The sequence below is a fragment of the Muscardinus avellanarius genome (genome assembly GCF_963383645.1).
Source record: "Muscardinus avellanarius genome assembly, chromosome: 2".
NCBI lineage: Eukaryota > Metazoa > Chordata > Mammalia > Rodentia > Gliridae > Muscardinus > Muscardinus avellanarius.
Window position 1 is genome coordinate 146,261,087 of NC_137787.1, and position 72,089 is coordinate 146,333,175.

Below are 72,089 nucleotides of genomic sequence, written 5' to 3' on the forward strand. Positions count from 1 at the left end.
ATAAAATATAAAAAAGGTCTGGGAGTATAGCCCGGAGGTAGAAAGCCTCTGGGTTCCACCCCCAGTACCACCAAAAAAAAAAAAAAAAAAAAAAAAAATCAATCAAACCCACCTCCCTTCGGGAGAAACAGAAACCTGCCGAGAATCCAGAATACCTGCTGGATGAACAGGCAGTGTGTGCGGCCGGCCCTGACCAGAATCTAGGCTTCTCTGGTGGTAAGTCAGGGCCCTGCAAACACACCCACTGCAAGAAAGGACAGGGCCTGCTTGGCCCTGCTGGTCTCTGTCCCTCTCCTCAAAGACAGAGCAGGTCAAGGACAGAAGGGAGGACAGGCTCAGGCCATGACCCAGACCCGAGACCCGCGGGCCACCATGCAGTCAGCAGGGCCAGAGCTGCTCTCCTTCCTGAGACTTCTGCCCAGGTTCAGGGCTGGCTCAGGCCCCCAGCCTCAGGCAGCCAGACCTCCTGGGGGATGAGCAAGAACCATGCTCCAAGGACGACCCTCCTTCCTGAGGACCCCATCAGTGTGTGTGTGTGTGTGTGTGTGTGTGTGTGAGAGAGAGAGAGAGAGAGAGAGAGAGAGAGAGAGAGAGAGAGAAAGAGAGGATGGTACAGGTGTGTGCATGAGAGAGAAAGGTGCCACATGTGTGTGTTTGTCAGAGAAGGATACAGCAAGAAAGAGAATGTGGTGCAAAGAAGCCCACAGGACCTTTCCCCGCAGGGTTTGAGTGATCTGAGAAGCGCAGGGCAGTACCTGGCCCACAGCAATGCGGTGTCGCTGGTCATGCTCACTGAGGCAGATACACACACAAAGAAGCAGATTCCAGGAGAGGGAGGACTAGAAGGGAAGCAGGAGACGGAGGAAGAAGCTCCACTCTGGGGAGAGCTCCTTTGTCTAATGATTCTATCAAAAAGCCAACTCTGTTCATCTTCCTCCCCCGTTGCATGCATTTTCAGATTTAAATAATGCAGTCTCCATTGTGTAAAGGAAAATAACTTCCTGATTCCCTGTAGTTTCTCAGAGCTCAGAGCTTGGAGAATCTGCCTGGCAACAGACACCGGCTCTGTGGGGGTGTGGGTGGTTGCGGGGCTCTCCTGGCTGGGCGGGGGGAGCTGTTGTGTGGCACAGCAGTCCCAGCCTGGTCCTCTGCTCCCAGCATACCCCCGCATGCTACCTGAGCTTCATCCATCGTTGGCAGGAGAGGGACCACATCCCACAAATGTAGGAGTGATGGTGAATGGTCCGGTCCCCAAGGGTGATGAGGCTGGGTCTCTCCAGGCCCTAAAAGGCTTCCCCAGCACAGCACCTCCAAGACTAGCAAGGATCCACCCCCACCTATGATGTGAAAGAAGCCCCCAGTCCACCCTGATTCGGGGCCCTGGCCACCACTGGGGACCTTTGTGGTTAACACTTAAAATTCATTGCTGTCTGAGTTCTAAATGAAGGTTGTTGTCCAGGAGTGCTGGCCGCTTCCCTGACAGGCCCCAGCACTCTGCTGTTCCTGTCCTCTGGACAGGACTGTCTGTGTACAACTTCTCCACTTATACACCAAGAAGAGCAAAAATTAGCACACAGCAACTATGTTACTGCCCTGGCTGTGGGCAGTGGTCAGCAAGGTGCATTCAGGGCCAGGGAAGAAGAGCCAGGTGTCTTGGTGAGACAGCACGTGAATGAGAGCCACCTTGGACTGCCAGGTAACATGGCTGCTGAGGGTCGAAGAGGTGGTGGTGTTAAGAGCCACAAGCCTGGCATCATAATTCACTTTTTTTTTTTTTTTGCCGTACTGGGGATGGAACCCAGGGGCACTGTACCTCCAAGTTACATCCACAGCCCTTTTTTTAGTCTTTTTATTTTTGAAACAGGGTCTCACTGAGTTGTGAAGGGCCTTGCTATGTAGCTGAGGCTATCCGAGAACTATGATGAGAGAGAGAGAGAGAGAGAGGGGGGGGGGGCGCAATGGCAAAACTGGGTGTAGTGCCGCACACCTGTAATCCCAGCACTTGGGGGATTTAGACAGGAAGCTTACAGGTTTGAAGCCAGCCTCAGCAACTTAGTGAGAGCCTTTCAAAATAAAAATAAGGCTGAAGGTATAGCTCAGAGGCAGAATGCCTCTATCTATCTATCTATCTATCTATCTATCTATCTATCTATCTATCTATTTATCTATCTATCTAATCTATCTATCTATAGATAGAAAGAGAAGCAATGGGTGCATCTTAGTAAGAAAGAGAAATAGAAAGATAGGGCTGAAGGTATAGCTCAGAGGCAGAATGTGCCTGGATTTAATCTCCAGTACCAAAAAATTATATATAAATTTATACATATATACACATATATATACATATACAGTTATACATACATATATGTGTATATATATATATATATATATATAGAGAGAGAGAGAGAGAGAGAGAGAGAGGAGAGAGAGAGCGCAGAGGGAGAGGGAGAGAGGGAGAGAGAGAGAGAGAAGCAATGGATGCTTCTTAGTAAGAAAAAGAGATAGATAGTAAGAGATAGCAAGAGACAGACAGGGAAAGGAGACATAAAAATCTGAGAAGTGGCTAGCGCAAAGACACAGAGTGAGGCATAAAGAGGCACCTAACACCCCCAGGATGAGTGGTTTTGTGCTGGGAAGACTTGGAGCCTCTGGTCCAGCTGACCACCCTCAGCCCGCCCAGCCTCCCAGGGAGCACCTCACAGGCTTCCTCCAGCCCCTTGCAACTGGGTGACTAATCAGCAGTTTCCCTGTCTTCGTCCCTGGGGACTTGGTCCAGGCTGGAAAGCAGCAGAGCCTTTTCCAACACAAATAAACCCTGATCTCAGGTAGCAACCCTGATGCTAGAAAATGGGGAGTAAAGCTGGAACTGGTTTCACTCAGACTGAAAGACAGAGTGGGCTCTAGGTCTTTCCAAGAGCCGGGCCTGGCCCCTCTGAGGGCCGCTGGCTAACCTCGGGATGGAGAGTTGGAGAGATGTCCCCTGAAATACAGGTTTGGTGAGTCTGACAGTGAATGGCCCTAATTCACAAGAGCATTGCTGTTCTCTTGCCATCCTGTGCCTATTTGCAGTACTTGCTGGAAAATAGAAACACGCAGACAAGAGCTCATGCTGCTGAGGAGCTATTCCCTGCTGTGGAGAAACCCAAGTGTCCCATGCACCAGGCATGAACCAGTGCCTGCAACCTCTCCTCTTTTTTTTCCAGATGAGCTTCCAGAAGGAGAAGCAGATGCCAGTTATGTCTAATACGCAGACACTTCTTGTGCCATTGTCCTTTTGAAAGCTACTGTGTGCACTGACAGCCATCTGGACTTTCTCGGGAGGAAACTTCAATTGGGCACTAAGCCCCAGCGTGAAGGGATGGGCCAAGAATGTCGGACACTGTTGAGCCTCCACAAAAAGCCACTGTGCTCCTGGAGCCTTTAGGAGCCCTGAGCCTGGCGGTTCAGCTAGGGGTGGGCACCCAGGCCACCTGCATCTGTCCCAGGGAGCTGCGGGACATAGCTGTCCCACTGACCCACAGCCTTCTTCCTGCACGTGGCACTCACTCACTGACAGTCCTGTTCATGTCCTGTCCCCAGAAATGGACCTTTATTCTACTGTCACCTGTCCCCAACACCCCAGCTCATCTAATCTGAAGGTGGTTTATCAAAACACGATAGATTAAAAAACACAAGGACAAATAGGCCCTTTTCCTATATAGAAACACTACAGATGTGGGACTGGACATGTGTCTAGCATCCTCATAAAACCGTCTCCCTCAGGGTGGAGACTGAGGGCAGCTGGTGGGCCACGCGGGGTCACACGGGGCCTGCCCCTGGCTGCGGGGAAGTGTATCTGATGATTCCTTGTAAGGATAAAGTAAATCACTGAAATGCTAAGAAGTCCCCTCCCCCTCTCTCCTTTCCCTTCTTTCTTCTCTTATCTGCCTCCACTCTGCTGTATGGAAGGAAAATTGAAAAATAAAATGGTTTTCATTTAAGTGATTTGATGTATGTGTATATTGTAGACTGTTATAATAATTAAGTTGGTCAACACATCCTCCACTTGGCTTAACTACTGTGTGTGTGTGTGTGTGTGTGTGTGTGTGTGTGTGTGTGTGTACCCAGAACAATTAAAATCTTCTTTCTTAGCCAATTTCCAGTATACAATACCATATTGTTAACTATAATCACTATGCTATGCGATCGAGTCCCATCCCCTCTTTTCCTCCATCCATCCTCCTTTCTTCTCCCCCTCTCTCTTTCATCTGTTTTGAATCTCCAGTGTGGTGCAAGTCAACTGTACCTCCTACCTCTACCCTATTTAGAAGAAACATAATAGGAGCTTGAGAATAGTAAACATATGATCAGAATGAAGCCAGCAGCTGGTCAGCCTCTTGGCCACCCAGGCTCTTCCACAGCCCAGATTAATTTTGAGACTTGTCTAAACTCTACCTTCAGAAATTTCTATAAATAACAGTAACACACAAAGCCATGGCAGTGGCAATAGTATATACACATTCTTCTTCCACTAGATGGACAGAGTGTACGAACACTCTCTTCTGGGCATTCCTGCAGTTGAGAGTGTGCTTTAGAACCAGGACCTGGTGGGAGTGGGATCTTGAATAGGAAGCAACATTTTTCTTTGTGTAGCCCCACAAAGGACTCTCCTGAGAAGCAATTGAGGTTATACTATAAGCCGGGTGTGGTGGTACATGTCTGTAATCCCAGTACTTGAGGGACTGAGGCAGGTTTGAGGCCAGCCTCAGTGACTTAGAGAGACCATATTCCAAAATAAAAAATAAAAAGTGCTGGGGATGTAGTCCAGAGGTAAAATGGGTTCAATTCCCAGTACCAAAAAAAATTATATTATTATATGATTGTCAATGGTGATGACATATATAATTTTATTATACATCATTTGTATATGATTTTAGTTTTTAAAAAATAATGTCACATACATTGCTTAATACATATTACCACTTGCTTCCCACACCAGCCCTGTGAAGGGCAGGATATTGTCATACATACTCAAGAGCACATTGAAAGCCAGAGAACTAAGTGGTGGGCAAGAACCTAGGGGCCTGACTTCTGGTCCTGGGCTGTTTCTGTGATTCTACTGAGACTTCTATAACTTGAGTCTCGCCGACATGACATACTCACCAAGGGGCTGTTCATTTGCTCATCCATTTATTCATTCCATGAATATTTTTGAATTCCAAACATTATTTTCTGTCTCAGATGTGGAGAAGTGAAAAACACAGACTGCAAGGACAGATGCTCTTTCTGTCCGCTGGGCCTTTCCCTTCCCTGGGCATTGTGTGGTGAGTACAGAGACCAAGGTCTGTCTGTCTGGGGCTGAATCCCAGCTTGCCTATCTTCTAGCTCCAAAACCTTGGGCAATTTTCCCAAAGCGTCTGCATTTCAGTGTCCTCATCTATAAGACAGACAATTGCAGTACTCACATGGGGGGTATCCCACGAGGAGTAAGCTCTTCCGTAAGTACTAGTTGTGAATATAATCTAGCTTAAGGGGAGGCTGGATTCTAAATTTCTTAGTAAACACTGCCTTATCTAAAGAAAAATGGCTAGTGGAAGTACAAAACTTTCTGACTTAATATAGTATCTCATGAGATGAAGGTTTGTGTATCAATCTATGGCTAGATTGATCATGCCTGGTCCTGATGTGACCAGGCAGTTTCAGTTTAGCCAGTTAGTGTCTTGGTGGAATTGTTAATAATACTTCCTTTTATGTGTAGAAGTATGCTGGCTTGGGCAATAAATCACATGGTCAACTACTGGTAGCCCACAGCAAACCTCTTACCCATCATCTGTGAGCTGTATACAGGGATATGGTTCTAGAAGCCAAAGGATCATGAAGAGATTAAGCCCAAAGAGAAGGAGATGGACAGAAAACTGACCTCAACCAAGCTCTGATCTTATAATCACACACATGCAGAAAGTACAGGAAAGGAGAGGGTTGTGGCAGAAATGGAACTGACCAAATGGCCGGTGCACACCCTGACATTTCATAGGCTTCTTTGCAGATGGAGTAGGTTCTATGTCTGGTGTGAGCTAGCAGAGGTGAGTGGAAGTGAAGTGCCACTTCTGGGCCAAGGCAAGAACTGCTGTCCCCTGCCTCCTTCTTCTCCAGGTGCTGAAATGGCATTATGTTGTCACAGCAGCAGAATTATTGTGTTACTGGACCACTGCTTGGGATGAAGCCTTTGCCACCCTGCATCAGACTTAGCGGGAAGTAAATGCTATTGTGTGAAGCCACTGAGCTTTCCTTGTTACTGCAGCACAGCTTATTCTGTCCTGACTAATAATGAAATGAGCATTGTTTTGCTCAAGAGCCTGTGCTCACTTTTGCTCTCTCCCTTTCCCCCTCTTTTGTGGTACTAGGGATTAGACCAAGGGGCATCTATATACCAATATATATACCTCCAATCTATATCCCCAGTCTTATTTTATTTTTTATTTTGAAACTGGGTCTCACTAGATTGCTGAAAGTCTGGCTAAATTACTGAGGCTGGTTTCAAACCTGTGATCCTCCTATCTCAGCCTCCCAAGTAGTGGGATTACAGGCATGCGGCACCATGTCCAGGCTGCCCTCTCTTTTAGATAATAAGAAAGAATAACGAGTGGTCTCTTTTTGGCTTTTTTCTGACCATGCCGTTGCGTTTCACAGTGTTTCAAGGGGTTCTAGGTGGTGCCAAAATCCACAGGTTCACCTGCCCTCTGCTCTCTCTACAAGATCTGCCCACACCTCAGAACCCCAAAGAAATCACTTGTTTTGTGAACAGCCCTGATACCCTCTTCAGTGGGAAAGGGAGGAGGAGAAAGAGCAGAGGGGTGCATTGGGAGGGGAATTCAGAGGCTGGAAAAAAGGAAGCCTTGTAGAACACTGCTAAAGGGTTTGAGGTGAAATACTTTAGTGGATAAAATGTCCCTGAATTCCAAGTGTTCCACTTACAACAAAGCCCCTTCAGTGGTCAAGAGAAGCCCTGGCCACTTCTGCCACTTCCCTTTACAAAGTTCTCATGAAGATAAGGAATGAAAACAATTGCCAGTGCAAAGACAGAATTTTAAAAAATAAATAAAGGCATGTTTCAGGTTGTATGGGTACTATCTCTAATCCTGTCTGCGATCTCAGTGGCTGTCCCTGTAACTTCCTCTGGTGAAGCAACGCTTTGAGAAGCTGTGAGGAGGCTAGACAGGGGAAGAAGGCCAGCCTTCCCTACTGGCTGTGTCCCCAACTCTGCCTTCTGGCCCCCAGAGTGCTGTGGGCCGCCTATTCTGCACAGGGCTCTGGATTCACCGGGGATGGGTCCTGGGGTGGATGTTTTTCACCATGAGGCCTGTGACATGTTTGCTCTAATGCTCCCAGGCTGACTACAGAGGAGATAATGGCTAATCAAACCTTAACACACAATATAGATGCCTTTCCTGTACTGAAAAAAAAAAACCAAAAGAAGACAAAAATATATTCAGAAGAATTATCATCATCATTATCATCATCATCATCATCATCATCATCATCATCATCAAATGTGTGGAAAATGCAAGGTCATTAACCTGTTTGCCTGAATGAACCCAGGCAGGGATTCATTCAGACAAAAGACATTGAAGCTAGCTAGAGACCTGCTGGGTAAATCTAATTCTAGTTCCTGTCCACAGATTCCCAGCCCCTTTCCAATTCCCACTGTGTCCCAACTACCCCCTGGAGCCATTCTACTCTTTCTTTCTCTTGACTTTTCTCCCTAGAACCCATGCATGGTATAAGGTTGAATGAAGACATTTATTTGTAAAACCAATTCCTGACAAAGGAGAGACTGCATCTGCAGAAAGTAAACCTATGGTCATTCAGCAGGTCACACACACACACATTAGAGAAATGAAAGGGAATCCAAACACATGGCACCGCTGCACCCAGCCTGCGTGGCTACGAATTGGCCAACAGAAGAGCAGAAGGTCCTTTCTGCTGGAGGACACAGATGTACCGAGATGTCCTGTGAGAAGGCAATTTGGTCTCACTTTCACGATGAGGTGGTCAGGGAGCAAGGGGGAGCCTCTGTACTCTTCCACATGGCTTGTTTGCTTCCCACAGATACCCGCTGACAGCCTCTGTATTCCTCCTCCCTCTGGCAGCACAGCAGCAGCATCAGATGCCCAGCCTTCTTACATGCCCATCCTTATACTCTGAATGATCTGAAAGATGGCTGAAAGAGGAAACCAAAACAGAGGGCTCAGGCACCAGACAGCACACAGCTGGAAACCCAGCCCCCAGTGTGCCCTGCTCCTGCTGACCCTTGGGCTCCTGACTGGCTCACAGCTGATTAGATATTTCCTAACAAGGAGTTAAGTTAAGCAGGGGTCAGTGAACTTCTTTCAAAAGGCAATCTGGCTCTGTCTGCTGATGGATGCCTCAGGGATTTATAGATAACTCCTGCTAATTCCTCTAGGAGTGAAGGCCAGAAATCCCTCCAGCAGGGAGAGGAGGAAATATTGCCCAGCAATTTTCTGCAGAGGCTGGGGAGAGGGATGTGGGCTTTCATGCAGAAACTGCACTCATTAAACAGGTCAGTGAGTTGGCCTTTTCAAAATGGCCATGACCTGAAAAAAAAAATCAGCTTTGGGAAGGAAAGGAAGGCCAGGTGCTGGGAGCAGGTGCATGGACGGGGTCCCTGGCTGCCTATGACCTGCATGCACCAGTATCTTCTGGCTGCCTGGAACTCACTGAAAAGTGCTGTCTCTCACTCAGAGCAACACTTGATTCATTCTGGGATCAATCTTTACTAGTTGGGCTACATGGGGTGGGGGTATTGAAGCTCACCAAGAATTCCTTGGTCCCTGGCTAATTTAGGGAATGCTGATTAGAAAGCTCCCAGTCTGGTTCTAGCTACTGAGTTTCAAACATGTCCTAGAAGAGAGAAAGTCTCAACTTTTTTACATCTTCTCCAGCCATCAACAATGGTTAATGTTGATGAAGACCATGTTAATGATGATAAGAGCAATTACCTTATAGTTAAATCTTTTTAAAAAATTATCTTTTAAAAGGAGGCTGGGAACCATCTCATTTAATCATGCATAAATATTGAATCAACACTGAGCTCTCAGGGATCTTACCTCATCGCTGCTTCATAATGTCACTCTGGAATATATGTGGGACACAGCTTCCTAAGTGGTCACTGGAAAACTGGACTATCCAGAACTCTTGAGAAACAAGTCATTTGATATTTCATCATCTTTAGTTAGTGGGCATATACAGGCAGAGTGTCCCTCATATGAAATGCTTGGGACCAGAACTGTTTACAAGTCACATTTTTTTGTCTGTTTGTTCTGAATTTGGGATATTTGCATACATGTTATGAGACATTTTGGGGATGGGACCCATGTATAAATATGAAATTAACTTATGTTTCATATTATACACATAGGCTGAAGACAATTTTATGCACAAACCTTAATATTTTGTGTGTGAAACAGAGCTTCATGGTGTTGAATTGTGGCCACTCGTGGCCTCATGTCATCACTCAAAAAATTCCAAATTTTGGAGCATTTCAAACTGGATTTTTTGATTAGCTCAACCTGTACTATGTGCCAGGAACTGTGCTTCAGGAATACAAAGAGAAATGATGCCGGGGGGGCGGGGGCATTGAGGAATCTTTTTTGGATAGCTGGGCTTTCAGGGTAGAGAAAGCACTAATGGCATCTTTTTGGCTTTTTCTCATTTTCCAAAGAAACACTGCACACATCATTGCTACCTTCCTAAACCGAAAATACCAATCATGATATAATGTAAACATGCCATGAATATTCCATGTAATCATAATAAAAAACAATGGCTGACAATACTCTCCTGTGATATTGTTGTGAAGGATACACAATGCTTGATATCAAAATAGCTCTGGTTGGCTATGCTTCTGGGCTCTCATTTCTGTTGCTTATCATTTTTCATGTCCTTATTTCTTATCTCTGGTCATGTCTCTGGTGTTACTACACCCATCTGCAGAGGGTCCTCTTCTATTATTGCATTGCTGTAGACTAAGCTTAAGCAAAACCCGTTAGAATCCTGTGTAAAATTGTAGTTTGTGAGTCCCAGGGGATATTTCTGTAGATAAGGTGAAGAAGTTGGTTCAATGACTTGTGATATTTAATTCTGGATATATCTAGAAGTCTTCTTGGCTAATTTTGGGCTCTTGGGTGGGTTTTGGCAAGGGTAGTTGCTAGATAGATGAGAAAGTACCCTACCAGAATTTATAGTCTTGCAGAAATATCTGATGCTTCTCCCTTACCAAGGCTGACAAGGAATAAAGATTAAATAAACATTCTGTATTCTGGCTCAATAGGAACGCCAGGAGACAATTGTACATCCAACAACATTAGGGCAAAAAGACGTTCATCTACCATGCCTCCAACTTTGTTCTTGGGATCAGCGAGCTATTCTAATCTTGACAAATAAGATGACTTCAGAGCAGAATATTAGGCTCAGATGGAACTGAGTCGAATCACAACTACTCAATAGCAGTGTGGTTAGACAAATAACCTCTTTGAGGCTATTGCCTCTTCTGAAAAATGAGGATCATGGTACTTGTAGGACTGTCGTGGGAATTAAGAGAGAGGACATATATGAAAGCTTATTATGCACTGAAGATTCGACGTATAATAGTAGCTATTGCCATTATTACTACAAGTTGAGTATCCCTTACCCAAAATGCTTGAGACCAGAAGTGTTTCAGATTTCGGGTTTTAAAACTTGTGAGAATGTTTACATGTACATTATGAGATATGGTTGGGGATAGGACTCAAGTCTAAACATGAAATTCATTTATGTTTCATATACACTTTAAACACAGAATCTGAAGGTATGTGTGTGGTGGGGAAGGGTACTGAGGATTGAATCCTGGGGCATTATATTTCCAAGTTACATCCCAGCCATATTAATTTACTTTTTTTTTTTTTGAAGCAAAGTCTTACTAGGTTGTCGAGAGTCTTGCTCTGTTGCCATAATCCTCCTGTCTCAGCCCTTTCAAGAACTTGGATTAAAAGCATGCACTACCATGCTGGGCTCTAAAGGTAATTTTGTACAATATTTTGAGTGCATTTTGACTGTGACTCATTCATAACACTAGGTCAGGTGGAATTTTTCTCTTTTGGCATCAGGTTAGCACTCAAAAAGTTTTATATTTTGGAGCATTTCAGATTTAAGATTTTCAGTACTGGTTAACCTGTATTACTATTACTAGAATACTGACCACCACTTCTCCATGTATAAACGGAAAGACGAGCACTTAAGCGCTATGTGCCACCCTATAAAGTGTGAACTTTGTTATGGGAAATACACACAGTGGAATTCTACTCAGCAATAAAGAAGAACAAAATCATGTCATTCTCAAGAAGATGGAAAGACCTGGAGAACATTATGTTAAGAGAGATCAGCCATGCACAGAAAGAGAAGGGACACATGTTTTCTCTAATATGCCCAAACTAGGGAGTATTAAGGATTCTGGAGGGACTCCAGACAATGGAGGGGAAATCTCAGCAAAGCTAGAAAGGAAGAGAGGAGAGGAAGTAGGAGAGAAAGAAGGCTGAGGTTGATTAATTGGAGGAGCTATGTCTGAACATGTATATAAGTGTGAATGTAGCATGGTCAACCTGGACACTCATTGTTGGGAGGGGGCAAGGGGAAGTGGGGGGGGCACCAAGCACTGTGTGAATGTATGCCATTTTTAACATGATCCATATAAAAATAAAATAAATAATATCTACAAGGAACCCATTCCAGGAGCAATCTATGTGAGATATGCCTCCTTAGCAGAGTATGTTAAAAAATAAAATAAAGTGTGAACTTTGGAAAATTAGTGTGAACTTTGGAAAATTAGTACACAGTTCTGAGCCTCCTTTCTCTATTTATAAAACTGTAGTTAAGTACCTCAAAGGCTCTCAAGGCATAAACATAACACAAGTAAAAGGGCTGCCCTTGGTAAGTATAACTCAGAAATGTAACTTCTCCCTTGATCTTGTCTCTAGACAAAAAAATGATCAGGGAGATGTAGGTTAAAGAATAAGAAACAGGCTGCGTCGTGGTCATCATAACCCATCTGAAGTTAATTTAAGACTTCAGAAGCTGTAAGTCATAGGGAACTACTGCAAAGCTCTGTAAAGAGCCGTAGACAAAACTTGCTTATTTCAGACATACATAAACAAGATATACATTAAAACCACTTACCTATTTTCTTTAAGTCTACATTCAAAACTACAGATAATTCCTGATTCAAATGTAATCTATAATTAACATGTACAAATCTGAAGGTTCTCTCTCTCTCTCTCTCCATATATATATATATATATATATATATATATATATATATATATATATATATATATATGATTCTAAAACCAAACCCTCTTGGAAAAATTATTTTAAGTTCACATCTAAGATAATGGTGAGATGGGTGTGTTTATTATTCCTTTTTCAATTGTATCAATGTCTTTAAGGAGCCTTCCATGTTTTAAACCAATTTTGCTAAATGTAATTCTGTGTGCCTGCCAATATTTCCCTGCAGTGTAACCCTGGCCTTCTAAATGCTGACTTTCCGAGGCGGTGAACAGGAAGGAAGCCAAGAGTTCAAAGAGGGAGAGAAGGCTGACAAGTTAATAACTTAACAGTGGGTGAACAAAGCTGGGAAAACAGCGAGTGGCTGCAGGAGAGGGGCCAAGGGCAGGCGAGACAGGAGGGAGGAGAACTGCCAACAAAGGGAGGAACAGCAGGCATTCCGGGACAGGCAACCAAGCCCCAAGCAGGTTACACACAGACTCAGAAAAGTCCCCAAGAGAACCAGAAGAAATGAACCTTGTACCCACCCATCTGCTTTTAGGATCTTGACCATCGCTCAGGGACCTCAGAGGACCAACATCCCCTTTAGTGAGTCCTCTAGCCAGTGTCAGCTCCCAACTCAGCCCAGAACATTCTGCCTGACCAGCATCTCCCATCAGCTGGAGCCTCTCTACCTCTCCAGAGCCACTTCTAAAGAGCTGTCCACATTCACTCCATTTCCTTACCATCCACTCTGGCTCCAACCCCCCTCATTTCAGCTCTGGTCTCCTCACTCCACTGAAGTCTTTTTTGCTAATGTCACAAATGACCTTCTCCCACTAGTGTAACAGGTGTTCCTGGGCCTCCTCTCGCCTTACTCCCCTCCTAAGCTGCATGCTACCTCCTGGAAGTTCTCTTCATGGCCTCTGTGATGGCTTCCTGGTTTTAGCATTCCTCCTTCTCCTTGGCTCTTCCCTCTAAGCTTGTTTATTGGGGCATCGTTTTCTTCCTGGCCATTGAACATGAGCAGTGACATTTCCTTGATGAGCATCACTGGTTTTCTTCTTTTGGTCACAATCTTCTTTCTGCTGAGATGACTGGTCCCAGTCCACAGCATCAACAGCCACTCCATTGTTGAGGGTCCACAAAAGTGTATCACCAGCCCTGACTCCTCCTCCAAGCTCTAGACACATGCCTCTTACTACTGAAGTGCTATCTTTCCTTGGGTGGTTCAAAAGCACTCCAAACTCCATAGAACCTTCTCATGGTTTATTTCTCCTGTCAAAATTGGTGCCATTATCTTCCATCTTGTATGTAAACTCAGACCACTAAGCCATCCCTGACACCTCCAACTGGTGACCAAGACTTGTGGATTCTACCTAAGAACCTTGAGATCATGTGCTCTTCATTCTATCCCTGCAGAAACCATCCTCATCAAGTTACCATCAAATACCTAGATGACATCTGCCTGGTCTATTCTTGCTCTTCTTCAATCTTTTCTCCATATGGTAGCTGGAAAGATTCCTTAAATAAAAGCAAGTCAGACAATGTCACCCCTGCATTTAAAGCCCATCAGAAGCTTCCTATTGTCTGGTCTTTGATGAGACCTCCCTGACCTGCAGATTCTGACTCCAATCCACCTGTTCAGATTTATTCTGCACCACTCTTCCAATTGCTTGGGGGTGTTCCTTTGTGGTTTCAAAAGCTCCCAGGCCTTGCCTCAGGGCTTTAACACATGACATTCTTTGTCTGAAATACTTCTTCTTCACTAACCGATGGCCTAGTTTCCTTCATAACTCAAAAGTTATTTCTTCCAAGAAGCCTTCTCTGACCCTTCAGAGCAGAGATTCTCAAACTAGAATGTGCACTGTCATCTCCTGGGAAGTGTTAAATCCTGTGGGGATGCCTGGCTCCACCCCATAGATGCTAATCCAAAGGGTCTGGGTAGGGACTGCACTTTGTATTTCTACAAGTGCACAAGGAATGTTGAGGCTGCTAGTCTGGGAATCACACTTTGAGAACCACTTACCCAGAAGTACACCAGTCCTTCACCTTGCATGCTGCCATAGACCCATGTTGCCTCTCCCTCAGACACTTTCAGGGCTGGCTTTGACATGGTTTGGGATGATTCCTTGATGAGCTCATCCTTCTCTCCCACTGGACTATAAGCTCCAGGATCGCAGGGACTGTGTATGGCACACAGTTGATCCTCTGCAACTATCTACTGAGTGAATGAAAGGTGAATAATTGCAAAGAGTACAGAGAAAAGTACATTTTAGAAACCTCAAACGATGACTTTGCAAACCAGAGAGTCAGCCTCAAATGGCTACCTTCAGGTCCAAGTATTCCAAGAGCTCAGTCCATGGAGAAGCCAAGGCATAGACTGTAAACTCCCAAAGGCCTGACACTGTGTCATCACAACCCGCTCTTGCCCTGGAGATCGGCCGGCGCCATCTATGAGGGCCGGCCAGAGAGAACATAGGGATGACTGGACAAGCACCTCCCATTGGAAGCTGTCAGAAGCTGAGGCCCACCATACGATAGAAGGCTTAGTGGCTTTGTAAAACCACATTAACTGGAAATAAATAGTTGATGATAAGAGAGATCAAGGGAGTTGCTGAGAAGAAACATAAAGACAGGCCAGCAGAATATCTTTTAGGAGGATAACATTACCCTAGAAAACAAACTTCATTTTTTCATTAAGAAGAAATGAAAAAGAGGAAAGAGCTGGTTAAAAGTTACAGGCTTCCTGGGAGACAGGCAGAAATATTAAAAGACAGCATTGCAACAGTGGATCATTAAGCTCTCCAAGAGAGCAGCACAAAGAAAATCAAATGCAAGATACCATTCGCTGGTAGCATTTCTTAGTAGCACCTCCAGAGATGGAGAAAGGAGAATAAAGAACAAGCCAGAGACAGGACAGGATGGAGCAGGGAGACGTCATTAAATGGCAGATATTATTAGTAAAGAATATGATACCTTCTGTCCACATTAAGATAGCAGAAACATTCTTCCAAGAAGGGGCCCCTATGCAATCCCAAATGGTTTACCCAGCAGAGGGTGGCACACAAGGAGAGAGGCCATGAGTCACCTTGAGGAAGCCAATGGCTGGTGAGATGTCTCCTCCACACCATCCATCACGAATCCAGAGGGAAGAACTCCAGAGCAGATGAATGGCCTCCCTCTTTCCTCTGGGGCCATCCACTTCCTCACACACCCCACTTGCTGGTCTCAGGGTGGCTTCCTCTGGGGTGGGGAGAGTCACCATTTCAAGAAGATTCTGGCAGTCTCCAGGAAAGGTCAGTGTTTATGCAGTCAACCTGCAAACACGGTGGGCGACTTCAAGTCTGTCCTGGAGCAAGTATTCAGAAAAGAGTGAGGGGAGCATCACACAGGTGTCCTGAGCAAGGAGCTGCCTGTGGTGAGGGCAAGGTTCTCTCGACCAGGGAGCAGGCCTAGGATGGCTAAACATCTGGAACTTCTCGAAATATACTCTCCTGGCAGAGTAAAATGAGGGATGTTTTCACAGAAGCTTTTTTCAAAACATGGTCATATGCTACAGGCCTAGAGTTAGTGGAAAACTTTTGCTTCATAGTACTTTTAGGGAAAGAGTAAAAGAGGGGGAATGTTGGGTAATAGAAAGCAGATGGGCTTTGGAGTCTCAAAGAGCTAGGTTTGGGCACTAGCTCTCTCACTTTTTAGCTATGGGATGTTGGCCGACTTCCTCTACAAGGCTCATTTTCTCATGGTCTGGAAAAAAGTGTGTAACCGTCTTTTTGTAGAGATTGCATGATTACATGAGAAAATGGTCTGGCATTACAGTAATGAAGTCTCTGAGTAATGGTAGCCAAAGTCGTATGAATGGCTCTTGCTCACCCTTTAGGTTTGTTAATAAAGAATTCCCTCTCAGCCAGGCTCGGTGGTGCACACCTGTAATTTTAGTTTTGGGGAGGCTGAGACAAGAGGATTGCAGGTTTGAGGCCAATTACAGCACAACTTAGTAAAACCCTCAGCAACTTAGCAAGACTGTTTAAAAATAAAATAAAAAGGAACTGGAGGTGCAGCTCAGAGGTAGAACCCTCCTGGGCTCAATCCTTAGTAACACACACACACACACACACACACACACACACACACACACACTGGAAGCAGAGAACAGGTTTCAGCTGCCCCTGCAAAAGTGATACCACTGACCCTCTGGCTTGCAAACCTCACCTGCCTTTTATGAATCCACCTGTAGAGCCTAAATTCAGACCTGTCCATGCGGCAGCTGCTCTGGGCTCAGGCAGTTCCTCAATATCCTGGCGTTAGTGCTGGTGAAACACCTGCCAGCTGTTTCACCAGCACAAAATAAAGCCACCATGACAGCTGAAAAGCTATCTCTCTTTTTCCATAAGCATTCAAGATTCTTGGTCTAAACCTTGTCCGGGCAATGGAGAGGTAGGGAGGCAGCACGCAGAAGAGCCACATAGCTGATCACAGACAGCAAATATTTATAAAGCCTTCCCCTTGACTCCACTGACCATTTTATATGTCAGATGTTCATCCTAAGGATGAACAGTCATGAGGAGCCTAGTCATTAGAAACCTGTGTAATATTTTTTTGAGAATGGACATTGAGGCTTAGGGTGATCATAAGTGACTTGGACAAGACCACACAGCTAGTGAGTAGGTGGCAGAACCAGTTCCCAGCCCAGAGTCAGGCCCTGGAGCTGGAGCTCTTGGCAACCATGCTAACTGCCCCTTAAGACATGCGAGCACACTCACTTGGTGGCTTTCAACCCACACCCCCGTCCCTCCAGATATGGACCTTCCTCCAAGCTTGTGTTCCTGAAAGAGTTCAGAAAACAGCCAGTGGCTCACAAAGGAAAGTTTCTTAGCTGTTGTGAATGATTCTGTTCTGGCTTCTCAGCCTTGGATTTAAAGGGAGTTCACCACGAGGGCCACACAGGGGAGCAGGGGACGGGAGACACCAAAAGGAGCGCTCTTTGGCATCCTGTGTTTCCCTGGCACACAGGTGAGTCTGTCCTTTTCCTCCTCCACATCATCCTTAACAAAAACAGCCAGCATTTGGGAGGTGTGTGTGTGTGTGTGTGTGTGTGTGTGTGTGTGTGTCCCTTTCAGAAGGGGGAGCATCCAAAGAGGGTAAGAGCTGGACCACCTGACACAGGAGGCTGACTGAGCATTGAGGGAGTTCAGGTCCTGCCAAGCATATCTCAAAGAATCGCTTCTTCACATCTGTTCTGAAAAGGTTGTCCTGGAAAAAAATGAACCTGCCTGTGACATGATATCTCTCTCCCACCCCCACCCCGCAGGCTGAGTCCCTGGAGAATACAGAAGAGAACAGCCTGTTAGCTGACAGACAAAAAGAATGTCCCCACCCAGAAACGGTGGCGCTGATCACGATGGATAGCGCCAAGTACACCCAGCAGGCTCTTTGCTGAAAAAAAGCCTTAACCCTGTTATTGACAGAGGCCAGGCCTGATTTCCTACTTGACAGGCAGAGTCCAGATGGGTGCTGAGGAGAAGGGAGAATATCGAGCTCCAGGAGAAAGCACACACACACACACACACACACACACACACACACACACACACACCAACCACAACAGCTGCTCTTTCATTTTTTTCCCAAGACTTGAACAAAAAATTATTTGGCTTTAAAAAGGAAAAAAAGGCTGAAAAACACTCATCTAGGTTTTTTGTTCTGGTAATATAGGCTCATTGGCAAATTGATACAATGGAGGAAATTATGAAGAAAATAAAGTCCAGCAGTTAATCCTGTCCCCCCAGAGGTCTTCCTTTGATGGGGAAGCTTGCCAGTTTCAAGAATACCCAGGCTTCGGGAACCATGACAATTCTCATAATCTCTAATTAGGAAATGAATATCAGGGTTGGCCAGAGAGGAGAAATGAAATTGAAATTAGGAATTCATGAGGGAGAAATCGCCTGAGGGGAACTGGGGCATGGCTGGTGCTTAAGAAGTTCCCTCCAGAGGAGAATCAAAGGATGATGGGAATTAAATGGTGGCTGCCTTGATCCCAGCTGAAACCTTAATTGAGGCGTAAGGACAGAGAAGGATATAATCATGTTGCAAAGACAGAGTCTCAGAATGGAGTTTCTTGCCCATGTACAGTATCCCAGCACAGGCCCAGAAGAGAGAAATCATACATGAAACCACTAAAAACACATGTACTCTGGCTCTAAATGTAAATAAAGTTGTCTGAACAACATATTAAATAAAAGACCTAATTTCACCAAGCCCAAGAGACATTCTGCTCAAAAAAAGTTGAAAGCACCAAGCACAGTTGGTCTGTGAATACCTTGGCACCGACACAAAACATTTAGGCAGTAGGTAGCAAAGATGAAGAAGTGGACATGCCAACCCTACCAGTCCATGGCAGACATTACTAATCAATTGCTACCACTTTCCTGTTGAGCCTTAGAATTCTTTTCAATAAGGCTTTTTAAAACACCTGAGTTGGGCGTGGTGGTGCCATAATCCTAGTATTGGGAAGCTGAGACAAGTGGATCACAGGTTCAAGGCCAGCACTCAGTAATTTAGTGAGACCCTGTTTCAAAATAGAAAATAAAATAGGGCTAAGGGTATAGATCAGAGGTAGAATGCCCTCAATTCGATGCCCAATAACCTCCCTTCCCCCATACACATGGACATATAGCTGAGAGCCAGGTGTGGTGGTGCACACCTATGATCCCAGTATTTGGGAGACTGAGACAGGAATATCACAGGTTCAAAGCCAGTCTCAGCAACTTAGTGATATCCTCAGCAACTTTGCAAGACCCTGTTTCAAAATAAAAAAAATAAAAAAGGGTTAGGGGGATATATGGGTATAACTTGGAGGTAGAATGCCCATGGGTTCAATCCCCAGTACAAAAAAAAAAGTTGGGGCACAAATAACAGTGAGGGGGATCCTGAATGGCAAATACATAAAGTCTGAAAGTATAAGTGTGTTGGAAAGATAGCAGTTGGCATATCTGTGTGACAGTATCTTCGAAAGAAACAGTCTCAGATAGACATTCCAGGTCACACTTGTCTCTGAGTCTTAAGATAAAAACGATGCTCTTCAGAAGCTCTCCAACCATTCCCGAAAGGGTAGATTTTGAAGCCTCGGGCTGAGACAGCCAGGATGCACTGCTTATCTGGGAAGAGGCCCTACTGCCTGCAGAAATGAAAGACAACACTTTTATAAAAAGAGCAGAGAAGCTAAGCATAGTGTTGCATGCTTGTAATCCTAGCACTTGGGAGGCTGAGACAGGAGGATCACAGGTTCAGAGCCAGCTTCAGCAACCTCCCAAGGCTCTCAGCAACCTAGTGGGACCCTGTTTACAAATAAGAAATAAAATCAGGCTGGGGGTGTAGCTCAGAGGTAGAATGCCCTTGTTGGGGGGGGGGGCATAAATATCTTCATCTTCTATGTGGACCTGGATCTCAGGAGATTAAGTAGAGACAGATAGAGCCAGTTCAACAGGCTGGACAAAAACATATCAGTTAAGAGCAGATATGTGATTGAGAAACAAATTTTAGATTTCAAACATAAATTATATAATATTAATAAAACATAAAGCTGGTTATCAAATTAAACAAAATGTAACTAAATAAGATATGACCCTGGAAATATCCTGGTGTCAATACCAAGGTTCAAAGGATTATACTGTTTCCACTGTTTTGAATCTCACAAAGAAAATATCTAAATAAAACAGTGCTGTGTAAGGATTGCTTTAGGGAGATGAAACTCACATTTCCTTTCAAGTATAAACTTAAAGATGGGCATCAGACCATAAAGATGACCTCTGACTCGTTCTCCATGTTGGTGTTTCCCTGTTTCCATGGGGAGGAGATTGGTGCTCATCACTAAACACTGCTCTCATTCGTCCTTAGAGTGAAGAGGCAGACCTAAGACTTTCTCATAGATCAAGACCAATATGAGAGGCTGGATCTGCCAATCAAACGCACAGCCTGGGAAGAGGAGAGGCGATTGGCAGCCTCGGCACCCCAGTGCACCACCAACAGCCCTAAGGCGCCACTGCTTTCCACAGGGCTAAGAGGGCAGCGGCGGTGGTGACTGTAGCCACAGGTGTTGAGTTTGCTATGGGCCAGTACTCAGATCCCCAGAACCATTCAGTCCCTGACAGCCTTTGGAGGACATCTTATCTTCATTTTCCTGACAAGAAAACCAGCACTGAAAGAACAAATAGCCTGTCCAAGGTTATTATGCTGACAAACAGCGAATCAGGCTTTGAACTCACATCGAGCGGATTAAAAACTATCCTCCTCTCTGAGGCCTCTCATCCCACTGGTGTCAGATGGGTCAGTATTCAGAGAAGCCCTTTGCCTAAGAGACCTTTTGCAATCATGGGAAGTAGAAATGTACTTACTCTGAAGAAAGAGTATTTGGATAACCTCCCTGAATGCCCTCTCTCCAGGGTAAAGCATTAGAGGTTACAGCCAAGGGTCTAAGCAAGAAGCCAGAGGGAGACCAGCTGCACGCACACCCTGAGGCCCTGGGCAGCCCCTGAGGCCTGATGCCCTGGCTGATTTCTCAGCCAGGGGATGGTATTCCCTGGGTGCTATTTGTGGCAGCAGCCCCTGAGTGCCTGGGCTCCGTCCCTCATTGCTCTCCCAGTTCTTCTTTCCTTTGAGTAATCTTGGGCTCTTTTTAGCACTGTTGAAATGAAAGGTATATGAAGAGAATGATTGAAGGCTACAGGAAAGATGAGGGGAAGCAGGGGTCAAGAGGGCAGGGGATGCGGGACTCTTCATAATAAAAGAGTCCGACAGCCTTTTTTACAAGCTTGTTAAACTGTTTACTCATATAAAATGAAGTTCGGCTGACCAGTAAGTGTACATATACTGAAATGCCAATTTTCTACCATCTTAATTTTTCCCCCCAGAATATAGCTAGGAAAAGCAGATAAAAGGTGCATTTCTTATTACTTGCCTGACCTGGATATTTATTTACCCTAGGTACACTGGGGCACTGTTTCTAAAAAGAGTACTTAGATAGACCAATTGTCAATTAGAAAAGTAGGTTAGTAGAGTAAGGCAGTGAAAGCAACGGGACTTTCAAGAGATTCAGATTAATGATCGACATCCTCACTCACATTAGAAGATTTTTGTCTTTTTCCTCAGTGTCTGTAGGAAAACATGCAGAATATGAGGGGAGTGGTGGTACCTGTGATCCCAGTACTTGGGAGGCAGAGACAGGAGAACTGCAGGTTTGAGGACAGCCTCAGCAAGTCCCTAAACTCTCATCAACCTAGAGAGACTTGTGTCAAAACAAAAAATAAAAATAAAAATAGGGCTAGGAGTATAGCTCAGAGGCAAAATGCCCCTGGGTTCAATTTCCAGTGCCCACCCTAAAAAAAGAAAATATACAAAATATAAATCATCAATGGCCCCCAAGGCATCGGTGGAACTTGGAGGAATGGAAACTTTAGCTGGCACAGGAGAATATTGTGCTCAAGGGAGAGAAAGGGTGAACAGACAGGGACAGGAGCGTGCAGAGATGCGGACGTCCCATCAGCAGCTCCAGCACGCGTACTATGAGTAACGCAGGCAAGAGCAAGGTCAGCGGGGGGCACTGCAGCCAGCCACAGAGATGGGATAGTGGGGGGATCTCTCCTATTTTGAGCTACAGAAGTGGGATAGTGCCCAGACACCCCGGGGAGGAGGGCTTCAAGTATCCCAGCACCTATGGAGAGCAACGGAAATGATACATGGGCAAGGCTTGAGGAAATCAACATTCTTGTAAATGTAGAAAAAATCTGGGTAGGAGCTTGGGGCCTCTGACCCTAGAAGGGAAGAAATTCAAGGAGAGAGTAGGATCTGCAAGATGAAATGAATCATGATTAATCCCAGAGAAGTGGCAACAAGGACAGATCTAAAGGAGCTATTGTATTTTTTTTTTTTTTGACATGTTCTGTTTAGAAAAGGACGTGTACAAAGATAGATAGAAGGAAGGGCACAGCACCAAGGACAAACTGAGAAGACTGACACATTTCTGTGAGAACAGTATCCGACTTGAGCTGAGGCTTGCACAAAACAACAACATAAAACCCCTGAAGTTGGGGGGGGGGAGAAAGAAAAAAGAAAAAGAAAAGTAAAAAAGGGTGATGGTAGGTTATTTTGAGTTAAGATCTGAAAAGAGACAAGGCCCACTTTTTAGGGCTCCTGGTAGACATTAAGGGAGGATAGTGATAGTGAGATGGCTCAACTGCTGTTTATGTTTAGCCTTTCCCTCCCTAGGAGAAACTAGAAAGGTTTGAAGAGCATCATTAAAAGAGTGGTGGAAGGGCTGGGAGCGCAGCTCAGTGGTAGAGCACTTGCCCAGCAGGAGCAAGAACCTGGCCCCCAGCACCAGAACCTAGAAAGGGAGCGTGGCCCATAAGCGAGGTGTCCTTTCAACCACTTTGGACCAAATCTGCACCCTGAAAACCTACAGAGAGGATAACAAAGACAATGTGCTTGATCCCTGGGATGCTACTAGAGACTAGGAGACCTTCAGAAAATTGTTATCAACAAATGTCTCAATCTACCCCAAAGGGAAAAAATGTAATTCCTGCCAAATTATAAGCCACAAAATTCTGAGGAAGTTCCCAAGCCCTTTAAAAAAAGAAGAGCTTGAGAACTAGCTTGGATTTGCAAAAAAAAGAAGCCAGATCAAAACCCTCAATTGTCTTTTTTGCCTTATAGGCTACCTAAGGGTGTGGACTGGGAAAGGCGGTGGGCAGTTACTATGTATCTTAAAGCCATAAAGGACACAAACACTGGCTCTGTGTCTATTTAGATCCTGGACAATAGGGACACTCACAGGGCTCGGGGGCCCCCTGTGACTGGCTTCTGACATTCCTGAGCCCAGCGTGCTATGGGAGCTTCTGAAATTCACACAGAGAGTTCACAGAGACGCCCCCCTAGCTGCCTTTGTTTGGTTATTTCAAAACTCAGTTCCAACAGCACCTCCACTATAGGAAGCTTTCTCTTTGTGCCCTGCGATGTGAAAAGGCCTTATCCTTGCTGGCCACACACTCCCTCACCATCACAGTGCTCTGGTGCTGAGCTGCACCCCACAGCTCCCTTATCTGCCTCCCCCCGTGCCTTTGAGCTCCCATAGGAAGAGGCTTGCATTTCCACAGCCCTGCACAAGTACCCGGGAACCCTCAGGACACGGTGATTGAGTGAATGAGTCTTGCTTAAGGTTCAAAGTCAACCTGAAGGAGGTTGTCTTGTTGGGTCCAACGGCTTTTCTAAGTCTAGACTTTTCATCAGTGGCATGCAGTACAATATACTTTCAGAGAAACATAAAGCTGGGAGAGAAGGATAATTAGATAACAAGCTCAAAGTTCAAGATCTGTCTACTGACAGGTCATAAAACCTGGAAACAGAGATAACTCCTTATACAGGCTGATTTTCCTGTGGTGTGTTAAAGGAACAGGTTTGTGTTGGTTTGGTTTGGTTTTAGGGGGTGAAAAATAAGAGACAGGTCATTGGAGGCAATGTATCACGGGTGACTATGCAGGTTTAAGGGGTGTGCTGTATTAATGTACCAGATTCCTTCCAATTTTGTTTAGCACTTTCAACTATGTATTGTTAATAATGAACATATTATTAATATCAAATATATATATATATATACTGAATACATTAGGTAACATCACTGACCATATTGTATATTATAATGTAATATCACTAAGCTGTTGTTAAGCATGTTTATTTATGTTCCCAAACTTTATGGACATTCTGGAAAGATAACTGGTAATCAACAATCATATTTTAATAGAAATGATCATGAAGCCTTATATCAGATCTCAGAAAAGTCAATTAAGTATCAATAATATGGGGAATACCTGGCTTACCTACTCTCCATCCATCCATCCATTCATCTATAGCCTTATGTGCCAAATGCTGTCCTGGGATCTACAAATTTAGTGGAATATAAAAATGCTGTATCTCCTGGTCATCCTCCGGTGAACAGGGGAACAGAAAATAAGTAAGAGAATAATATAACTTCAAATGCTAATGAGGGCCATAAGTAAAATAAAAAGTGTGTGATGGGTATAGGAGAGACCTTGAGATAAGGAAACACATAGATGCATCTTGAGACATGCAGGATGCTTATGTGAAGAAGAGCTGGCGGGGGTGTCATTGGCTGATGAGGGCCATGTTAAAAAGTATGACTCTCCATTAGCAGATGGACGGATTACAAAATTATGGGAAATATACACAATGGAATTCTACTCAGCAATAAAAAAAGAACTAAATAATGTCATTCGTAATACGATGGAAAGACCTGAGGAACATTATGTTAAGTGAGATCAGCCAAGCACAAAAAGAGAATGGACATATATTTTCTCTACTATGCTTCAGCTAGGGAGTATTTGAAATACCAGAGACTCCAGATAATGGAGGAGCTCCTCAGTGGAGCCAGGGAGGGAGAAGGCTGAGGTTCACTAATGGAAATGCTGCCTGATACTATGTGTATACATGTGAATACAACACTGTTAACCTGGACACTCTGTATTAAGAGGGAGGGAAATGGGAAGGCGGTGGTGGGAATAACAAGTACTGTGTGACTGTATGCCATTGTCAACCTGATCTACATTATGATGTGAGACTATAATTTACCAATTAAAAAAAGAGAAATATCTGAGCTAGGTATGGTGCTGTGCTTGTAATCCCGATCCTTGGGAGGCTGAAACAGGAGGATAGCAAGATCTTGTTTCCAAATAAAAAAAATAATATAGGGCTGAAGGTGTGGTTCAGAGGTAGAATGCCCCCTGGGTTTGGTTTTATTCCCAATAACACATACCACCACCACTACCACCACCACCACCACCACCACTACCACCTACAAAAAAAAAAAAAAAAAAAAAAAAAAAAAAACTATGACAGTCAAAAAGCAACCAAAGACCTGGGTCACAGTAATAGATTCAGAGTGGTATAAATCAAGGGTGATGACAATCCTACAGCTTCTTTGGTTGTCATACCACTTCCAGAGCACCTTCTGCAGGACATCTTCTTGTTAGTGCTATACTTTAAAGAGTCACTGAGTGTATCTAGTTGGGGGGGGGGATCCATGTCTTATATGGCAAAGCTCAATGAGGAAAGCTTAGTTTGCAGAAGAAACCACAAAGCTGACATCTTTAAAATAGCTGAAGATTTATGATGTTCAGAAGAAAATAAGTCCACTCCATCATTCCAGGAGTCCAGACCCAAACTACTGAGAAGACAGTATAGTAAGATTTAAAATGAAGGAGCTGGTTCTCATAGAATTAGAGCTATTAATTCAGAAACCCAGAAGAGGGTAACATCTGTTAAAAATAGTAATAGGAGGCATATTGGGCAACAGATTTCCTTCAAGCACATTTCTTTGGGAATGGGGTAGGACGTGTGTGTGTGTGTGTGTGTGTGTGTGTGTGTGTGTGTGTGTTGTGTGTGGTCATTTTTCACATCTTGGAATGTCAAATTCTCTTTAGAATATTTGAACTGTAAGCAACAACAATTTCAAGAATTTCAGATTCCTCCTTCCTCTAAAGAGCTTTAGTTTCCTTTGGAATGCAAGGTCTTGAAGATCCAAGGATCGGTTGCTGTTGTGATGGGCATCTCTTGTCACCAGGTGGAAGGATGTCTTGGTGGAGGCCTGCACAGGTGGACTTCCCACCTTCTCTGCACTCAGCAACAGTGAGGTGATGGAGGCTGGGGATACCTGAAGGCTTGCCCTGCACTGACAAGAAGTGACTTCCATTGGCCAGGACCTCAGAGACCAACACATGGGGACCAGAGAGCTCTCTGAATTTCCATCTGACAGTATTATATGACCCATATGATATCTTAGGGCTCAGGTCAAAGTCTCAGTTCTAACCCAGGAACTTTCTCATAAGGCATTTATCTCAGTGCTCCACTTTCTGTTCTAAATACTCTTTTTTTAAGGTTATGTCTCCACAGAACAACTTAGCTGAACTTTATAATGGATATAGTTGATTTCATTGCTCAGTGTAATTATTTTATGGTCATGACTTGATAGTGTATCAATTCTGTCTCTACCCATATTTGGAATAGAAACTAAACAAAAACCCATTAGGATTAAGGTCTAAGGTGGTGATAAACTTGAATCCCAGACCAAATTATTTTTTATTTACTCAGTGAATAAAGCATGGGACAGTGGAGAACATGAGATATAAATTCAGTGAAATACCATACCTGAGCCACAGACAACAAAAACAAACAGTGCCAACAGCCATGGTCCTACAGGGTATTTCTCTTCTTGTGGCCTCTATAAGGGAATGAGAAAAAGTAAGATTAGGTTCATTGATTCAATAAAGCTAGGTGATACTAGGTGCTGGGATTCTATTATGAATGAAAAAGACTGGGTTTCAATCCTGGTGGACAGCTATAGATAGAGTCAATTATAAAGGACTGAGATAGGTTTGAAAAATTCATCCATACTCTTATTAATACCCTTGCAACTCAATGAGCTTTGTGGTCCTAAATATTTTAGGGGAAAATGGGATACAAATGCATAAACTAACTCAATGATTTTGGAGACAAACTTATATTGATGATAATTGCTTCCATGTGTTGAAAGCATGTTCTATGTCAGGTACTCTGCAGACAGTCTACATTTATTATTTCCAGCATACAAATTCAATGTGAGGCAAGCATTTATTATTTACACTTTGCAGTTGAAAAAGTTCTAGTTTGCTAATATAAGAGCTGGGATCTAATTCTTGACAGAGTCTGGGTGTTCCCATTCTAGATTCACCGTTTATTCCTGTACCTTTTCATTCCAGGTAGGATCAGTAGCACAGACATTTTTTCAATCCCTTCCATTGACAAGTGTTTGGAAGTTAGTGCAGTGGAAATCTTTGAAACAACAGAAGCACCCAGAAACTAGGAATTGGTGTGAGAGAAGCAATATTTTAAAATAAAGCTCTTAGGCCTTAGTGAAGCTTGAGCTTCAGAGAAGTCTTTGCATTGTCTGGAGAGCAAAAGGGCATGGCTATACCGGCAGAACATAGCCCTATGCACCTCCTGCCCTTTTCAAATCAAGAACACAGAGTAACCAGAATTTCACAACACCTCTAAATCTATGTGCAGATGGTCCTAAAAAACAAATCATCAATGAAATAACACCTAATAGAGACATCAGAAAAAACAATGATTTATCAAATACAAAAGGAGAAGAGAGTGATAAAACAAAGAACTCACTAATTATTTCCTCATAACAAAAGATGGGTTATATTGAATATAAGTTAAAGGTGTGTGTGTATGTGTGATAGAGAGAGAGGAGAACATGTTGGTAGAGTAGATACACTGAAAACTCTCTGCTTGTGGTGGAAATCATAAAATATAATTTCAGATTTCTATTAAATGCTGACATTTTAAAACACAGTCAACATTATAGCAACATTATAGAAAATGGGCTAAAATTATATTCATATCCATAAGAGAATGGTGGCTACACATTCAGACCAACGGTATGTCGTATTAAAAAAAGAAAAGAGCAGTGTTATCACTGAGAATGTATTTTCTGAAACACTGAACAAGTTTTAGTAAAGTTTCTTTTTTTGTGTGTTACTGGGGATTGAGTCCAGGGCCACTCTACCTCTGAGCTACACTCCCATCCCTATTTTGTATTCTTTATTTTGAAATAGGGTCGCACTTAGATGTGGAAGGCCTCACTAAGTAGCTGAGGTGGGCTACAAACCTGTGCTCCTCCTGTCTCAGCCTCTCAAGTATTGGGATTATAAACATGTGCCAAGTAAAGTTTCTAACAAAGAAAGTATGATCTTCCTCTGATTTCATCTTATTTTAAAATTGTAACACATATGCCATATTTCTAGGTTCATATAAATAAAAATTAAAAACTGGCTTTTCATTTTTTAATCCTCATTTTATCATAGATAAGGCAACAATGTGTTAGTTCCCAGCTTACCTATGACTTTCTTAGCCTGCCTTCTCTTACCTCACCTGGGTTCTTTTGCCACTTTATTGTACTTTTTTCTTGACAGCATTTATTATTATAACTCTATGCTTGTTCTTTTAAGAATGTATTTAATTCCTGTCTCCCCACTAGACTGCAGGTCCCATCAGGGTGGGCACTGTCTCTTTCAGGTATCAATGTATAGAAAAACCTGGCATAAAACTATTAGTAGATAATAGATGTTCTTTGAAGGATCAATAAGCATGTACCTTCCACTAAATATGATTTCTTAGTTTAGGTAGAATAAAGTCTGCATCTAAGAGAGATATTGTATTTTTATTATTTCCTCCTAATTGGCAGTAGGGTTATTGCTGCATAGTTCTTACTAGAGAAGTAAAAAGTATCAATAGCAGGTCAACTTTGGCTAAAGATTAAAGCTATTTAATCTCTGTCCTTGACAAGCTTCTATCTACCACCACTTATACGCTGGCTAGTCATACTGCAAGGGAATGACCAGACAATGACATCAGTCTTTAATATTTGCATAAGATATCTGTTGTGTATCATTCCTTGGTATTATAAACCAGGACAAGCTCAGATCAAGTAAATAATACAGGTATTAGATAAAATTACTAGAATGGAGTGTGGCATTCACTATTTCCATCTTATTCTATACTTGCTGGACAATTTGTCATAGTTGCCCAGAAGCCAGTTCTGTTGGCATTGTGTGTATATATATATATATATATATATATATATATATATATTCATTTTAGCTCTATTTCCAGCAAGGTCAACATGTGAATTCAGGAGCATGTAAACCAATCATTTTTCTATTACATATACCAAATGGAGTACATTTTTCATTTGCAGAAAAATATACAAATTTTCAGCATATGGATCTTGACATATATAAGACAAAACTTTTTTGATGATCTCCCAGTGAATTAATATTATTTGAAGACTTTCAGAACACTTGGCTTATCATAATACCAACACAACCTTTTTTTTTTTTTTTTTTTTTTTTCAGTACTGGGGATGGAACCCGGGGGCATTCTACATCTGAGAGACATCCCCAGACCTATTTTTTTAAAATTTTATTTATTTATTTATTTATTTATTTATTTATTTATTTATTTATTTATTTTTGGTGGTACTAGGGTCCCTGGAAGCCCTTATACCTTTGGGCTACACTCCCAGACTTATTTTTTCTTTTATATATTTTTATTTTGAAACAGGGTCTCGTACGCCAGGGCGGCTGGCTTCAAACATGCGTGATCTTCCTGTCTCCGCCTCTCAAGCGCGGAGATTACAAGCACGCGCCACCACGCCCGGCTAAAAATTTATTTTATTTTTGAAACAGGGTCTCACTGAGTTGCAAAGACCCTCACTAAGTAGTTGACGCTGTCCACAAACCACGATCCTCCCGTCTTAGCCTCCTGAATGCTGGGATTGCAAGCATGCACCACCATATCTGGCAACAAAATCCTTTTTGAGAGCTTTGGGTTACTATTTTTTGGAAGGGACCAGTAGAATCTCAATGAGGCAATTCACATAAACCTGATTCTGTTGCTAGGAAAGGTAAAGAAAGCAGTAGCAATTCTGCAAATGACAATGTTCATTTTAAACACAAGCCTTCAAAATGTCAGGGGTGGCTTTCCGTGTGTTACAATATTAGCAGGGTAACTCAGAACTCTGTTATTATTTTTTGTGTGCGTGTGGTACTGGAAGTGGAACCCAGGGGCTTTTCTACCTCTTGGCATACTCCCAGACCTATTTTATACTTTATTTGAAAACAGGGTCTCACTAAGTTGCTGAGAGCCTCACTCAGTAGCTGAGGCTGGCTTCAAACCTGCACGACCCTCCTGTCTCGGCCTCCCAAGCGCTGGGATTACAAGCATGGGCCACCCGGCTAGAATTGTGTTGTTGTTGTTGTTATTATTATTTTTATTTTTATTCTTTGGTGGTACTGGGGATGGAACCCAGGGTCCTTCTACCTCTGGGCTACACTCTCAGACCTGTTTTATATTTTATTTGGGAACAGAGTCTCTTAAGTCAGCTGAGGCTGGCTTCGAACCTGTGCAATCCTGTCTCAGCCTCCCAAGTGCTGGGATTACAAGCGTGTGCCACCATGCCTGGCTAGAACTCTGTTATTTTAATTCTCCTGTCCTTCTGAAGGAGTTTCTACTGTATAATTATAAGATGATTATTCCATTTCTCTGTTTCTTTGAATAATATAATATCTGGGAGAAAAATATTGATTTACCCCAATAATTTACCTAATAATGAAATGCTGAAGCATTTGCATGTAGTTAAAGAAATTTATCTTTGAACAATCCATCTGAATTTTGATTTTGAATCTGTAAATATGTTCCCATTTACTGAATTTTATCCTGAATTAGTTGTCTTTTACAAGTTACTTCTATCCAAGTATAATCATGTTTGACTTGCAATTGGGAAAATGAGATTTAGGATTTATAGAGTTTCTTTTTTGAAAGGGAATTTCATTTTTCTTTTTGGATGAGCCATTTACAATAAAATTAAACAAAATCCCCTCCAAGCAGTTGAAAACAAACATTTATTGTGGTTTGGTTTGGAAACCTTTCATTACAAATTTAGCTGGGCCATTTAAAAACCCTCACAGGCGCCAGGCACTTTGAGAGGGCCCACCCCATGGTATATAAAAACCTACTAAATGCATACATAACAGCACATTAAACATAATTTAAATGTAATTCTGAAAGTTGAGTTGAATTGCAGGTGACCAGTTACATTTGCTAAATAGTTAAACAGTGTTTTCCCATTTTCTTTACTTATTTCATAGCCAGGCATTTTTGTTTTAAGTCCCATTTCTGAGTGGTCTTGAAAACAGAGGCAGCAGACACCGAATTTAATGGATACTGGGCCTGATAGATAAAACAGTCCTACAAACTAGCTCTTGGTTTGTTGTTATTTTGCAGTCAGGTAGGTGGCCAACTGAGATCCCTTAACAATTGAACTCTGGATCCTTAGTTTATTAGAAAGAACTGCACATTTGGATATTTTCACTGAGTCAGCAGGCAGGTCTGATACTTCAAGAAGAAAGAACTGATTTCCTAGGAATATAAAATCTTGTGCACTCAAGTGTCAATTAAAAATTGTTTTTCAATTTCAATTGGGACAACATTTTTTGAGTAAAAATATGGAAAACAGATCTACATGAAAAAAAATGGTTCCAATTGCATGGCACATTTGCATTTTGCTGTCCTAGTCACAGCTAAATGACCTAATTCCAAATGAGAGAATTTCAAGGATTACTTAAGCCTGGAGCTGTGTATAAATCTCTGAGTGGAGTTTGAACCTAAGGATTCTCTAAGACAATAATGTTTGGTTTTCCAAGAATTCCGGTGTGATGATTGCACATCTAGTTTTTTGCTAGGTTAATCAAACCAACATAATTTCTTTGTCTAAAAGGAATGGCCTCATCAAGTCTGCAAACATTTCCAGCCAAATGGTTCTTCCACTTAACAGAATGGGATAATAGATTCCAGGAGTCTTTGCTCATGGATTTGGGGACTAACTGTCTAGCAACCCATCCAACTTATGCCTCTGCCTGTCCCAAGTCACAGGCCTGGCATTTGCTGTCGAAGGCAATCTGCTTTGCTAGAAGAAATCCTTCCGCATTAGGCACAGATTTTACTTTAAATTCCAGTTGTAAAGCTTTGATCTACAGTTCTGGGGCATTAGAACCCCTGGCAATAAATTGATCTCTAACGTTACGCCATCAGAATGAGCCTGAATTCACTGGCTGAACATGAGTAAGGCTGCAATTAAACTTTAGCCCTGCAGTTGCAGGAGGCCTCACTGGAAAAGAGAAAAAGATGGATGGAGGGAAACAAGGGCAGCAATCTCCCCGCTTTGAACTCTTTCAACATACACTGGGAGACCATTACGAAGGGGCTGGAAACAAAATTTTAACATGGTTGTGTCTGTCTGAGATGGAGGACATGGGTAGAGTCTGGGAGTAGGAGATTTTAGAGACTTCTTTTTATTCATTCATTCATTCATTCATTCATTCATTCATTCATGCAACAAACATTCCAGCACCTACTAGGTCCCAAGCCTTGTGTGCATGCAGCTGCTCCCTATCCAGCTTCCTGTTTTTCCCAAGGATGATGGTCCAATTTTCTTTAGGGAAGGCTCCTCTGCACCTCCAAGGTAGTCCAGGCAGCCACTCCCTTAGGGGCCACGACAGACCAAGACCCTCTTGGCCCACGGGGGCGCCAAGAAGTCCGCGCCCCCCGGGCTGGTCCCTGGAGCCTCCACCCTGCGGGACCCCGCAGGAGGGGCGGCCCCGAGGCCTGGACCAGGAGGCCGGCCCGCGCCCGCAGCCCGCCCCGTTCGGCCCCGCCCCGCCGGGTCCTGCTCGCTGGCCGGCCGGCGCCGCCCCCGCCTTACCAGGGTTTTGGCTACGTTCCCCCTCTGGGTGATGTTTTTGCTGTGCTTCTCGTTAGCCATCCGGATCCGCTGTTTGGCCACCATGGCTTGGGCGTTTTGAGATGCTTTTGACTCCCACCTGCAAGGATCCCCCGGTTAGCCCCTGGACAGGGCCGAGCGCGTCCCGCCGAGGCCCCCGAGGCCCGCCCGGGCGCTGCAGGTGGCAAAGCGCCCCCAGACCCGCGCACCCCGCTCCCCGAGCCCCAGCCAGCCGGCTTCAGAGAGAGGCCAGCGCGCCCGGACGGAAGTAATCTCTCATCTCAGGAAACCCTCTCCGACTTCCTCGCCATCCTTCCGGTCCCCCAGCTACCTACCCAGCTCGGCCACCCAGGCGGGAGGCAGGAGGCGGGCGCGCAGGGCGTCCCCCTGCAGGAGCGGCCGGAGGCAGCGCCCCGAGCCGAGCCGCGGAGCCCCCACCCCGAACGCCCAGGCCCCAGGGTTCGGCGGCCGCGGCGTTTGTGAGCGCGTGGGGGGCGGGGGCGCGGCCGCCTCCGAGTCACCCCGGCTGGGAAGGGATGGGGCGCCGCGCTGCGGACCGAGGGCTGGACCTGAGGCGGTGGTCCCCAGCCTTAAAAGTCAAGTAGAAGGCTGACCTGGGCTGGGCCGGCACTATTAGGGGACAAAACCCAAAGGAATCTCTTTTAAAGGAGTCACAATAAGGGCGCCGCGCGCGAGAACCCCACTATGGGACCATTCCCCAGGGCTGCACAAAGGGACCCAACAACCAGATGGGGGTCAGGGGTCGTGAGATTGGAGCTGGAACAGGCCTTGTGGTCTTGGCAGTAGTGGGAGCTGCATAGGAAGATGGGCCAGCGCTGGCCACATCTGGGCAGAGGGATGAAGAGGTCTTGGGCCTGCAGCCCAGATAAGATTTGATAGTTCCTCAAAGCCTAAGCTTTGTCCAACCCCGGCTCTCCCTCCCTGGGGCAGCTTAGAGCGCCTTCCATCCACGCTGGTTCCCAGGTGGACTCCAAGACAACTGGGGGTGCTTCTGTAGTAGAAGCTGGTATTAGATTGCCTAAGTGGGGCCGGGGGAAGGAGGTTCCTTTGCTCACTTTTCTATTGCTGACCACACGTTAGCTCTGAGAAGCTCAGAGGAGAAGGAAAGGGGAAACACACCCTGGCAGATTGGGGCAGTGGAGAGTGGTGGCCCAGGGTAAGGGTGGGGCAAACACTAGCACCCCGGTGTGGGGGAGACCAGAAGGAGTCTCCGGCTTTGGCCAGTGCTGTTCTTGCAGACCCCCTGGGCCTCCCTGGGGCTCCTGTAGCAAAGTTCCCCATGTCAGTGGGAAGTTAGGAAGAGCTCCTTTCTTTCCGGGATCCTTCTCTAAGTTGCTCCCCTGCACGCCTGCTTCTTGTCATTCTGGCTTTAGTGCAGGCTGTTCAGGGCTGCTTGCTATAACCCAGGAGACAGAATCACCCACGGACATTTGTGTCATTTATTCATTCATTTTTCCCTTTCTTATTCTTCATTTTTTTTACTCTAATGGTCAGTTCAGTTTGGAATGCTTAATGTTTTAATTATAAATCGATTTCATGCTATTCACAGTATGTAGCCACATGGAAATAGGATATAAAATACATCATATATATGTATATATGTGTATAGATACACATATATATGTGTGTGTATAAATACATATATTTTTATATATAACCTATTTTATATTCCCGGCTAAAACCTTAATGGAATGATGCTATATAAGCTCTTCTGCTATACAAACACTTTTCTCACTTATCGATGACATCATGTCACTATATACTAGCTCTTTTTCATAGTTGTATTCTGTCCCATACTATGATTATAGAGTAGCATATTAACCTATTAGTGGATGGTTATTTCTAGTGAGTTGTGTTTTTTTTTTTTTTTACAGTGGCCAGCAATGCTTTAGAGAATATCCCTGTAGAGAATATCTTTATGCAATTGTGCAAATATATCTGTGTGTGATATTGTAAAGTATCTATTTGGTCTTCAGTAGATTTCTTGACATAAACCTCTTAAAACCCTTGGAATCTCTGCAGTGATAAGAATGTCTTTTGTGTGCTAATAAGATGACTGGTGGCTAGGGCCCTCAGCTGGGACTGATTATCCAAAAGAACAAGGCCTGATAAGATGGTTGAGACTTTCAGCTCCATCCCCCAAATTCTAGGGAGGAGAGAGAAGCTAAAGCTTGAGTTGTTCGCAGGCCAATGATGTAATCAATTAGACCTATGTAATGAAGCCTCAGAAAAGCCCAGAGCACTGGGTTTGGAGGTCATGGAAGCGTGGGGCCCCTTCCCCATACCTTGCCCTGTGTACCTCTTTCATCTGGCTGTTTGTCTGTAGCTTTCACAGTTGCCTTTATACTAAACAGATAAAAATAAAGTGTTTCTCTAGGTTTTATGAGTCAATGTAGCAAATTATTCAAACCTGAGGAGGGGGTCATGGGAATCCCAATCTATAGCTAGTTGGTCGAAGGAACAGATGGCAACCTACTCTGTGTGCTGGCATCTGAAGGAAGGGCGGGGCTGCGGCCTCACCGCGTGGGATCGGATGCTACCTCCAGGTAGACAGTGTCAGCTGGGTTGGATCAGCTGGTGTCCACTAGAGAACTGCGTGGTGTGGGGAGGGAACGAACCCCACAAATCTGATGTCAGAAGGTTGTGTTGACTGTGTGAACTCACTGGATTCCCGGAAGGGAAATGACTACAATTTGTTATGTCTATGGTGCAGTTACCAGTGCTATTTTTTGGATATGGAAACCTTGTGTTGTGACCTCTACTTCACCCCTCCTACCCCTGCTTTTGTTCTTTGCAGGTCTTGGTTCTGTTTATAACCTCGAGGATCAGCATAACTGACCAAGAAGTGTTTTCCCTCCCTGCATCTCTCTTGTCGTTCAGCCTTTCTGGCCTCCTTGAAGCCAAAGGCTATACTGGCTCATCCTAGAGGCCCTTCCACAGCAATCTGGGGCCAATGTCTGTAACTGGGCCCCTGGAGTTCCACAGTAACCACTGGACTAAGAAGGAGCCAAGCATGGAGTTGTCTTGCTCTTTTTGGGTGGGAGGACATTGGAAAGAAATGGAAACTTGATAGAGTTGAAAGTTCCCCTGGGTTAATGTGCTCTGGCAGCAGGAATTTTGTGACATGCCTATAGCGTAGTGTTCAACCACAGCCTCTAAAATTGCCATGGGTAAAAGACTCAGAAACTGCTGATTAAAATTTAATTTTGGCTGGTAATTTTTGTTTTGTTTATTAAGCTTTAGAGCAGGAATTCCTTACAAACTTTCCAGGTTTATCCATTTTTTAAATAAAAGATGTATATTTATTATTATTATTATTATTATTATTATTATTGTACTGGGATTAAACCCAGGGGCATCCTACCTCTGAGCTATACCCCTAGCCCTATTTTCTTTCTTTCTTTCTTTCTTTCTTTCTTTCTTTCTTTCTTTCTTTCTTTCTTTCTTTCTTTCTTTCTGTACTGGGGATGGAACCCTGGGGCATTCTCTGAGCTATACCCCAAGCCCTATTTTTTACTCTTTATTTTGAAACAGGGTCTCATTGAGTTACAAAGGGCCTCACTAAGTAGCTGAGGCTAGCTGCAAACCATGATCCTTCTCTCTCAGCCTCCCAAATGCTGAGATTACAAGCATGTGCCACCACACCCAGCTTGTATTCTTTATTTTGAAAGAGGGTCTCTCTAAGTTACAAAGGGCCTCACTAAGTAGCTGAGCCTGGTCATAAGCCTGCAATTCTCCTGTCTCAGCCTCCCAAAGTACTGGGATTACAAGCATGTGCCACAACTCCTGACTTAAATGATGTATTATTTAAGGATATAGATACTACACTGTCAAACTGTGAGGTTGTGGGTGTCGTCATTTTTCTGCATCTGAGCAGCATGCTAACTTTTCCTTTTGGTGGACTTCCCTGCTGTGTGCATCTTAGGATTTTTATCTCCCATTGTAGGGCATAATGGGGTCAGATGCTTGGTCTTCCGACTTCTGACAGATATGGCTGGGGCATGGGACCTCACTAGGCTATTAAGATGCTTCTCTTTAGACCTTTGAATCTTGCTCAGGTGATGCAAAGAATTAAGTAAAACTTCATCCTGATGGTGGAATCCCCAGAGTCAGGCAGTAACTGAAAGCTGAGGTGTGTGGCAGGGAAGCCAGTGGGGATACCCTTCTTATTCTGTGGTACCTGAAATCATTACAATCAATTTATCTTCTGCTTCCATTGGCCAGAGTTTGTTTGAAAACAGCCAAGAACTCAGACTAAATGCATGTGTAAGCAAACAAAAACTAGGATGTCCTCCTTGGTCATTTCCCCTTCCAGATTGTCATCTGAAACTTTCAGATATTAGCAGCAAAAGGCCTCTCTTCATTTATCTCCCCAGGGTGAAGTGAGTGTAGAGACCTCAGAGAGAGGTTCTGTGGGTGGCCAGTTCTTGATTATGGTTGGGAGTAGTCAACAGGCACATCCTGTATAAATAAAGCCATACGATCAGTGACACTGTATACTTTCAGTTTCCTCCTCATCCAAGTCATGACCAATACTGCTAGAGAAGAGGAAAGTTTGGCAAATATCAAGTCTTTCTTTTGTATATACTACTTACATTGTGGTGGAAATGTTCATGAACACATCTCCATATGGGCAGAGAAAGATAAGAAGCTGACAGCCAGTGTTGTCTGCTGTATGCACTGAAATCAACTCAGTGCATTAGATTATGGTTTATGGAATCATGCCATGTTGTAACTGAAATATAACTTGGGACAGTCATTCATTCATGTGTTTAGTGTTTATTGAGTGTCTGTTATATGTTAGACACTTTTTAGTTCCTGAGAATTCGGTGACTGATAGAAAAATTTCCACGTTAGAGAGTTCTCAGTTTTATGGAGAGAACAAATAAGTATACATATTGCCCTAATTTCACAGGTGAGCAAAGCCTCAGTTTTCCAAGGGAATTGTATCAGAACTGGAACCAGAATTGAGGCATCTCAACTTCCCATTTTTGTTAAAACAAATATTTATCAGGTAAACTTGAATGACAGCCAGGGTAACAGAGATCCTGTTCAGGCTGAACTTTGGAGTTTATATGTACACACACACACACACACACACACACACACAGAGTCACACACACAATAACATACACGCACACTACAGGAACAAAGAGAAACACTGTTTCAGATAAACTTTTGTCTTCAAATAGTGGCACAAGATAGAACTTAACCATTATAATAGTTTCATAATTCCTTGACCCTGGAGGTGATCAGATTAAGCTTTAAAATACTAGAGGTGATTACCTATCTGGAGTCTGTAATTCCCTGGCAACATCTGCTATTAATAACAGTAAAACCATTTTATCCCGAAGAAAGAAAAAACATCCTGCTCCAGTACTTTCCCTAATGGCCTCCCATGGCAACTCACTCACGTCTGAAGACATGAGCAGTGCACTCACATGCGCAAGCTCAAGTTGGGGCCCAGCCCCTGCTAAAATTTCATCACTTATTTCAAGACAAAGCAGCCTTGTTTCCATTCATATTTTTAATGGCTACAAGAATTTCCTGATAGTGAAGAAATAACAGTGTAGTCATACCTAGCTGTATTAGTCAGCTTTCTTTTTTTTTTTTTTTTTTGTCACCATGACTGAAATACCTGGCATGAACAACTTGAAGGATGAAAGGTTTGTTTTGGCTCATGATTTCAGAAGTTTTGGTCTATGGTTGCGGGCTCTATTGCTCTGGGCCTGCAGCAAGGTAAGAGCATCCTGGTGGGAGGATGTGGCAAAAGAAAGCTTCTTCACTTCTGTCAGCCAGGAACAGGAGTGAAGGGAGAGGCCAGGGACAAAATATAGTTCTAGAGAGCATGCCTTTTTAGCTGTACTGGGCAGGCCAACAGTTACCACCTGGTAGTCCATTCAAATAATTAATCCATCAAGTGGATTAATTTACTGATGAGCTTAAAGCCCTCATGATCTGGTCATTTCCTAAAAGCCCCACCTCTGGACCTTGCTACACTGGGGTCCAAGTCTTCAAAACAGGAGATTCTGGGGGACATTGCAGATACAAACCATGATACTAGCATTTCCCAAGAGGGCCAGACACTGAGCTATGTTTGGTACCCCATGTTGTTGGGTACCAAAAACAGTAACAGTGGCACAGAAAAACTGTACTTGTGTGAGATGTAGCTGTGGGTTCTTGTTCATAGCTATTTTAGAAAAAAATAGCCAGAACTCTTCTGCTGTAAGCTTATGCAATTTTATTATTACAAAGACAGAAAGGACAGAATAAAAGCACTACATGAAAGGAATGTAGTGTAGTAACTTGAAAATAAGCTATTGAAGTTTTTGAATACAGAACAGTTTTTATAAAGATACATTATCCTTCATCTTACCTAACCAATAATCTTCTGACCTAGGTATGAGCCCACCCATTAACTCCATGCAGTCCCCTTTTTTATGATTATGGGAATTATGATTATGGGGATTTATTGCTTGACCAAAAGCCTTCCTGCCTTGATGCAGGTGTAGGCCCAGGTCTTTGTTAGGACCGGAATGATTAACAAAGTCAGGGGTCATGTGGTATCTGCCCCTCTTTGACCGAGGCCTGTACCCTCCTCTCACATTCTTGGGGTAAAATTATGTATTATGTAAACCTGTCTTTAAAATATGAAGGCCTAGGTACTAACTATTCTGTGTACTTACTAATTACTTTTAGTGAGAGAACTTTGCATTATAACAAGCTGTCTGAGTGCCTGGCAGCAACCAAGCCCTGACTATTTTTCTATATATTGGGAATTAATACCTTTTGAAGCCATTTCCCACTACCGGCACATTAATACCAAAGCTATTTTCAAATATATTTTGAAGCTATTTCTCAATACTGGCACAAGCTAGACCTTTCAACTGGGCTTAGCCTGTGGATTCTGGGGACAGACAAATCCTGGCTCCTCCACTTGTTTATTATTCATTTTGTGATATATGTCTCTCCCTTTACCTATAAAATGGGGATTGTTATGGTTTGGACCTAGGATGTCTTCGAAGAGCTCATGTGTTGGGCAAAGCAGCCATGTTCAGAGGTGAAAAGATTGGCTCATGAGGGCTCCAACTTCATTGGTGGGTCAATTAATTCAATGATTAATAACTTGAATGGACTCCTGGGAGCTGGTGAAAACTATAGGCAGGTGGGACATGGCTGCAGGAAGTAGGTAACTGAGGGTGTGGCCTTGGAGATTATAACTGTCCCTGGTCCCCCAACCCCTGCTTTTCAGAAGCCAAGTAGCTTTCTTCCACCACACCTTTCCACCATAATGACCTGCTTTACCTCAGGGCCAGAGCAGTGGAGTTAGCCAACTATGGACTGAGACCTCTGAAACAGTGAACCAAAGGAAACCTTCCTCCTCTAAGGTATGTTGGTCACACTAACAAAAAGCTAACACAGGGATGAACGTAATAATACTCAGTAAACAGGGTTGTTCTGAGAGTAGATGAAAAAAATCCATGATAAAAAGCAGGAGGCTCATGGCCATCACCTAACTAATCACCTAATGAATGCCAGCTACCACTGTTATTATCATCTTTATTTTGCCATTGCAGAAACAGGCCTTCAAAAGTTAAGTAACTTGCCCAGGGAAGTTCAAAGCCAATGAGCTATTAATCCTGACCTCAAGTAATTTAGAGTCCGCTGAAGGTATCAAGCATATAGTACTGGAAGCTATAACCACAGATGGGCAAAGGGAACCAAGGAAGAGGGAGACAGGATATGGGGATACTCTTTTGGAGTCATATTTTTCTTGTTAATTATTTTTAACTTATAAAACAAAACAAAATAAAAACAAAAAACCTCAGCATTATTGTACCACAAGGTTATAAAAAGTAGGTTTTCTTCCTAATCCTAAATTCAAAGCAACCCTTCATTATTATTTCTCTTTGTTTCTATGCATATTCAAGCATGTGTGCATGATGTTTTTGACATATTTATATGTTATTGCTTATGTGTGTGTATATAAATGAATTCCTTACTAAATCCTTTTAATCATCCTTTAAAAAAATCTCAAATAGCATCGTACCATTCAATAAATTTGTACATTATTTTTGTTTTAACATTTTGTAGAGATTGATCCATATTGTTACATCTAGATTTATTTTATCCTTCAAAAATGGTTGTGTGGTATTACATTGTGTGGGGATGCCACAATTGATTCAACCAATACCATATTGATGGATATTTAGGTTCCTTTAGTTTTATTTCTGCTATTATAAATCAAAGAATAACCTTGTGTACGTGTTTCTGCAAACATGCATACATATATCTATTGGAGAACTTCCTGGAAGTATAATTCACAGTGCCAAAAGTTATGTGTATAAAAGTGTAATGGAAAATGCTAAATTATCTCCTAAAAAGGTTATATTAATTTATATTCACTTCATAATGTTTCTGAGTTTAGGCCATTTTCTTCATAGTTGTGTGACATTGGGTAAGCAACCCTGGCTAAGTAAAATTATTCCTTTCTAGTTTTCCAGTAAAGTTTACTAGTGTGAGTGAGTGGTGGGCATATGAGGCCAACATCACATATTATCCACTGGTCAATGAACTTTGTCATACCCTTAATCAAATTTGTTGATTTCCATGCTTTTTAAAAGTCACAACAGGATCCAGAGGAAAAAGGGATAAACAGGCAATGGACTATTAGGTCCTGCAGGGTATAGACCATGAATATTCATCAGAGGCTAGCATAATGACACAAAACCTGAACAAATTTTGGTAATGTTGGTACTAATTACACAGATATTTACTCAATGGTTTATGTGGTTTGTATTTCATTCTTTCAAAGATCATGTGAACTTGTGCAAGATCTATGAGGTAGGTTCACACTACAAGCTATGACCCAAGCATCAAAAATAAATAACAACTTAAGACTTTGTTTAATTGTGTTATTTTCTTTGCTCTAAATGAAAAGTTAAATTGCTATTTTAAATACATTAGCATACAGATTTTATGGGTCCTACTACCATATGCCTCATTTTTATCTGTGTCGCATCAGGTTTAAAGTCTAGTCCTTTTTACTAAATTCATCATAAAATTACTCAAAAGGAGTAGTGCAGATGCCAGGAATGCCATCAGCCTTTCTGAAATTCAGCACATGAAACCTAAGATCCCATTTTCTAAGTGTTCTGGAAACCTATCACATCCAATATACTTTAAAAGGATTTCATAAAAAGCTTATCGGTAATGATATGTATGGATTATTAAACCATCTGTGGAAATCCCAGATGTTTGCTGGGATCTGTTTTTACTGTGTCCACACCAGCTTTTTAATCACAGAAAATTCGCAGGTAATTGTGTCCAAGGGAAATGTTGGGCCACTCTGGTTTCACCAGCTTCATCTAAGTGGAATGACTTGCTAGTCCTAAGGTTGTTAAACATTAAAATGCAACTAGGGGTAAGACTAGGAAATAAGAGTAAATAGGAAAAGAGAGATTGGGATCTCCTACCTGGGTCATGGTTGAAAGTAACTTAGAGCACTGATGTTGGGACTGGATGGGGGTATCTCAGTGGCTGAGAACTTGCCTGGCACACATGAGGCCCTGGTTCTATCCCCAGCACCATTTTAAAAAAGGAAGACAGAGAAACTCTGTTAACTGAGAATAAAGGCTTAGGGGCAGGGTGATGGTCCCTCTCCTAGAGTAGACTTGCACACCCATTTTATCTGGGAACAGAAATCAGGAAAGAGCCTATCTATGGGAAGAAAGGAAGTGATTCAGAGCAGCTGGCACTCCTCAGCAATAAATGGATTCTGAGGAATTCCTCTAAGCACCATATTGGTGTGTGGCTTGAGCTGCCCTTTGACTCAGAGGCCCTTTGTCCAAATGTGACAAAATACTAGCAAAGGGTGACTTGGGCTGCAGCCACTACCCTCAGGCCAGGCCTCCAGGGAATAATGGGAATTCTTTCTGACAGATAGATAGGCAGTGTTCCATTGTCCATTTTTCAAAGCATTTTACAGGGCTTAATTAGATAATCCTCACACCACCACTACTGGGAGATCAGTTGGTATTATTATTATTATTCCAGGTTTGCAACTGAGAAAGTAACTGACCAGCAGATGGTGAGTCCTCCAGAATTTCTATACAGGAAGACCTTAGGAACAAGGATCTAGTTAGAAGTGGAAGTGGTAGGAAGGCCCTGGAGCTGCATTTTCATAACATGTTTTATAAAATTGAGAAACCCTCAAATATGCCCAGCCCCTCCCTCATCTCTGCCTTCTTGGCATCTTCGTTGCAGGAGGCGAGGGTGGGTGGTTCTCACTTACCTGTGGCAGCATCAGGTCAAGGTCGGGGTTACCTGCCCCCTCTGCTCTTTGCCAGAACTCTTTGTCTGACAATTTATGACACTATGCCTTTCACAGACTTATGGGACCTCAGGGGTGAAAAAGACCTTGGAGCTTGCCCAGTCGGACTCTCTGTTAAATGTGATGCAAAGGAAACATCAGACGATAGACAAATCAGTCACAGCTGTTGCTTGGTAACCAGGAGTGATGGTTTTCATATGCAAAAGCTGTGTTGCATGAATTTGAGAATGTGTGTGTGTGTGTGAGGAAGCTCCTTTTCTGCTGCGTTCTCTACCGTTTTGATAATATATAGTACATGTTAGTTAAAATAAATTTCTTCAATTTAACACAGCTAAATATAATTCTCTAGAAAAAGTCATAATCAGAGTTTGGCAGCTAAAGGAACAAAGTCTGGGAGAAAGAAAATATAACTGGTTTCACTGAAGGCTTTTTCTGTTTTCTCCAAAGAAGTAAATATGGCTATTTCAGATTAATGCTAGCATTACTGTTTTGTTTTGTTTTGTTGACACTGGGGATTGAAACAGGGGTATCTACCTCCAAGCTATACCCCAGCTCCCCTTTGTCTTTGTATGTATGTTTTGAAACAGGGTCTCACTAGGTTGCTGAGAATGTTAATGCTGAGGCTATCCTCAAACCTGCCATCCTCTTGTCTCAGCCTCCCAAGTGCAGGGATTACAGGTGTGTAGTTACAGCTACCATACCCGCTGCATTACTAGTTTAATAATAAATGTTCACAATCTTCCAGGCAAGCCCAGTCTCTAGGGAGTTCCCATGATTCAGTCCATCTCAACTTAATTTCCCCTTGGTCTGTTAGAATTTTGAGGCTGCTCTGAGGTGTTATTTATTGTTGTAATTATTATTCCGTGAGTATGTCTCCTGGTTCTTATTTGTATGATTGGTTTTTTCTTTCTCTGGTCTCTACAGCCAGCCAACCTATCTTTTTTCCTTCCTTCCTTCCTTCCTTCCTTCCTTCCTTCCTTCCTTCCTTCCTTCTTCCTTCCTTTCTTTTTTCTTTCTCCCTTTCTCTCTCCCTCCTCTTTCTTTCTTTCTTTCTTTCTTTCTTTCTTTCTTTCTTTCTTTCTTTCTTTCTTTCTTTCTTTCTTTCTTCTTTCTCTATCTCTTTCATTCTTTCTTTCCCCAGGGGCATTTTCCTCCAAGCCATACTCTTAGCCTTTTTTTTTTTTCTCCTAAATTGCTGAGGCTGGTCTCAAACCTGTGATCCTATTTCAGCCTCCCTACTACTGGGATCAGAGGGGTGCACCACTACACCCAGCACATGCAGTTTAGTAGGTATTCAAGAGCATGGGAGTCAGGCACATGGCTTCTGATTGACAAAGTTGTTGGATGTTTATGCTGATAGCTTCCAAAGGGGAAGACTTGACTTAGGTATATGGCTCATTCTGCAGCTCTATTAATCTGAACACAAAGTATTCATGGATACTAGCTGCAGCCACTCACAGCCGATTTTTCTTCACACTCTGGTTGTCCTTGTGCCTATGTATCTGTGGAGAGTTCATGGAAAGTCCATCTGGGTCTGTCTTTTTGTCCCCATGACCACAAGTACCAAAGAGACAGAGTTATTTGCCTTCCCCCTGACCCCTGATTCCTTCTGCTCCTTCATCCCTCCAAAGATGCTCAGACTCAAGCAGCCCATGAGGACCACCTGGTGAGAGGCTTTGTGGCCTCTGTGTTTGGTTTGATTCCAACTCTTGCTGCTCTGCTCGGTGAGAGTCAGAGAAAAGGTGTCATATCATGGTTGGTGTTAAATCACCCTTTCTCAGTTCCTCTCCTGTTCTCTGGGCTATCCTTTTTCTTTCCCTGTCCAAACCCACAGTCTAATCAGTACCTAACACAGCTTTATTATACACTTGGCTTTCTCAGTGACAACTTAATGAAACAGAGCCTTAAAGCTCTTCTTGTCTCCTTCTTGTCTCCTCCCCATTTCCTCAACCCCTCCCCCGCCTTGTGTAAACTCACTCTGTTAAATGGTATGGGTTTTCCCTCTCAATCTCTAGCCTGTTGAGATCTGGAAACAATTGGCTGGCACTTATTTCCATCGCTGGATTTGTCTGAATCAAAGGTGGTCTCTTGTGTCTCATTGGCTATTTGTTCCCTTAACTCTGAAATATGCCTCCTCACCATCCCCCTTCATCCTGTGATTTGTTTATTTTATGTGGGTGGTTGCCAATATAAAAGGAAGAAAATGACTAGTCAGGGCTCTGAATAGTTTGAGAGGGAGGGGGCCATGAGGCCAGGGAGAGAGGGACTGGGCCACTTGGAAAATTTCGAATTGAATAGGACCCAGGATGAGATGCCTACAGAGTTGATTGTTTAAATGCGGCCTCACATCCATGCAGCCTGTTTTGTGAAATAGGCCCCTTCCTCCCTGCCAGCATTTACCAATTCTTCATTAGTTTTTTTCCTTAGGAGTGGCTTTTTCCCCCACCTGGAAAGGTCATGTCATTGCTATTGTGAATGACTAAGATGGACTTTTCTGTGGCAAAATATACATAACACATAACCATTTTGAAGTGTTCATTTCATTGGCATTAAGAGTATTTATAATTTTGTATAACAATTACCACTGTTTCTAGAACTTTTTCTATCCCAAACAGAAGCTATGCACCTATTAAAATTTTTCTTTATTCCTGGGGACTTCTATTTTGTTTCTGTATTTATTATTTGCTTATCCTAGGTACTGAAATATAGTTCAGAAGGCTTAGTTTTCTTTCCCTTCTGTCGTGTGTGTGTGTGTGTGTGTGTGTGTGTGTGTGTGTGTGTGTGTGTTTGATTGGAGATTGAACCCAAGACATTCTACCTCTGAGCTACATCACTAGCCCTATTTTTTATTCTTTATTTTGAAATGGGGTCCCACTAAATTGTGGAATGCCTCACTAAGTTGCTGAGGCCAGCTGTGAAACTGCCATCCTCCAGTCTGGGATTATAAACATGCGCCACCATGCCCAGCTGAAGGCTTAGTTTTCTTAAACTGAAAATAAAATTGGGTGGAAGCCTCAATGAACTTCTATTAAATTGCTGAGTAACTGGAGGACTGAGTTATTTCCTTAATAGCCACGATTCATGGAATTACTCATACTATGTCTTTCAGCAAACGGTATCACTTCTCTTCATATTGAACATTTCAAAAAGTTTCTTTTCTTCCTTCCCTTCTGTATAATATTTTCCAAAAAAGTTGACTAAAAAATTGGTCTGTCATACAAGGGTGTCACTTGTCTAGTTTTGACTCTTAGAAAGTGATTCTGGTTAACTGGTTTTGAAACAAATTTTCTTTGCCCTTTTTTTTTTTTTTTTAAAGAAAGGTTAGGTAGTAAAATACAGATAACACGAAATTCACCATATCAACCAGATTTAAGTGTACAGTTGTATAGCATTAAGTACTTTCACATTGTTATAAAGCCATCATCACCATCCTTCTCCAGAACTTTTCTACCAACCTAAAGAAAACCTCTGAATCATAAAACAATAAATCCCAACGTTTTCTTGTCCCCATCATTGGAAATCTCCACTCTTTTCTGTCTCTATGAATTTGCCTATTTTAGGTACCTCACATAATTCCATGTAATGGAACCAATGCATATACATCCCATCCCACTGCAGAAATGAGACTCCATATCAGGAAGGAAGGAACTTGTAAAACTTCTGGTCCTTGTTTCAGGCATTTATTTTGATATGCTGGATTTGTACCTAGAGATTTTTTTTTTTTTTTTTTTTTTTTTTTTTTTGCAGTACTGAGATTGGAACCCAGGGGCATTTTACCTCTGAGCTACACCCCCAGCCCTATTTTTTATTCCTTATTTTGAAACAGGGTCTCACTGAGTTGCAAAGGGCCTCACTAAGTAGCTGAGGCTGTCTTCGAACCGTGATCCTCCTGTCTCATCCTCCCAAATGCTGGGATTACAAGCGTGTGCCACCACGCTCGGCTTGTACATAGAGATGTAAAACCCCAGGGTTCCTGGTTATAGTTCAGCCTTTTGCGATTTCTGTACAGTGATAAGGAAACCACTTCCACTAATGTTGTGTGTACTGGGTTACTCTCTTCTTAGGGAAGAGAATTCGTGTGATAGATGTTTCTTACAGCCAGACTGTGCTGATTTCTAAAAGGATAGGCTAGTTCTCTTGTGGGGCTGGTTGGCTTTGTTTTGCAGTTGGCCTGTGGCCCTCTGGGATCCTTCAAAGCTCTATCATGTTCCTGAATAGACCACTCAAGTAGCCATCTCAGTGTTGTAGTTAGAGAATTTGTCATTATCTTTAAGTTTTTGGAGAACAAGAGATAGGAGGAAGGAAGGGAATTGAATTTATCTCCTGATACAATTCAGAAAAGATCGAGATGAATGTGGATTTAAAAATAAACAGAAGCCTGAGTGTTCAGAATGGTTCTTCATGGAGTGCCCAGGTGCCATCTTCCCTCCTAAAGTCTTCTCTAACCACTCAGCACATTAACTTTCAATCCCTCTGAAATTCTGCATCTCTTCCGAGCCTGCCATCCAACAGAGACTGTACATTGCTCAGAATTCTTACCTGTGTTCAAGGTCTGACTTACTCTGCAGTAAGACATAAGCTCCCTGAGGACAATACTCAGTGGGCTATGACTACTTTTTTGTATTCACCCCAAACTGACCTTTGACAGATGTTTCTCACACACAGACTTGGCAGTGCCCACAGAGGGTGGTCAATCACGATGGCTGATGGAATTGTTATTAGAAGGAAAATACCTGGTTTGGACTCTGTGGCCCCCAGACCCGCTGAATTTTCATTCTTTGCCTTCACCTCTTTCTATTCTCAATGCTTACGAAATTCCCCCTTTCCCTCTGTACTACCCAAAACAGAGCCCTTGAGCTTTCAGGGACAGCTGTGGTCAAGTGGAAAGAACACTAAATTTGGAAACAGCCATTGTAGGTTTGGCTTCTGGAACTCTCTGACCTAGGAAAACCTTTGAGCATAGCAATACTTCCTCCACAGAGAAGCTGTGAATATTAAGTGTGGAATGGGATGTCCGAGTGAGTTAAAATTTTCAGTGATACATAGAGTGGGTTTAAATCATGGCTAAGTGTCATTATCTTGGCCACATCTTGAAACATCTGTCTAAGATTTCTGATCTGTCTCTGGAAATGTTGACAACACCCTCCTCGCAGGTTTAGAGTTAATTTGTATGCACCAGGTGAAATGTTGGCCATGTAATCACGAAAGGTTATTATTACTGAATACAGATAAATTCCAGTCTTGTTTCAAGTTTTATATTTTGTTCTCATCTTTCTTTTATTCTAATCTTCAAGGTGTCTCTACTTAGATCTGCAAGGAACTGCCACTTAAATCTCTAGGAGACTTAAAAATGGGAGATATTATTGGAATCTAAGCCTCCCCAAGCCTTCATTGCTCTTCAGCTCCACCACTGCAGGAGAATGACAGCGTCAGTCCTCACTTCTCCACGTTTATGTTCTCGTGGTCATCCTTGACTCTTCCCTCACCAGCCTCCAAGTCATTGACAGAATGGACTTTTTAAAGGGTACTTGGGTTTGACTGAAAGAATGGGAGACAATGTCCTTTGCTCTAAGAGAATTGCTATAGGAACCAAGTTGGTCATAGACATACTAGATTCAATTTGAAATCACTGACTACCAGAGTCAGTTGGAGATCTTAATTAATATTGTTGTTTCTGGAGCTTTAGAAACAATAACCAATGGTGTGCTCCATGGATTACGAATTTGAATACTTTCTTTTCTGAAAACTTTGTCATAATTATCATGACCCCTGAACATGTACCAATTTCTCTTTCTTGTGATTAAATATGGTAAAAGTTGTTAAAGTACAGCGTTACATTTACATGTGTGATTATTTTATTAATGTTGCTGTTGATAGCTGTAAGCTCCAAGAAGGTAGAGCCCTATCTGCTATTGCTCACTGTGTTACTCCAGGACTAAGCAGGATAAAAAAAATGAGATCAGTTGACCAAATATATGAAAGTGAAAATATACTATTAATAGAATTATTCCAAGAGCTACTCAACATTCAGTAAGAGTTTGATTTCTAAATCTTCAAATCCCCCATTTTAAGGTAAAAGTTCAAGGCAAATTAAAATCTTATATCAAAGTGTGTCAGCACAGGCTTTGAGTTCAGATTCTGACTTTTCACTAAAATCAAGGTGAGTTAAGTCTCAGCCTCAGTTTTATTACTTGTTAAGCCAGTTTAACAATACTTAATATGCTTAGGTAGTGGATAACACTTGGCAAACAGGACACATTCAATGAAAGGTAGTAATTATTATTAGTCAATTGCTTTGGCCAGAGGCTTCACAGAATACAAATTAATTTTGTATGATTTTTGGTCATGGAAATAATGGATGGATGACCAATAATGGTTGAGAATGAAAAGCTTGCTAAATATTGAGATCACTTTATTTATTTATTTATTTATTTTGGTGGTACTGGTGGTGGAACCCAGAGGCTTTCTACCTCTGGGCTATACTCCCAGACCTTTTTTTATATTTTATTTGGAAACAGGGTCTCACTAAGTTGCTGAGAGCCTCACTAAGTAGCTGAGGCTGGCTTCGAACCTGTGCGATCCTCCTGTCTCAGCCTCCCAAGCTTGAGGATTACAAGTGTGCGCCACCACGCCCAGCTCTGAGATCACTTTAAAGAGCTCTGGGGATCACACATTCTTGGTTTGAAAACAAAAAGAGCTACTTTTGATTATGTATATCCTAATCCTATCTGAACTGTATTAAAAGCTGCCACATGATAAACTTGACACATGCTTGTGACCACATTTTCCAGGAACAAGTCCCATTTTGACGTGCTTTTTTTTTTTTTTTCACAGATTTTGTTACCAGCCAGTTAGGCAGAATGGAAAATAAGATATCAAGTTGACATCTTGGGTAGATGAAAATGTGGATTAATAGGACTGGGGAATTCACTCAGTGCTGTAAGAAAGGATACTGTAAGTTGAGCAGTAATTTCATAAGAATATGCCAGAAGCTACAGGCAAATTGCCAGCCTGGGATAGGACCAAACTGAATACATTGGCTTTTGCTGTCATGACAGATTGTCACTTTTTTTTTTAAAGAAATGATTTTATAGGTTCATAAATTAAAAGGAAAGAAAATGAAAAATAAATCAGGGCTATTGCCTATAAAATAGGTTGAAAGGGTTATCAGAAAAGCAAGAAGTCTGATAAAATATCTGGCATACAAGACCACCATGGCAGATCACAGAATAAAACCTTTGCAAGTGGTTTCTTCTTTGTCACTCTTAGGATTGACTGAAAAGAAAATTAGGCTGAGAATTTGGGCATCTGGGTTCTACTCTCATTTCTGCTAGCTATATCTTCTTAAGCACCTACTTATTTCTCAGCTCATGTGTCTAATGTATGAAATGAAAATAATATTCTCTTAACTCGTGAAGCTGTGATGATCACATTGAATGAAACAGACAAATGATCTTTGAAAAATGTTACGGTTTGGGGGAGAGGGTTACCGTCTGGGGGAACTGTCTCCAGGGATCTTTGTTAGACCCCTGGAAATAATTCCCCAAAATACCACACAAAAAAAGAAAAAGATAAAAAGGAGTGGGTTCTTGTCCTGAGCTAAGGATAAATATACAATAGCCTGGACTCTTGCTGAAGATTTAAAGAAGTTTATTAAAAAGATAGAAATACAGAAGACAGTTACAGCCTCACATTACATGTTACATGAGGGTAACATGAAGGGGTGGTTCGAATGAATTCACCGAAGTCAAAACATGGAGCAGACTTTTTATAGACATGACCTCCATCTTTTTCATGTAATTCTGATGTAGGAAACGTCACTGTAAGGTTCCTCCCCGCCAAGGTATCTCCTTTCAAAAAGGTCGATCCCTTCCTCCCATCTGGCTAGATTATTCAGTTATGTAAACCTGTTTTTAGAAAGAGGATGAGGAAGTCCTAGTTCCCATCTCCTATGGACTTGCTTATTACCTTTGGCTAGGTTAATTTACATTGGAATAGTTGCCTGCTTTTTTTTTTTTTTTTTGCATAAACCAAGTCCTTTCACCAGTTTTTGAAATATAATAATCAGAGCTTTCTCAAATCTTCCTAGGCCATTCCCAGTACTGGTACAAAAAACGTAAAGCATAATATATGCTCTTATTATATGTTTCCTAGGAGTTAGACCTTAGTCTCTGTGGCATTTTTTTTATGTTTAAAAGTCATCCAAGTTTTTTCTTATGTCTCCAAAATGGCAAACACTTCTGTCACTTGTGAAGAAACTAGATATAAAGATGAACTTGTTCACTGCCATTATTGTATACTTAATTCTCTCTTCAGATATGTTCATTTCTACTACCAGTAGTCCTTTCAGGAGAACCCTAGAATATGTTTAAGGTACAATAATTGGTTTTAAGGATATATCCCATGAAGGGTCAAAGCTTATACTGTGGAGGGAACCCTATGTATTTGTTTCCTTAGGGAGACTGAAATGACTGATTTCCATCAAGTGAGTTCTCATGAGCATTTTTTTCTATGGTTGACAATATTAGGTTATAGCCTAATAATGTTACTGATTTGTCTTGCTTTACACACAGCTAATATTTGAGACAGACTGATCAGAAACTACTATATTTAATAGAATCTATATCTCATTTGTTCTAAGACATATCTTTGTGTTATTTACTGTAGAAAATAAGAAAATAAATCCCACCAATTATAATTTTCCAATATTTTTGGCTATGAGTAGGTCCTGATTTTCAGAGATTTTTATTTTTTATTTTAGTTTTTTTTTGTGGTACTGGGGATTAAACACAGGGGCATTCTACCTCTGAGTCACATACGTAGCCCTAATTTTTTTATTCTTCATCTTAAAACAGAGTTATACTAAGTTGCAGAGTTATGCTAAGTTAAACAAGTTGCTGAGGCTGGCCAAGAACCTTCAATCCTCCCTTCTCAGCCTCCCAAGTATTGGGATTACAAGCATGCACCATGGATAATAGGCCATGTATGTTTTTAAAATAGCAAATGTTTTTTCTGCTTTTTTTCTTTTTGATGGTACTGGGGATGGAACCCTTCTACCTCCAGGCTACACTCACAGACCTATTTTATATTTTTTATTTGGAAACAGGGTCTCTTAAGCCAGTGAGGGGCTTCAAACCTGCGCGATCCTCCTGTCTCTGCCTCCCAAACTCGGGGATTACAAGCGTGGGCTATCATGCCCAGTAATGCTTTTTCAATATTTGAGTCAATTCATACTTCAATCAGCCATGTACAAGAATTTGTATTTCCCTCCCATCTTTGACAACACTTGGTATTGTCAAACTCTTCAAGTTTTGCCAATTGGATGGCCATAAAATGGTAGCTCTGTTGTTTTAACTTACTGTGAGTATTAAATCCCCATTGTTTGCTAAGGCTCATCAGAACGTAGACTACAGGTCTTGGCCATCTACATTTTCCATCCACTCTCTATTCTCAGGCCCTGTCCCAGGCAGACAGGGGTGGTGGGCAGGCCAGGGTGGGGCCAGCAGTCCATGTGGGAGGTGTGTCATCCTCCGCTGATGACTGCCTTGCTGCCCACATCCTGTTAGTCTGCAGGACTGCGAGGCCATAACAAATATTGACCCCGATTTTCCTAAGTGTAGGCTTCTCTCTGTTTATAGACCAGGCACATTGAAAGCTGCTCCTCAGGATAAGCATGTGGAGAAGAACATTCCCCCATCCAAATGGTCCTCTGGTAGAATACACTCTGCTTCCAGAGAGGAGCTACATCTCACTCTTGGGGGCCATGTCGGCACACGTGGTGGCAATAACTTGTTGATCCACATTCTCTCACCTCCTTTCCCTTAGCTCTTTATGGGAGGTATTGTGTGCTTTGGAAGAACGTGGTACTTGTATACATAGAGAGCTGACTTCAACTCTGCCTCTTAACAAACAGATGATCTTGGGAAACTTACCTCTAAGCTAAACTTTTTCTCGTCCATGAAATGGCGATTATGGTGACACCTACCCTATAGGATTGTTATAATTAGGAGAGATAATGCAGACATACACAGTAAGAGTTCATTAAATGTCACCTCTCTGCGGTAGTAACTGTCTGATTTATGGGATCACAGATCATGGTAAATGACACAAGTATCACAAGCTTTGCATCAGTTTCTGAGTTTAGCCATGGGGCCATTTTACCTCTTACAGACTTGTGAAAAAAAAATTTTTTTTTGATCCAGGCTCAGTGATGTTTGCCTGTAATCCTGGTACTTGGGATGCTGAGGCAGGAGGATCACAAGTTTGAGGACAAACCTAAGCAAGTAGTGAGACTCTCATCAACCTAGTGGGACCTTGCTTCAGAATAAAAACAAAAGAGTGTTGGGGTGTAGCTCAGAGTTAGAATGCTCCTAGTTTCAATCTCATGTACATGTAAATGTATTTATTTTAATTTGATTCAATTTTTCAACATTGAGAACTCTCAAATAAATACCTTGATTTCTTGCTTCTCTTAAACAATCGAGGCTCCACTAACATTGGGCCAGTTGCCTACATATTTCTAATAACCCCCAGAGGCCCCTCTCCAGGGCACACACTCTCTTCTGTTTGTCATTGCCCCATGAACACATGCGGTCTATCGTCGCCCTCCACCAGGCCCTTGCTTTTGTGATTGCCAGTGCTCACATTTCCTTCAGATGACGAAGCCATCATTCTCTGAGTAGGTCCAGGTCTCCAGCTTCCAGGGCAGAGGAGTGGCGGGGGGTATCTTTTGGTGGTGTCTAGCTTTGTGCTAGACAATTGTGCTCTACATGTTACGTACCCTGTATTATTTCATCTTTACAATAGCTGTGAGGAAAACACTATTATCCTCACCTTACAAATGGAAAAACAAGCTTGGCGAGTTGAGCACCTTGCCCAAGGTCACACCGCTAGCGAGACGCAGAACTGGCACCTGAGAACAGCTCTTTAGAACACCTAGCCCATTTTCTGCTCATTATGTTGTGTCCTCAGATAGGAAATTAGCTTATCAGAGATTCTGGTGGCGTCACTACCAGGCTCCACCTGGATATTCTGGCAGTTGTGACTGGTTTTCGGGTCTCGTCCTTGGGAGGAGTAGGAGGAGGTACACATGTGTGAGCCTCGGGGCACTGTTTACTAAGTCCTGGTTGGACACTCCTCCTCCCTTGGTGGCCATCTCCCTGAGCATCCTGGTGTTTATTCTCTGGAAGACTGAGGGAACTACCCAAGTGAGGTGTGCATCCAACTCTCCAGGGATGATGGCTTTACATTTGACTGTGTTCCAACATGCTCCATGGTAGGGTTTTGAGCTGAAAGATCCAGCCCTCCTTCTGACCTGTTTGACTGAGACTTCTCTGCACAGGTCTAGAGAATCAGAGAAAACGTCAGTCAGAGATTCTGAGCAAGTGGAAACAGGATATGTTCCATCCTGAAGGTAATTGCATGGCTGGGGTAGTAAATGGTAATGAGGATGAAGTCACACAACGCGAATGCCTCTGATAGGCTGAGGAATGTTTCTCTTACCCAGATAAATATTTTGCAGCAGTTACCTGGATGAAAACCAACTTCCTGTAAAAGGGTTGGCTGAAAAAACAAAACAAAGACTCTTAGGAGCTGAGTACTCTGTACTATATAATTATTTCCCAACTAATGATACCAACTCACCTTTATGCAAAAGGAAGGTTTGGAAACAAATCTCATTGGCTAAGGAATGCTCTAACACGTAGAGTTACTGTTCCATAGCTTCAAAGGCGAAAATCACTTGTTCCTTTTATTCTTCAAACAGAATCCGCAGCTGTGTGCGCATGTGTATGTGTGTTCACACTTGAGCACGTGTGTGTGTGTGTGTGTGTGTGTGTGTGTGTGTGTGTTACTGGGCATTGATCTCAGGAGCATTCTACCTCCAAGCTATACCCTCAGTCCTATTCTATTCTTTATTTTGAAACAAGGTCTCACAGGTTGCTGAGAGTCTTACTAAAGTCTCTGAAGTTGTCCTTGAACCTAGAATTCTTCTGTCTCAGCCTCCCAAATACGGGGAGTACTTGGGAATGAGCCACCATTCCCAGCTCAAACTCTTTTTAAATTAAAAAAAAGAAAAAGAAAAAAAAAAAAAAAGAAAAAGTACCACTTCATTTAACACTCACAATTTAATTTAGTAAAAAGTCCTGTGTGTGGCCTTAGAAACCAGAGTTCACTGGGGCTGGGAGCCTTTGCTTTTACCTTCATAAATGACATAATCTATCAGTTTCTTCTTGGTGTTGTGAGGATCAAGTGAGATTATATTTAGTTATGAGCCAGTCACAAAGACAGATGCTGAGAAAGAAAAAACAAGAGGAAAGGGTCCTTGAGCCTCACATAGATCCCGATGCCATCCTTCCCCCGTGGGGTGGCCCTGGGTCAGAGTGGCACCGTGCCAGGTCTCCAACGCACATGTTGGTTTATCAGGAACAGAAAGAGTGTGATAAGGAAGCAGGGTGCAGGCCGAGGGAGCTGGTGTGTGTGTGAATTCACGTGGGAGCAACTGTCTGCCCGGGTGTAACGGTAGAGCTGGCGGGGGGGTGGGGGGCCAGCGGGAAGGGGGCAGGCCGAGGGAGTGGGGCAGGTGGGTGCCAGGCAGGGCAGGGCAGGGAGAGCCCCAGCTGCAGGCTTCCTGTGGGCTGGAGGTGAAGGGTCACAATGGAAGGAAAGGATATTGCCAAATGTTTGCAGCAGAGGCAGGCAATTGAAGGCCTAATAGACAGTTTTGCCATCATCTGGTAATATGGAGCCAGTCAATACAGCCAGTTACAATTATGGAAAACAAACCTCCTCTGGACCTTTATCTCTTAAAAATCTGCTCTTTTGTGCAATCCTATACCTAGTCTAAGTGATGTCTCACCACCTCCCCCTTGTGCTTTTAATCTCTCCAGAATTGGCACGGCCTCAGCCAGGCTTTCTGTGCATGTAGGACTCGCCATCCTCACTTGCAGTGTGGCCTGTCTCTGTGTCCCCCTAGCTGTGATTCCAGGAGGACTCCAGGCCCCAGCTAAGGAAGGCCTGCCCTGCAGGGCACCCTGGGCCTGGCTAGCTGTATCTCTGTAGTTCTGTGTTTGCGCAAAGCCCATGTTCACCTCCTTGGTTTTGTCTCTTCAGCAGTGTCTTGAAAGCTCTTTTATCTCATAAGGGGACAAGAGATAAACTTCCCTGACAGCAATGTGCAGAGGCTTGCTGGTCCTCATCTTTCTTTCTCTCCTTGCAGAGAAGAGAAAGCGCCATGCTCGGTACTTTTGCTTTTTCACTTGGATTATCTGAACTGCTTGGGAAGAGTGAGCATTTCTTTTTTTCTTTTTATTTTTTATTTGCAGGTCTTAGAACCCAAGGGCATTCAACCTCTGAGCTACACCCTCTGCCCTGTTTTTTATTCTTTATTTTGAAACAGGGTCTCACTGAGCTGTAAAAGGCCTCGCTAAGTAGCTGAGGCTGTCTGCAAACCGTGATCCTCCGGTATCAGCCTCCCGAATGCTGGGATTACAAGTGTGCGCCACCACGCCCCGCTGGGAGAGGCACTTCAATGGAGAACCGCAACCCACATGTCTTAGCACCAAAAACCTACCAACAAAGCCAGGGACCGACGAATATGCCTGCCTGCCATACAGAACAGTTAGAAAATGTAAACTACTTCTCAAATAAGCTGGGTGTGCTGGAACATGCCTATAATCCCAGTATTTGGAAGGCTGAGATAGGAGGATTATAGGTTGAGGTCAGCCTCAGCAACGTAGTGAAACCTTTAGTAACTTAAGGAGAGCCTTTCTTTTCATAATATACATATATATAGCTATTATATATAATATAAACTATTATATGATATGTAATGTTTCATGTATATATATACTTTATTCTTTTATTGGAACTCAGAGTGAGCATGACATACATGCACACAGCACTTGGTGCGCTTCCCCTGGCTGCCTCCCCACCCCCTCCTCTCCCCCATACATGATACTGAAATCAGCACTGGTATTCTCACATATATACACAATGTCAATGGAAGTGCCCCCTTTGTTAGTTCTCCTCGCTCCCTCCCTTGGACCACCTCCCCCACTCCACTAAGACTCTGCTTCAAAATAAAGTTTAAAAAGCCCAGCATAGGGGCACACACCTGCAATCCCAGGATTTGGGAGGCTGAGGTAGGAGGATTGAGGCCAGCCTCAACAACTGAGTTAGCCCCTCAGCAACTTAGTGGGACCCTGTTTCAAAATAAAAACTGAAGTAGGGATGGCAGTGTAGCTCAGAGGTAGAATGCTCCTAGATTCAATCCCCAACACCACACACACACACACACACACACACACACACACACACACACACAAAATATAAATAAAAAAGGTCTGGGGTGTAGCTCAGAGGTAGAACATTCCTAGATTCTATCCCCAGTACAAACAACAACAAAATCAAAAAACATGTCTTAATCTATAGTTTTCACTTGAGTAATAGTTGGCGAAAGATTACAGATGATTGAACTTAGTTATTATTGTGCATGTCTAGGTGATCTTTTGATTAGCTGCCAATGTTTGTATAAATAATAGAGGCCTAGATAATAATATATTATATAATTGTTGCATGTTTATTTTTTTACCTTATTCATCTCAATCACTAATTATGTTATAATCAAGATTTTCACATTACTTATATATTATAAATAAATAAATATAAATATAAATATATATATAATCCCAAGCGTGGGGATTACAAGCGTGCGCCACCCCGCCCAGCTCATCCATAATTTTTTGTTAAATCTTTTTTGTGTATCTACCACATTATGTTTGATAGTTATAACAACCTTATAATGTAGATACTTTCATCCCTGTTTTACAGAATCAAAGCTCAGCAAGGTTAAACAATTTCCCAAAGACTATTTGCTTGGTAAGTGATAGTTTTAGAATTTAAATCTATGTCACTTTGGCTTCCAAGTTCTGGTAAAAATGCGAGCTAAGGTGTGGAAGGGAAAGGAGAGCTGATATATCTTTAGTATCTATTATGCCCGAGGTACAACTTTATGTACTTCAAGCTGTTTACAGCTCTTCTTGTTACTCTGGAGGCTGAGGCAGGAGGATCAAAAGTTTAAGTCCAGCTTCAACACCATAGGGAGATCCTGTCTCTAAATAAAAAGAGCCGGGGAATATAGGTCCGAGTAGAAAACCCCTAGGTTTTATTCCTAGTACTGATTTTTTTAAAAGTGTGTTTTGAACGTGGTGGCACATGCCTGTAATCCTAGTACTTGGGAGTCTGAGACAGGAGGATCACAGGTTTGAGTCCAGCCTCAGCAACTTAGTGAGATGCTGTTTCAAAATAAAAAATAAAATAGGGCTGGAGGTATAGCTCAGAGGTAGAATACCCTTGAGTTCAAACTTCAGAACTATAGATTTTCTTAAAACTGCAAAGGACCTAAATTTAACAAAATAGTTTTGAAAAAGAATAACAAAGTTGGAGGACTTATTCTATCTGGTTTCAAAGCTAATAAAGCTATAGTAATCAAATACATGTGGTATTTGCAAAAGGGTAGACATATAAGTCAAAGGTATATACTAGAGTCCAGAAATAAACTCTCACATTTGTGGCCAATTAATTTTTGAAAAGTATACAATGGAAGACTATGCTGGAACATTGATATTCACTTGCACAAACAATAGCAAAAGCAATGACATGCTTAGAGCCTTACCCACACTATGGACAAAAGTTAACTGAAAATATATCATAGATCTGAATGTAAGAGACAGAATTATGAAGCTTTTAGAAGAAACCATAAGACAAAAATTTTTGTGAATGTGAGTTAAACAAAACTTTTTTATGTGTAAGATTGAAAGCATTATACATAAAATATTGAAAAATTGGCCTTTGTTAAAATTAAGAGCTTTTGTTCTTTGAATGACATTGTTAAAAGGTAAAAAGACAACCACAGACTAAAAGAAAAATTGCAAATTATTTCTTTCATAAAGAACTTATTCAGAACATATAAAGAATTCTTACAATTCAACAATATAACAATCCAATAAAAATGGGCAAGATATGTTAAGAGATACTTCACCAAAGATGATACATGACAGATGAAAAAACACATAAGAAGATACTTTTATCATTAATTAGGAAAATTCAAATAAAATTACAATAATATACTAATACCCAGTAGAACATTTATAACAAAAAATGCTGACAATACCAAGTGTTGGAAAGAATGTAGAGACACTGAAGTTCTCATACATTGCTGGCAGGAATCTAAAAGGGATTGTAGTCTCTTTGGAAAGCAATTTCATTGTTTTTAAAAACCTAAACACTGGGCAACTGAATTGAACAGACACTTCACAAAACAAGAGCTACAAATGGCCAATAGGTGCATGAAAAAATGTACAACTTCATTAGCAATCAGGTAGATGCAAATCAAAACTGAGATTCCATCTAACCCCAATCAGAATATCAATCATCAAGAAGTCAAATAACAACAAATGTTGCCAAGGATGTGGGGAAATAGGAACTCTTCTACACTGTTGGTGGAATTGCAAACAAGTTTGGCCACTATGGAGATCAGTGTGGAGATTCCTTAGAAAACTGGGGATGGATCCATCATACTATCTGGCTAAACCACTCTTGGGTATCTTTCCAAAGAGGTTGAGACCAGAGATCTAGAGTAATATACGCATACCCATGTTCATAGCAGCACAATTCACAATAGCCAAATTATGGAACCAACCTAAGTGTCCAGCAACAGATGAATGGATTACAAAACTATGAGAAATACACACAGTGGGATTCTTCTCAGCAATAAAGAACAAAATTAGGTCATTCTTAAGAAGAGAGAAGGACCTGGATAACATCATGTTAAGTGAGCTTAGACAATCACAGAAAGTGAAGGGTCATGTTTTTTTTTCTAAATGTGCAAGTGAGGGAGTAATTGGAATACAAGAAGGACTTCAGATAATGGAGGAGAAACTTCAGTGGAGCCGGGAAGGAGGTCTAAGAGGAGGAGAGGAGGAATATTGAGGTTCATGAATGGAAATACTACCATCAACTATGCGTACGTATGTGAAAATACCAACGTCAATCTCATTACTCCGTATTAGGAAGGGAAGAAATGGGGAGGTGGGGGGCACCAAGTGCCGAGTGCATGCATGTCATTTTAAACATGATTTACATTATGATGTGAGACAATAATGTACCCAAAAAGCACATTAAAAATAAAAATAAAAGCCTAAACACACATTTACTATATGGCACAGCAATTCTACTTCTAGTTATATATTAAAGGGGAAAGAAAATACACATTCAACAAAGAATTGTACATGAATGCTCACAGCAGCATTATTCACAGTTAACACCAAAGTGCAAAGAAGCCGAATGTCCATCAGCTGATGATTGGGCAGATAGAATGTAACGTATTCATACCATGTCATTTTGCTCAGTAGTAAAAAGGAATGGACGGCAAGAACATGTGACGTGGCTGGAACTCAAATACAGTTGGCAAAATGAAAGAAAACCAATATAAAAGAGTGCATATTATGTCATTCAATTTATATAAACTTTCTAGAAAAGGCAAAATTGAGGCGAAGTTGAGACTGTAAGGGAACTAACTGGTGTTAGGAAATTTGAACTGATGGTTAGATCTCTGCCTGAGTTTACTGAAGTCAACCAAACTATAAACCTAAAGCAGGTAAATTTTTCGGTGTCCAAATTATGCCTCAATAAAACTTTTGATAAAATATGGATTACATTAACCAGGTATCTCATTATGTTTGATACAGTTTTCTTTCAGTATCTAATATGTCAGGGGCTTCCAATGTTTTGTATTTATAGTTCAGTAGGAACATATTTAGGAAGTGGATAGTCTACTTATTTGTATCATTCAGTTGTGCTTAGGGATGTTTTAAAATGCCCAAGGAAAGGTATTTTACATGGGTATAACAGAGTTCTACAAAGGATGGTTTCTTAAGAGATAATATTTGGATAAGTGGAGGAGAAATCACCTAAGAAAGCCACTAAACTCTGAAATTCCCCCTTTTTTTTTTTATAATGAAGAGAGTGCCATTGGGTCTGAAGTTGCCAACACTTGAGCTGTGGTGTTTTGCACGCCTTGGTCCTATTGACAGGACAGAAGGCTGAGCTTTGCACCTCTTGGACAGAGCACAAAGACCTATCACCTACAACATGTTACAGAAGCAGGAACGCAGAACATCCAAGCCTTGGGCAGATTGTGAATAAACTGTTAAATTCTTGAATAACAGCAACGATGATAGTAATAACAAATCACCACCCGTTGCTAGGCAGTATCTTAAGGGTTCTGCCCTGTCGTTCCTGTTCTAGAGAATGCAAGTAGCTTCCCCTGTTTTCCTTTGGGGTCTTCCCACTGTATGCAAATTTGGGATCCCAATAAGCAAATCCAATCCGGCCACCCTACTGTTCAAACCTTTCAGGACAATCCCATTTAATAACCTACTGCAACTCCCCTAAACTTGAGTCAAATGTGATTTTTTTTTTTTTTTTGCCTTATCCCAGTATCAGTGACCCCCTTGCTAGTTAGAGTGAGATCTGTGGAGCATGGGCATCCCTGGGAGCTTGCTAGAAAAGCCGAAGGGCAGACTCCTCCCTAGTTCCTAAGTCAGAATCTGTACTGACGCAAGGTTTCGAGATGATATTCATGCATAAGCACTGGATTATACTTGTAAAATGTTTTTCTCTGAATAGATATGCCTTTGAAATGCAAACAACACTTTAAAGGCAGGTATATTGCTAATGTAAGTGGAAAACCAGCACCATCTTCTATAACTAGGATATTCTCTGTAAGTTTAAATATAATACCAATTGATGGTATGCCAGGAAAATATGGCATACCAATATGCCAGGAAAAATTATTAAAGACACTGGAATGGGCAATAAAGGTGACCAGGTAGTTTGTCTCTTACACCTTTCTGCACCTTTTGTGTTTTTCATTGTCTGAGCTATTTATAACACTGTAAAGCTGTGGAAAACTTACATATAAAAACTTGTGTAAAACATGCAAGTATTGCCATGGGAGGGCTAATGAATTTTATCTGATGGAATAGAATTGCTTATCACTCTGTCGGTAGTGACCAGAGGTAATCCTTATCTGCCTCGTGTGTGTATTATTTCAGTTCTCCTTTGAACTAGTTGAAAGATCATACTGGCTTACTGTGTTCGCTTTCCATTGGTGTAACAAATACTCAAGCAGGGGAAAGGTTAATTTGGGCTCACAGTTCTGGAGGTTTCAGTGCAGGGCTCTTTGGCCCTGGCTTTTGAGCTGCAGTGAGGCAGCACATCTTGGTAGGAGCTAATGGTAGAGGAAGCTGCTCACCTGCTGGCAGCTAGGAAGCAAAGGGCTGGGGTCCCAATATCCCCTTCAAGGGGACGCCTGCAATGATCTAACTTTCTTCCACTGGGCCCCACCTCTTAAAGGTTCTGCCATCTCTTAGCAGGGCCACCAGCTGCTGACTAAGCCTTTAATATATGGTCCTTTGGAGAACACTTATCCCAACTGTAGTATTCATTCACTTCTTAATAAGTTCAGTGGAATCTGACATGTTCATCTGACATCTGTATAAAAGTCATAATTTTATCTTTTAAAAACTTATTCTCTGAAAAACATAACTTTCCCCATTCAAACTACATAATGGTGCCTTTCAATAATTCTAAGCCTGAGGCTAGGTCTGTGTTTGATAAAAATAAAGTTGAGCAAATTTTAGATCGACGTTCATTCATTCAGAAAATATTTTTGAACACCTGCTGCATGCCAAACATTTTTTATTTTAAAAGCTGGGAATTATTCAACCATGAACAAAATGTTAAGACTCTTTGCCCTTTAATGACATTAGTTAAACTCTATTGGAGATAGACAGATACCAAGTGAAACAAATTTTAGAATTATTTAGTAGATTAGCTGGTGATAAGTCCTATTGAGAAAGATCAAGGAAGGGTTATGAAGGGTTTGTATGAAGCTGCTGTCAGAAAGGACATTCCTGGGAAGATGCATGAAAGAAGACTTGTGTGGGCCACAGATATCCCCAAGGAGAGCTGTCCAAGTGGCGAGGATGGAAAGTGCAAAGGTCCTAGAGTAGGATGTGCCTGTTGAGTTCAAGAACCATCAAGCAGTCTAATGTGGCTGTAGTAGGGTACACAAAGGAAGGACAGAAAATGCGCTCAGAGCTGTAATTAATTGGAAATCAAGCTTTTGTAGGGCCTATGGGTCATTGAATGGAATTGGGCAATTAACTCAAGGGAGAGGAGAAGCATGTATTAGTCATAATTCTTCAGAGAAAAAGAACCAATAGAAGAGAGAGAGAGATATTATAGAAATTGACTCTCACAGTTATGGAGGCCAAGAAGACCCATGGTGTGTCGGCAAGCTGAAGAACAAGGAAAGCCAGTGACATCATTTGATTCGAGCCAAAAGGCCTGAGAACCTGAGAAACTGATGGTGTCAATTTTATTCACATTGGAAGTCCTGAGAACTGGAGGGTGGAAACTGTTGGTATATGTTTTGGAGTTTGAAATGTCAAAGAATCAGGATTTCCAATGGCCAAAGGAAGAGAGGAGAGCAAGCCAGACATGGTGGCACACATTTGGAGGATCACAGGTTTAAGGCCAGACTCAGCAACTTGGTGAGACCCTGTTTCAAAATAAAAAAAGTAGCCGGGCATGGTGGCACACGCTTGTAATCCCCGTGCTTGGGAGGTGGAGACAGGAGGATGGCGCAGGTTCAAAGCCAGCCTCACTGGCTTAAGAGACCCTGTTTCCAAATAAAAAATATAAAATAGGTCTGGGAGTGTAGCCCGGAAGTAGAAGGGTTTCCAGGAACCCCAGTACCACCAAAAATAAAAAATAAAATAAGTAAAATAAAAATGGCTAGGGTTGTAGCTTGAAGGTAAAATGACCCTGGGTTCAATCCCTAGTACCACACACACATACACACACACAAAAAAAAAATCAGATTTTCCCCTCTTCCTCCTTTTTGTTCCCTGTGGGCCTGCAACAGATTGAATGATGCACCTCCCACCCTGTATCAATAAGGGTGATTTTCTTCATGCGTCCACCAATTCAAATAACAGTGTCTTCCAGAAACATGCTCACAGAAACTTTCAGAAAGCTATCTTGGCATCCCTTAGCCCAGTCAAGTTGACCCATAAAATTAACCATCACAGAACCTCACACAGAAACTTCCTTCTTTTTTTTTTAAAATATAAGTTATTTATTAACCAATCCACTTACAAAGCAGGTGGCTTAATGCAAGCTTATTGACATCTTCACATAGGATCCATGGGAACATGTCTTCCACATACAGACAGTGATATTACTGACTGCATGGATTTGCAATCTGGGGCATATTAAGCATATTTAAATAAAATTAGGCTATCCTGTATATGAAAGTATCTTGATAATATGCATCCTGAAGTGGATTAAAACTTCCTCCAAAGGAGAAATGTTAGTATGTTAACTTGATACTCTATATTATGTAGTCAATATTAACTATAGAAATTAAAATCTTTAAATCAGTGATCGACTCTTGGTAATGTATGAAGTGGGAGTCTATGACCATAGCAACAGTAGGTTGACAGTATAATTTGTGCCTCACAGTATCTGCAGATTTATTGTTTTCAAGTTTAGAGAGAAATAAAACAAGAGACATGTAGACTTTATTTATCTTTAAACTAATAAAAATCCCTTAAAAGTGATCCTGGGACCTTTAGAAGTTCTACGAATGCATAGATACCTGCCAATGACTGAAATTCTAAATCTTGAATGAAATGTGTTTACAAAATTAATATTAAGCAGATATATTAACTATTCATGCTTAGCAGAAGACTGAACAAAATTATACATGTCTTTTCTCAGTTTTCCTAAAATATTGTTAAATCTGCAAGTATTACAATCCATCTAATTGAAATTAATATTTAGTGTTCATCAAAGCTATTTCACAGCAAAACTCAATCAGGGAAATAAAGTTCTAAATGATGTTGGAAACTTCCTTCTTGATAGAAGTTTTAAAAGAACATTTTTAAGAGAATGATGTTTTCATTAAATGATTAGACATTATTTAGCGCTGTTTGACAAATACCCAAAGTTCTCTGTCATAGCACAGAGGTCCTCAGCTGGTCTGGTAAACACTATTTCATAGGAATCAGTCCAAATCTCTTAGCATGACCTCCATCGCTCTCAGTCTCAACGTTTTCAAACAGTAGCACTCATGTTGTGTACACCTGCAATTCAGCCACACCAAACCATGCGCCTCTCCCCACACTCTTGCACTGAAGAGTTTTAGAACATTCCTAAAGTTCCCTCCTCTTTATTCTCAAAGCACTTAGAATATGCCTGTATTTGTTAGAATAGGTGGGTAATAAACACTTCCTAAATCTTACAATTCTAGGATAGCAAAGATGTATTTACTGTGCATGCAGAGTTTGCTATGGATGTGGGGAGTTTCCAGCGTTGTTGACCACCGTTTGATGGCTCAAGGTTGTATCTTAATTTTAACTCATACTTCAGGACTCACAAGATATCAGATGAGCACTCTATAGAGCATCACTCGGGCAATTGTGTCTGTTCATATGCTTTTTCTAACATTGATTGGCCTTGGATGGGGAACTGGACATATTGGTGATTGCTCTCCTATACCATAGTACTTCTCCAGGAGGGCTTCTTGCTCTTGTGGTGTGGTTTGTTTACATGTCTCTCTCCCCACCCCTTTCACACTGCGAGTGTCTCTGGAGTGTGTAGTCTAATTCATCATCTTGATCTCTTATGGCCTAGCACAGCACGGTACAGGGCACACGGTAGGTGCTAATTAAATATTTGTTGAATGAATAAACATTCACCAACGGTTTTAGTCCCCTTTTTGCCGCGATCACAGAATGCCACGGACTGTGTCAATTTAAGCAGTGGAAATTTATTTGGCTCATGGTTCTGGAGACTGGGAAGTCCAGGAACGGAGAACCTCCCTTGGTGGGGGCCTGAATCACGACGTGGCAGGAAGCCACGGCAGCGTGTGCAAGACAGAGAGAATATCTAGCTGAATACAACTTGTTGTAAAGAACCCACTCCTGTGATAATGACCTTGAGCCATGTGTAAGGGAAATGTGCTCATGATCCAATCACCTTTGAAATCCACACCACTTAATGATGTGATAATGACAATTAAATTTCACCATGAGTTTGAGAGGGAACATTCGAGCCATAACATTACAGAAAGCACAGAGATATGACTCGGAGAAATTACATGTTCTGATTTTTTTCCCTGACTCAGAGAAATTAACATGTTCTGATTCTTTGGTGCCAGAATTTGAACCCAGGGACATTTTTACCTTCAAGCTAAACTCCAAGACTTTTAAAATGTTATTTATTTATTTATTGGTGGTACTGGGGCTGGGACCCAGAGGTATCTACCTCTGAGCTACATCTCCAGCCCTATTATTTTATTTTTCAGTTTGAAGCGGGCTCTCAACTAAGTTGCTGAGGGTTTTGCTAAGTTACTGAGGCTGGTCTTGAACCTTTGATCCTTCTGTCTCAGTCTTCCAAGTACTGCGTACTTGCTAAGTACTTTCTAAGTTACTGAGGCTAGTCTTGAACCTTTGATCCTCCTGTCTCAGCCTCCCAAGTAGTGGCTCATGCCACTACACCAGCTTATTTTTTACTTTTGAAACAGGGTCTCTAAGTTGCTGAGGCTGGTCATGAACCTGTGATACTGTCTCAGCCTCCCAAGCACTGGGATTATAGGCATGCTCCATCACACCCAACAGTGTTCTGAATTTTTAATTTTTACTTTCTTTTTAGTAAAAAAGCAGTTCATTTCTGAAGTTTTCATTTGTATTAAGATGATCAGCTATATATATCTCAGCCTGGCTGGGTCAAATCATGTGCTTTATGATAGCAAGATTACAACAGAAGACTGTTAGTGCCTCACTGTTGTTGAATATTTACAACAGTATGATTTTTGCTCATATATACTCTCCAGGGAGCTCAGCATAGTTACAGGCATTACCTAATGCCTTCAGGGCTGAAAGGGGAGGGAGGCATAATGACCTCCATTATCTGGGATTAAAAACTCAGTAAGTGCCAGAGGTCTGTGCTAGTGCACCTGGGAGCTGAACCAGCCTTGATTTCCTGACCTTGGTTCACATATCTCTCCATGCCCTCTGATTCAGACCTAAAGACTCAAATCCAAAGAAATGTATGAAAGTGAGATTTGAATTGGTTCCTTTGAAGATTAATACTCCCCCCCCCCCCCAGAGTCTTTCTTTCTTTTACCTTTTTCCTTTTTGGGAGGGAGAGTGGTACTAGGAACTGAACCCAGGGACAATCTACCTCTAAGCTAAATTCCTAGTCCTTTTTAGTTTTTAACTTGAAACAGAGTCTTGCTAAATTGCTGAGGCTGGCCTCAAACCTGTGATCCTCCTGTCTCAACCTTCCAAGTATGAGGATTACAGGAATGTGTGACCACACCTGACATACTTTCTTTTTTCAGTACCTTTTTGAAGTTCTGAACAATTTAGGTCCCAGATAGTTATCAGGACAGTGAATTCACTGAAATAGCAAACAGCATTGTTCTGAAGCCACCAGTCTTCGGGTGGGGCTGCCTAGAACATCAAATTAAATGATCTTTTGGTCCCCATCCTATTCTAAGAATTCATGAGTCCAAGCTTGAGAACACGCCCAAAGGAAATCTTCCCTGGATTAAACAAACAGATCCAATCTACTTTCCAATGGCTATCTCAGAATCAAAGTCAGTCAGTCCTCTGGTTTCTATTCTTTTGGAGAATAGTGAGAATAGTGGTTCCGAAATTTAAAAAAATGAAAGCACCATATAAAATTGCAAGTTGTCTGGTTTATCAAATGTCTTTTTAAAATTTTATTTGTCCATCCATCCATCCATCCATCCATCCATCCAGCCAGCCAGCCAGCCAGCCAGCATTACTAAGTACCAACTCTGTGCTGGACATCACTCTGTTGGGCATGGAAAAGCACCTGGTCTCCATCCTTTGATATTTCCCATTCCTGTGTGTATGTGAGTAATTATAACCCAAGGTGGTGAGTACGCCATATGCCCAGAATATTTTAAGAGCCATGAGGAAAGGTATCTCATCTAGTTTCGGATGGGTCAGGAAGGAGGTCATGGAAGGCTTCCTAGGAGAGGTGGTGTTTCAAGTTCAGTGTTTAGGCAGAAATTATTTATCCAGGATAATGGAAAAGTGAATGGAGGGGAATGTGGTAATCTCACTGGAGCACTGAGGATGCCTTTTTTTTTTTTTTTAAAAAAAAGGTGTATATATTAATTATACAGAATAGTGGGTTTTATCATGGCATACTCATGCATGCATGCAACATAATTTGATCATTTTAATTTCCCTGAGGATTCTCTTGAGAGGATTAGTCATGAAATTAAACTGAAATAGGATTGGCCAGGCCAGTGTTGTCCCTCAGCTATGACCAGATACTTGGGTGCAGATGCAATGTGAGGCTGGTGGGTAGAAGTGGAATTTTCAGAAGTTTGGCTTTCCCTCATGAGTATGAGGAAGAGAGGAAAAAGAATGATGAAGAGGGTGCTTGTAAGGGTGATTCTACTTATAGTCGGTGACATCTCACCAGGGAGTAGAGCTGAAGGCCTTTTGGAGCTTGAGTATTGGATCCAAAGGAGTGAGGTGGAAAGGTGGAGAGGAGATTGGTGTGTGTTGTGCTCAAAAGTGAGACTGTTGAAGGGTTATAGTTGGAGGCGACAATTAGATGCTGGGATTGGGGCCTGAGGCCAGGTGTAGGATGGAGCCTTCTGTGGAGAGAAGGTTCAGAAATTGAGAGAATTGAAGCTATTGGATGGTTGGCCACTTCTATATGAATATTAAAACCACCAGAGCCTATAACAAGAGATGTATTAATCTGATTGCTGCTGTAATCAATTACAATAAACTCCGTGGTGTGAAAGGCTTAAATGTACTATCTTACAGGTATCACTGGGCCAAAATTAAGTATTACAAAACTAAGTTTCTTTTGAAGCCAGTCATATTCTGAGGTATAGGGGACTAGGGCATCAATATATAAATTCTGGGAAGATAAAAATTCAGCCCCATAACAGGTATGTCATCTTCACAAATTCTGGGGTTTGGACATGGATATCTTTGGGACCATTCTTCTGTCAATCACAGGAGTGATACTGGAGCAGGTAATAATCACCCCAGTACCATATTCTTCAAGGCCTGGGACTGGGACAAAATGTACACAAGTGAATACAACAAGGAGCTCTGGTTTGATGGTATTAGAATTGCTAGAGGGTCGGGAGAGAAGTCTGGCCAGGCAAGTGACTGGGGTGAGTTTGAGAAAGGGCCATTATTTTGAAGAAGCTGCAGGAGAATCCCATCCCTTAGGGGAGAGTGAGGCATTCTTAGGGCAAGACGGTGATGAGGACTTGCAGGACAAGGTTTATTAGAGTTCACTTTCATGACGTCAAAGGGCTCAGGAAAACTTGGTAGATAGAAAGAAGGCGAGATTGGGCCAGCATAGAGGTATACAGAGCTGTAAACGGGATAGGGGTATGTCCTGGGAGGCTTGGGTTGCTCATAGCAACCGAGGCAAACAGGGAGATAAGACACATAATTACTGCTCAAGGTCTTCTCCTGACTCCACCACCTTCCTAAAGCTTTTGCCAAACTCACACTAATTTCACTCCTCTTGTTATTTCTTCACCAAAAATATCATTTGAGTCTATCCTTAATGCTTCTTCCCCTAAACATAGACGATTATATATTTTGTCTATGCAATTAGATTGTAGCTTCTTCTAGGGCAGAAGCCATATTGATCCTTCCCCAGGAGTATCAAGGACAGTCCTGTGTATGTAGTTCAGTTGCTCAATAAAAAATTGATTCAGTTTTTGGTGTACTTTTTATTTTTATTTTTCTAGAGAGAAGATAACAAGCAGGCTCTCTCCACCATCTCCCATACTGCCACTTTATTTCTTATAATTACCAACTTTCCAGTGACTGGGGAGTTTTGTCTGAAATGTAGAACGGCCCGTTTCCTTTCAGATTTAAAATGACGATCTTTGTTCTATATTCCATGAATCTGCTCACTGAGTTTAATCCTCCCAGCAACCTGATGAGGATGATACTTTCACTCTCCTCATGTTACAGATGAGGAAACTGTCCTGGACAGGTTGAAAGTTTAACAACTTTTCCTGAAACTACACAGCTGGATAATGATAGAACCACTTCTCATATTCACTATGACTCCAAAATCCGTTCCTTCCGCATTTCGATGGACAGCCTTCCATTGGTCAATGTTCCCTTTCTTTTCTAGTGTAAAATTCCAAATGACAATGCTTATAAAAACATGTTACTTGAACAGGACACCTACTTTCAGACGTTTTTATAAAGCATTGGTTTTGTTGTGTAAAGTTTATACCTCCAAGTCTCCAGGTTCCTGCTGTCTTCAACATTGGTTTATGGCTACGGACCCTCTAAATGTGTGCCAATGAAGTCTAGAATAGGGTTTTTTATGGACAGAATTTCAGGGATCTGCAGCATACCTTCTCATCTACTGTGTAGAACTCTTTTCTGTAATTTGAGAAATCACAGAGGCTGATGGATGCCTCTACCCAGATGGCAAGCTTTGTGTCAAGTGTCTGTGCCATGGGTTTTTCCAACTGAAGGAGGGAAAGTTGTGTTTTCTGAATACTTAATCTAAAACCATAGTCTAGCATGCTTTTTTTTTTTTTTTGAAGCAAAATGTGTCAGTTTACTTTGTATGCCAAAAAGGAAAATTAACTTGAGAGAGAAAAATCCCATTGAGGTCTGGAATATTCTCTATCTCCATTGTCTTTCTCGAAATTTTTTTTTATTTGTTCATAGCGAAATTGTATCTCAAATAAATGGGTCCTATTTGAAGCACTGGTAGAGGGTAGAGGAATGTTTAAGCTGTTATGAGAAGCAGCCTAACTCTTTCTGATGGTCACAAAATATCAAGCCACACACATGCATCTAGATCTACTCTACTCTGGAGACAGGGCCTCTTGAACTCTTAAAAAATCTCCAGAGAAATCTGGACGTAGTGGCGCACGCTTGTAATCCCTGCACTTGGGAGGCTGAGACAGGAGGATCACGCAGGTTCAAAGCCAGCCTCAGCTACTTAGTGAGGCTTTCAAGAACTTAGTGAGACCCTGTTTCCAAATAAAATATAAAATAGGTCTGGGAATGTAGCCTGAAGGTAGAAGGCCCTGGGTTTCACCCCCCCCCCCCACTGCCACACACACACACACAATCTCCCAGAGAAGGAAATGTCACAACAGCATTTATTGAAGTGAACTTCAGTCTCACAGCCCTGAGGTTGCACTGTTTAGTTTTGTTAGCAAATGGAAAGTGCCAGCTTCAGAGAAAGTGGGTCTTTGGCCCTTGCTTCTTTTTGGTGTGGCTTCAGTTTGCTCTGATACTCATCTTGTGGATCAATGTCTCCCTGGAGCAACTATCCCAACATTATCACCAGAGCCCATCTGTGTACACAGCACACAGATAAATGAGCTGATGAGGCGCTCTGGGAGACTGTTTATGGCTGGGTCCCTGGTTGCAATGAAGCATTAGAGAAATCTCCTTAGTACCGTTTGTAAGAGGTCAGAAATTGATACGGTTTTGATTGGTATCAGCAGGTGGACATCTGAGAACTCTTGGGATCTATTTATCTTGTAGCAAGTGATTAGAGACTCTCGTAGTGGATCTCCAATGCTGGTGTGTTGACGTGTTGACGCAGAATAGAGCCTGGGCCTCGGAGCCTTATGGAGTTCTGACAGATGCCAAGATTTGAGAATCATTGTTCTGAGCACAACAGTAATTGCTATACATCTTCTAATCTGGTTAGCTTGTTATCCTTACGTGCTTATAAATGAAAGTTTATTTCTTGGAGGTGACTGCTTTCAGAACATTTCTTACAACATCTGGAAGGGAAGCAATAGAAAGTACCCAAAGTATTATCTCCTTACAAGGCAATCAGAGAAAAAAAAAACCCTGAATAATGAATAAGGAAAGCAACCAGGACTGTTCAGGATGATAAAAGTGT

At 42.1% G+C, this 72,089-nt stretch overlaps 1 protein-coding gene across 1 annotated transcript; it reads right to left on the reverse strand.

The window, feature by feature from the left end:
- Window positions 1–8,159: 8,159 nt before the first annotated feature.
- On the reverse strand, window positions 8,160–32,758 carry SERP2 (stress associated endoplasmic reticulum protein family member 2; the record flags this gene model as incomplete). Its single annotated transcript, XM_080690304.1, has 3 exons — window positions 8,160–8,200; window positions 26,515–26,587; window positions 32,675–32,758. 3 exons carry the CDS (start codon window positions 32,756–32,758, stop codon window positions 8,160–8,162), a joined length of 198 nt encoding a protein of 65 aa, XP_080546430.1.
- Window positions 32,759–72,089: the final 39,331 nt, after the last annotated feature.